Source organism: Rhipicephalus sanguineus, chromosome 1, assembly GCF_013339695.2.
Source record: "Rhipicephalus sanguineus isolate Rsan-2018 chromosome 1, BIME_Rsan_1.4, whole genome shotgun sequence".
Taxonomy (NCBI): domain Eukaryota; kingdom Metazoa; phylum Arthropoda; class Arachnida; order Ixodida; family Ixodidae; genus Rhipicephalus; species Rhipicephalus sanguineus.
In genome coordinates, this window is record NC_051176.1 from 310520578 (window position 1) to 310592666 (window position 72089).

At 48.5% G+C, this 72089-nt stretch overlaps 2 protein-coding genes and 1 long non-coding RNA gene across 3 annotated transcripts; 1 reads left to right on the forward strand and 2 right to left on the reverse strand.

Moving 5' to 3' along the window:
* Positions 1 to 406: 406 nt before the first annotated feature.
* Positions 407 to 2460, forward strand: LOC119379430 (uncharacterized). Its single transcript, XR_005181183.2, has 3 exons — positions 407 to 545; positions 625 to 772; positions 2365 to 2460. It is a non-coding gene; the product is annotated as an uncharacterized LOC119379430 (long non-coding RNA).
* Positions 2461 to 20285: 17825 nt separating this feature from the next.
* LOC125757542 (uncharacterized protein K02A2.6-like) lies at positions 20286 to 37109 on the reverse strand. Its single transcript, XM_049413115.1, has 2 exons — positions 36765 to 37109; positions 20286 to 20516 (listed from the first exon to the last, which is right to left on the reverse strand). The coding sequence occupies exons 1-2, from the start codon at positions 37107 to 37109 to the stop codon at positions 20286 to 20288; spliced, it is 576 nt and encodes a 191-aa protein (XP_049269072.1).
* A 566-nt stretch (positions 37110 to 37675) lies between these two features.
* On the reverse strand, positions 37676 to 38692 carry LOC125757543 (uncharacterized). The gene has a single exon (XM_049413116.1). It carries the CDS (start codon positions 38690 to 38692, stop codon positions 37676 to 37678), a length of 1017 nt encoding a protein of 338 aa, XP_049269073.1.
* Between the last annotated feature and the right edge of the window lie 33397 nt (positions 38693 to 72089).

Sequence of the window (72089 nt, forward strand, 5' to 3'; positions counted from 1 at the left end):
TGATATTTGTTGATCCCGGCCCACATCTTGAAGCCTACATTTTAAGTCTCAGAGGCTATGCTTACTTCCGTTTGCAACGCAAAATACGTCATGGCCACCATGGTTTGTACAAAAAAGCATTACTTTTGTAAAAACTTAGTACAGTTACTTTGAAATTAAAATTAGCGGCAATACAAAGCATGAATTTGTACGTAATCTTTCCCTAAGTTGTGACCATTGTTGTGACCACTGAGGTTGTGACACGCGTCGACATCGTCCCCATCACCGCCATCGCCATCACGTTTTCTTTCGCACGTGTACGCACATTGCGCATTGCGCACATGTTTGGACCAGTCGTGGTTTGATATTGAGGTTTGGTCCTGCCAGGGCCAACGCTGCCAGCAGCGACGTTTGACCGCCGCTTTTTATCTGACGTATGTGTACTTACGTTGACCGCTGTTGGGTGTTGTGTGGTGGATGTTCTCTGGCTGTGTCGCGTACAATAAGAACGGTAGAAGAGTTTCTGAACTCCGGTCGCCTCGGCAGTGCGCCATTGGCCAGCAAAGGTACGTTCTCTTATGGTTTCCTTTAGTGAATAAGGCCGTTGTGTAATGCGTGAATGAAGGTTTTTGTTTCTTTTCGCAGTCGCGTTTTCCTAAACCCATAGTTCATACCGTGTCGTCTGGCATGGACGTAGACCACTGTTGGGTGCTGTGTCGCGTACATACAACAAGAACCGTGGAAGAATTTCTGAACCCTGTCCGCCCCGCCAGTAGGCCATTGGCCAGCAAAGGTACGTTCTCTTATGGTTTCCTTTAGTGAATAAGGCCGTTGTGTATTGCGTGAATAAATGTTTTTGTTTATTTTCGCAGTCGCGTTTTCCTAAACGCACAGTTCTGTATCGCCGTGCATGTCTCGGTGATATCGACATCATTACTTCTGCTTCGTTTCCTTAACACTGTAGTTTCCTTGATGTAATGGTTTGTAGCTGCCAGAGTAGCCATGATAAGCTTAGTTTAGCGTGTCCTTTTGTAGTACTGTGCATTTGTTAGCGTTGTTTTTCGTGGTATGTCGCAACTGTAGTTCTGTTTTTATTTGTTTAGCTGTGTGCGCTTGCTTGTTGTCTCTTTCCCTAGCATGCCAAAGCTTAGTTGGAATAAGCGCCGTGCTCAAATCAGCCAATGGTGGAACTGTGCACAAACACGCTATGATTTGTGGACTAACACATCATTTGTCGAGAGAAGAGGGAGCAATGTTTAGGTGACTTTGAGAATTTATTGTACAATCCAGGGCTCGTGCTGCGCTATAATATTTGGCTTGTGTGTTCTCGGGAGCCTCGACTACCTATTTGCAGTGCTTTCTGATCATGCTCAAAAAGTGTTGCAGGGCCCCCGTAAGGTAGTGATACCGGCTAGGTGAACTGATTAGCTCCTCTATTGAGAATTAGAAAATGGGAAAAGTACAGTTTGCCTTCATAGAATGGGGAAATTCTCTTGCAGTTCATTGCAGTCAGCGATCCAGTTCCTTAATTCGCTCCTGAATACTGCTTGATCACATGCTTATTCAAAGGCTGTTACCCAAACAATCTACACGGACCTCATCGAGGTTGTGTGCAAGCTAGTATTTGGAAATCTGATATATATATATATATATATTGTCTCGCAGAGAAAACGAGCCCTAAAAGTAATCGTCTGTCCTATATATATATATATATATATATATATAATCCAGCGTTTGCAGCCGTATTTAGTGCTTAACACACCTTTCCTTTCATGTTAGCAGTTTTAATAAAAGCAGCGCTTCATTGTTTGCACCTGATTGGGAACTAATGCATCACACACAAGGCTTAGTCGTGTCCAGTATGAATGTTCTCAAGCTTGCAAGAAATGTTCTCAGTCACCATTTAATGATGATGACACCATACTTGACACCCTTGATGGAAGGCCGTTTGTAGCAGGTTTCAGCTTTGTACTTGACTCTTCAGTGCAGTTAATGCCCTGACTCATTTTATCCTGGAGAAAAGACATATTACATTGGATAATATTTAACTTTCACCTCCTCCAGTTAATTACTTAGCTGTCATGTTTTTCAAATAATTTAACCTACTTTTCTTGAAGCAGTGCGCCTTCATGTCAGATTTTTTGGGGGAAAGACCGACAGTCTCTGCGTATCTTAATACTTTTTCAATTTACGATAGTTTTGGGTGCCCCCTCAAAGTCATAGAATTGGGGCTCCATTGATGTGTTTTGCAAGAGAGCCACTTTATGCATAAAATGGAAAGAGCAATGCGACAAGTTTCTCTGGTTCAAGCAGTTTCATGAACGCTCGAGTCCTTTACTGTACCGGCTTTATTTTTTTTTTACCTTCCTTTCTACTTGAATCCAGGCACACAGCGATCGGACTGAGCATATCAAGTAGCCCCTCCTGTGACCCACAAGACCACACTAATTTGGCCAAGGAGCCTGTCTGGACTTATGTTGGAACTGCTGGCAGACTGTTTTTTCTGGACTTAGGTTGGGACTGCTGGTGGACAGTTTCTGTTTTTTATGGACTTATGCTGGGACTGCTGGCAGACAGTTTCGGTTTCAGTCTTCAGCTGGTCCACAGTTCACTTTTATCATACTGCCTCATTTCTTTTTAGTGTATCTGCGGTCTCTAGACATTTAGCCTGTGTTCTTACACGTTGAGAGTACTCTTATGGTTTACAGCATTGCTTTGCTTATAAACTTATGTGATACTGCCTTGTTGCTTTCGACTCATTTCATTCTCTTGTCATTTCGCCAGTATTGAAACACTCTTATGATTGTATGTGCAGTAATCTTTCGAGGCAATGCATTGTACTCATTGTGTGTAACAAAACATTGCAATAGCCTGAGAAGAGTATTGCACATTTGATGTGTTATGTGCTATATACCTAAAAGGAACAATGTGAGGTATGCAGCGTGCTCTCCATAGAAGGCAGTACAATACAACTGCTCTTTTATGCCGAGACACCTGCACCTACTTCCAAAATCATAAATACTAAAATTTACAAAATAGTGATTCGCAACAGTTACTTTCAGGTTACAACAGTACATATAGCTAGCACTCAAGTGAGCGAAAAGTATTGTGGCCTACAGTCTGCCGAGCGTTCGTTTTTGAGAGCCATAATTAGTGCACCTCACAAGCCGCTGGACGTCATGTGGATGCGAGCTTAAGGAATGAACATCTTTTAATATGTACTGATGGGCTAGTTGGTGAGCCATGATTTTCGAATAGGCAGCGTACAAAAGGGCAACAAATACGCACACATAAGACGCAAACACAAGCGCTCACAACGCTTGTGTTTGTGTCTTTTATGTGTGCGTATTTGTTGCCTCAGTTTTTGTGTGCTGCCTATTCGAAAAACATCTTTTAAATGTACGGAACATCCAGCCTTAATATCCATACAACGTACTGAGAGCGTGATCCGGGTGCATTTTAGATGATCTATAGTACATCCGTGAAATGTCATGTGGAGAAATGTAGATATCCAGAAGATGTACTGAATATCCCGAAACTAGCATTCTATGGATATCTAATGGACATTCATGGTTTACTGGGGAGGGACACTGGCCGCGCTGGCGTCGCCGAGGGAACCTAGACGCAGTTACGTTCTTTGCTTTTCGCTTCGTGTTAGCGCGCGCCGGCTCATCGGAGTAGTGGAGCTTCCTCATGCACCAACGGGATTTCTCCGCCGCCGACTGCTTCGATTGCGAGAGCACCGACTAACAAAACTGTTCCAATACGCGTTGCAGAAAGGACGCGATTTCGACGGGCGAATGTAGTGTCTTGGTGGAGCGAGACTAGCGCCTGCAAGACAGAGCACAGCGGGACGCACGCGTTTGCGGCCCAGGCTACGAACCTCTACCTCCCGTGTTGCTGAAGCGTAGTGTGTGGTAGTGTATGCATGAGCGCAGGTGTCGGACACCCATTGCTAGAAAGCGCACACCGTGCCGTTTCTCTCCTTAATTGACGACGCTTTGAAGAAGTGCATACCGGGTACCAATGTTGATTATGAGCTTGTTTATATCACCCTTACGCGGGATTCACGATTCGCTGTGTCCAAATATATGTTCACAACGTCAGCTACCAAAAACGGTTTAATCATGATCATGAACGTTAGTCGTCGCGATAGAGACATGCCGTCAACATGGGTGCATCCACGTCAAAACGGTGCTGTAGCTGCCAAACACGAATATACATTGTACAAACTCTCATATATCACTACACAATAAGCACTACTTCTGTGAAGACACGTTTCACTTTCGTGTTATACCGATTCCTATGACGGAGGGATCAGCCATGTGTTTTTTCCACAGGTCAGCGGAACGGAGTATACCGCTTCTTCCACGCATTCCACAAATCGTGAACGGTGTTTCGTCGTGCATCTAGGTGAAGGTTCAGCAGCAGTTACTGCCTTGCATATCCCACACAGTTTTTGGGGCACAGAAAAAGCCACTTGTACACCTGCGCGATTACCCACCCTTTTCAGGTCGTGGGAAATCACGTGGAAGTACGGTATGACGCACACATTCCTCGTCTCTTTCACTGGGGAATTAGCCTCGGAATACCTAGGCAAGCTCACCCAAGAGTAAACTGTTAGTTGAAGTCAACACTCTGTGCCGTGTCTTCCTTGCGTTTCGTTTCGTTTGGTCTGTTTTTACCTATGAACCATGCATCACCAACTAGCCTGCCAGCAAATGTTATTGAAGTCCACAGGCAAACTACAAGCTTAAAATGTTCCTAGTCTGTTTACGGGCTGTAGGCCTTCGCGGTCTCGACTTCAGCGTACGGGCTGAGCCGCGACCCGCGGTTGCATATCTGTCAGGTTTGCCATGGTTTGTCAGGTTTGCGAACCTGACAGATATGTAGCAGCCTTGTCCATAGCATGTAGTAATTGTTTAATACGTAATCGTAGCTGTATCGCTGGTTAAAATGTCACGCAAATCGCCCTTCACGTTTGAATGAGTAAATAACCCGGCAAATTTGTTTATGTGCGAGGACATACCGTAACGATTATGGTCCTGCTCGTAATTTTACTTCGCGCATTTTCATACCGCAGCAAACAGCGTCTTGCGGGGTTAGGTGGTCCTTTCTTGCATTAGTTAACAAATTAACATGTACACGTGTGACCCAGACACAGCAACGTCGATGGCATTTCGCGAATCACTCAGATTCGTGGCGTCAAGATACCTGATGTTATGGTGAGGTTATCAGAGGTAGAGTTGCACCTCAACATAATATTTATGTAACTTAGTAAAACTTGTTGGGCTACTTGGTACATGGTCACTGAAATACAAAAAAGACGCGTACCATCGAGGAAGAATTTTAAGACAGAACAGAAAAGGGTGCCGTTTTCTGTTCTGTCTTAAGATTTTTCCTCGATGGTACGCGTCTTTCTTGTATTTTAGTTTTTACGTATGCATTTCAGAGTCCTTGTTCGGGTCTTCCTCTATCGCGGCCGCCACCTGTAAACAGGCGGGAGGCGCCCCGGTGCTCGGAGGCAGCTTTGCAGCTGCTGCGCTAGTTGTCACGGTGGTGAGCTTTGGGACGTCGCTACAAGCGCCTCAGTATGTGGATGGTCCTACCCCTGTTTACAAACATGCAGTAGGTCTATGGGGGACATTACGTGCTGCCAGATCGCAATAAGATCCCGTGCTACGTGACGGCAGCTGGCAAAAAAGTGTTTGACAGTCACCGTCATGTCAACTAGCGCGCTGGTTAACACTCCCATGATTACAGGCGCCGAGGAAAGAGGACGGAAAAACGATCGTCGCCGTGGCTCAGTTGGTACAGCATACGACGCGTTATCCGAAGGCTGTAGGTTCGGTGCCCATCGCTAGCAATGTAGTTTATTCAGCCACTTTAACTGCTTTCCATTTTTGTCATAATTACTACACTACAGTTGAAGACCACAAATGATGCCCCACGGCTGTTGCTTTCGTTAAATTGTGTCCAACCTTGATCCATCCCCTCCTTTCATTATGCCGGCTTAAAATATTACTTTTGCTAAAACTAAACGGAAGAATGCTCGAAATGTTCTATTGTAAGTCAGCATTTAAAAAAATTGGCCGTGTATCTGCGTGCTCCGCTGCAAATGCTGTGTAAAGACGATAAAGGAGGCGCTGCATCTACGCTGCGTGAGATATGGATGCCATCTGGCAATGCATCGGGAAACATGAGCTTGTGCAGAGGGTTTCCTTCCTCCGTGGCAGAGGGCGTTCGTCGGCACGCAAAGCATGGTATTTTCAGCGCAGCCGCAGCCGCAGCTTAAGAAACTAAGGTCTTTAGAATTATGTATATCTGTATTTCCTATTGAAGCAACACACCACCTAATACTTACCTAGTGATGTTGCGCCTCAGATATGTGTAATATTTACTTTTTGATCGACAACGTTCACAAGTATGAACAGCCGTACCAGTTCAAGATGGGTGGGCGGTAAGCAAGTGGTTCAACTTTGGCCGGGTGGCTGAATCGAGTGACAGACAGACAAACAGAAAGACAGACTGATAGACAGACAGACCAAAATTTCTGCGTTTAAGTTCCCCAAGAAAGACTATCGTCTTTAAAAAATGGTGCCCTTCAAACATGGTCAGAGAGGGTTGCTGATGAGTTCTCTAGGTTCTTGTGGACATGTGAACCGAACACTGCATGCCGCAGGTTACTTCGTGACAAAACAGCCGCGTCTTCTCTCCTTGTCAATGTCGTCTCCGAGATGGCAAATAATGGGGCGCCAACTAATGGGAAACCAGCGAAAGGCATTATTTGTCATGCTTCCATACCCACTCAACGACATTTTTTCTTCTGTCCAGTCGTGTCCCGATACGCAGAAACTGATCCTACAACCTCGACTTGTCTATCAAGATTGGGACTTGGTTGAAACCGCAAGCCGAGATGCCATGCAGGTGATCACATGCCTTCCTCGGCTCACCCTCATCGCGACCCAGGCGCAGCTAAACACCGTGAATGAAATCGTACACCACCGTGGAATGGCTCGCCGCCTTAAAGTTCATGCGGCGATGGCTCTAACCCAATACTTACTAGAATCCAATGCTGCCAATTCTGTCGCACCCTTCCCAGAAATACTGTCACGGCTTAAGGCACAATCCAGCAACAAGCGACCGCTGACTCACCTGCGACAAAACAACCGTCAAATGGCACCTTCACAGCTGCCGCCGACTCACTAGAGGCCCACGTAGACGCAGCTATCTATGGCTGAATATTGGACGCCAGCGTCGTATCTTCCACGCTACGTTTACGAGTGAAAAACGTGCTCCTATATTTGAGAGGCACCGTTCGCATCAGTATTGGCGGAGCACGCAGCTATACGGGAAGGTGAAGCTGAAGTGAACTTCATTTGGTCCTGGATAACTCTGATCAGTATCATGACTCGTACTGCAAATCAGTTATACTGCAAGGTGGTGCAAGGATTGAGAAAGAGAATTCGACAAACACCCGTTTGGAGGCTTCCTGGTTAGCTCAATTGGTAGATCGACCACCCCGGAAAGGCGTTGGTTCCGGGTCCGATCCCCGGACCAGTACGAAATTTTAGGACTAAGAAGATTTCTGTCTGAGAAATTCGTATGGATTTCCTTGTGGCTTCGTGCCACGAATGGGTGGTTGTCAATTTCCCTTTCTTAATCACGGCTTATAACTAGAGGCCGGATTTTTAGGCATTAAAAAAGCTCGTTTTAGGCGCCAAAATAAGGCAGGCAAAACAACGTTTTAGGCCTCCAATGCCGTAAATATAGGCACAATAAATTTTCACATAAATGCAAATAATTTAAACGACGTGCGCGACTTCTATCTATGACAGGAAAACAAAAATGTTATTAAGATGGCTCAAGGGCGCCAACAGTTGAACATAGCCGGGCAATTGTGCTTTGTCCCGCACGATCAGCAGAAAACGGTCTCTCCCGTGTTCTGCGCGGTGAGTCAAGTGTCCACTGTCGAATCTACACACTCCTGGATGTCTTTTTGGCATGACGGAGAAGGTCAGAGCACGAGCAGATAGCGAGATCGCTAACATACCAAAAGGGAGGGATTCCTCCTATTGGCGAGGTCGAATCACGTAGAGCCAATTTCTCGCATGGCAGTGAACCACTGCGTAGCCAGACGGGGGGGGGGGGGGGGGGAGGAGTGGGTGGTTCAATCGCTCACCCCCCCGCCCCCCCGCATTTCTAAACAGTTCAGTTTTGCATGTGTATGTACACACGCACGTACGAACATACAAAAAATACACTCCAAAAACTGAAACTCCTACAGTGAGAGTTAAAGAGCTGTGTTACTTCCGCAGATCTCATTATACTCTCTCTATAGGGAGGTGCTTTGCTCTCTTTTGCCAGGAGGAGTGAAAAGGCCTTTCACTCCTCCTTGCGAGACAGAGTAAAGTGCCTGTTCCACTCCCGCATCCCACGAGAGAGTGAAAGGTTGTTTTACTCTCTTGCCATATAAGACCTTGTTTCAGAGCTTGTTTTAGTCATGCACCTCTCCAAATATAAGGAGCTGTAAAGAAAAGTTCGTGCAGTCTAATATCTATGGCAGTAGCTCAATCGATGAAGCGACGGCGATACATTCCTCGTCAACTTATCGCGACGAAAACCGCTGACATGCACAAAGAATCCGCAATTCATAAATGCACGCGATTGTGTTCACACGTGCGCACACTCTGATGGCTCATTCACACTGGGGAATCCGCCGGCCACAGCGACCGGAATGCTCCTGTCGCCGAAACACAGTGCCGTTCGCAATGCACGCGCACCGCGCCGCCGGATAGCCATATTGCGCCATCTGTCGAGTAAGCCATCAACCACGGGTGAGCGCGGGATGGATTCGCAGTTGCCAGGATGTTCTCATGATGTTGTCGCGGCTCGCAACTAGCTATAAACGACCATGCTCGTTTCAACGCTCTTTGCGACTAGGGCGTGCAAGGCAGCTACATCGCAATGCTTGAACTGGTGCTAGCTGCATCAGAAACAAAGCAACATAGACAGCAGTACTCGTACGTACCAGTCAGTCCAAGCTCGTTGCCAATTTTATTCCACAAATCGTCCTTCAGTAAACTGTCCTTGTGATTCGGGTGGCGTTTGTCGTAAAGGACGAGGTAGTGCCGCACCATTTCGATTAGCAATTCCGCTATGTGGATGTTTTTCGACTGCGACGGGACGAGCCTGTCGGACTTGGCCGCCATGTTTTCAAGTTCCGCGGCGAGCGGATCCGGCGGCGGTTGCCGCAAAAATCGGTCCGGGAGCGATCGGCGCGGAGAGGGCCGATTCGGCGAATCTCGCCGCCGCAGAACCGGATTCTGCGGCTCTCCGGTCGCCGGAATGCTCAGTGTGAACGAGCCTTGAGACTAGTTATACACTGACTAAGGTGGCGCGCCGCAGAGTACGCAATAAAATGCTGTGGACAGAAAGCCCGACAAAACAAAAAGAAAAAAAAGGGGAGGGGGAGTATTACGTTTCGCCTTTAAAACGCGACAGCGATATTCGTACACACGCATGCACACACAGACACACATCGCCTTCTCAATCGCTAGCTCACCTTCGCTTCTCGATGGAGACGTATACACATTGCCGCAAGGAAAGCCAAAGTGCAAATGCCCTCGAATTTTCGCTCACGCCCAAAGCTGCTTTTTCGCTCAGAACCAGTGACGCCGACGTCGGAGACACCGGAATTTCTGCGAAACGAGCTTTTTGACGCTGTCGCGTTAAAAAAAATATATAAACGCGACTTCCTTCAAGCGGCCGCTAAACGGGAGGGCTGTTACATGCGCCCCCGAGAGAGAAACACGATCACGGAACCTCACGACGCATGGGCGAGCAAGGAAAGACAAAAAAGATGGTTGATCCCTCCGTCAAGGAATCGGAATAACACGAAAGTAAAGCGTGCCCTTGCAGAAGTAACAATGTTTACTGTACATTGATATGTCTTTGCACAATGTATATTGATGTCTCGCTGCTGTAGCACCGTTTAATGTGTATCCAACCACTTTGATGATTGGAGGTGCATCTCCATCCCGACGACTAACGTCCATGTTAAATGATTAAACAAACCCTTGTGGTAGCTGTAGTAGTTAATGGTGAAAGCGGAATCAGAGAATGTGGTGTGATAGCCAGAAGAGCGTCGCGTATTGGACGCTGAACTTGGTCGCCGTCCCGCGGCATGTTAAAATGTGATTAAACACAACGGTCGGACTAGAGCGAAACGCAAAGCGCGTCGTGCCGCCCCGGTAGCCCGGCCGCGATTTTTCTCGGGGCGAGCGTGTGAGCGGGGAACGCGGTGTTACAGCCAGGTGAGGCAGGCGCGCGTCGCAAAACTATTCTTTGGTTTGGATTAGCTTGATGCTATGAGCGAGGCCGACGCTTTTACGACGCTTGGGCTAAGGTCCCCACCTCGCAGCGTGTTAAGGCAGTACCAAATTGAACTTCTATTGAAGACGCGCCGAATGGGACGGACGTGTAACGCGTTGCAGGTGCTAATCGCGGAGGCCACAGTAATGAGAATTACTTTACCGCTCCCAGAGGGCAACACCACCCCGCCGACCGGGAGAGTGGTAGATATAAAGGGCGCGTTTGTAAGGCCTCGAGAGTCTGTGACCGTGGCGCAGTGGATAGCGTGCCCGGCATCAGTTGTTGCGGACCGAGCAGTCGTCGGTTCGATGCCCGCTGACGGAACTTTTTAAGTGCGAATGCACTTTATAAGCGACCCTGAATCCGCCGTCCCATAGCAACGGCGCGAGGAGCGGAGAGAAGCGTCTGTAGCAACGGCGCAGCGACGTCACGCCCCACGTGACTGCGCGCGCTCCGCCCTCCGCTCCGTGGCTGCGCGCGCCCCGCGCATTGCCTGTGGTGATGAAGCCGGCGGCGAGACGCCGAACGAAAGCGTGCGAAGTACAGTGTAGTGCGAAGCGAGCCGAGCACCCCGAAGCCGATCTGGCGCGGGGACGCGCGATGCGTGAGCGAGCGCGGGCCCTCGAATTCGATCGGCCGGACGCGCGCTTCAAGCGAGACTTTCTGGACCGCAGCTTCGGATATAGCTGCGCGGTGTGCGATCGACTGTGGTTCGACAACAACCTGAGCCCCATCTCGGGCGTGCGCAACGCCGCCAACAAGTTGAACGCGTTGCGGGTTCTTTGGAACGAGTTCGGAAGACAGATCATCATCATCAGTAAAAGTGCTTTGCACTTAAAAACGGCCAGACCTCCGTGGGTCGGCTGGCGCGTGCTCTCTCGCTGCCGTCTCCTTCGCTCGGCTCTGCAGTTTAGTCGCGCGCGCCCCCTCATAACATCACCCCGTGCTTCGCACTTCCTCATACTCCCCTTCGGGGAAATGCGGGTTTTTTTTTCTTTGCCATCTGATCGTGTAAATTTTTAGACGTCATTTCTGTGACGGAAATACGTCACTGAAATATTGGTGGACCCCGGCATAAAACACTTTCGTGTTTAAAAAAACACGCACACACACACACACACACACACACACGCACGCACCAGGAGAGGAGAAGCGCGCGTGCTAAAGTCGAAGTCTCGCCATCGCCCCGGTCGCCCGTCGCTGCCTTCGCCATTTTCTTCCGATGCCCGGTCATCTAAGTTTCCTAATTGCTCAGCTGTGTCGGCAGTGCGTGCCCGTGTACCGTGTGTGCGCGACTGTGATCTCGACGCTGGACGTGAACGGCATTTAGCGACGGCAGTGCAGCATCCCGTACTGTGAACGTGTTGGTTTCATGATGGTCTGGAAACTCAAGCGAGCTTGCACCTTTGTGTATGCGTGTTCGGCCAGCACCTGGTTCGGCACATTCGGAAATGCGAACGGTAAGTGGTGCTTCTGTGTTCTCAGTTTCGCGTCTCAGTATAGCGTCGCTCAGGTGTGCAGTGCTGCACAGTGCGTTGCGTGGAAAGTACGATAAAAAGCAGAATAGAAAAGCATTACTTGCACATACGTGCGATGCCTGCTGCGCGTTTAAAAAGCTTTTGTGAAGGCACAGGCTCCGCACGGCCAGCATATCGAAGAGCGCGTACGCCTCAATAAAGACAATTTGTGCTATATAACTTCTTTGTTTGCCATAAGGCGTGAATGCGGCAGCGTGTTTTCAGAAAATATACACAAGCGAGAGACCGTGGTTATCACTCCGTCATGTGTGCATTAAGGCCAACTTTTGTTTTCATTTGATTCAGTTGTAGTTGTCAGCCTTGGTGGTACGATGGTTGCGGTGCTCGGCTGCCGTCCCGAAAGTCGCGGCTTGGATCTCGGCCGCGGCGGTAGCGTTTCGATGGAGGCGAAGTGCTAAACGCCTGTGTACTCTGCGATGGCAGTGCACGTTAAAGAAAAAGATGGGCGAAACTTCGGGAGCCCTCCTTTGCGGCCTTCACTTTTTTAGAAAAACGCCTATTTTCATAATTCATTTTCGGCAAAACACCCCCTCCATCAGAATTTCGCCCCCCCCCCACCCCCGTGGTTACGGGCCTTGCGTAGGCTATTCCAAAACTCCATAATATTAGTAAGTGGGAATACCTTTCGATAACAATTTTGCATTGCGCACTTTGTTCGTGTCTAAGACAAAAAAAGCAGCATACCATAGGGTAATTATGTCATTAGTTGGACTAGAGCGAATAGATTGCGCTGCAAAAATATGATTATGGCCATATTATGTCACAGTTGTCTGCTAAGTGACAGCGTGTATGATGAAGCACGTGCATTTTACGGTATTGTCACTTAATTAGTGACAGTTTTGTGACATAATTAGTGACGTCTTGAACTTTCCTGGATTTCATGTGAATATTATCATCCAGTTGTAGATGTGTGAGCTGTGCCGGACTTATTCAGTCACATCAGTGCAAGTCAGGTTAATGCAATTCTGATGGCAGAGGGACAATCATTAAAAAAATGTGACTCGCATAAGACTATTATGAAGTTTTGAAGCAAGGCTAAGCAGCCATTAAACATTATCACCGTTAAAAAAAAGCTAATGTTCAGCGAGAACAGAACACATTTCGCCATTTCTTATGGTTTACTTCTGTAAGTCATATCTAAGCTTCTTACCTTCATGCTTCTTGATGAATGTAAATGTTGAGGTTAGTGCAGCATCAGAAGCCGTAGACAATGGCACGCAGGTCACCAGATGATTCTATTGCAAATTCTCAGAGGATGTGCAGTTGTGCACCTACTCCATGCTGTATTATGCTTTGTTTTGAGCTCTTTCATTAGCATGATACATGGTAAACAACTTAATTTATCAGAAACTGAAATGCTGTGTTTGTGACGAAATGGAAGGTGTGGAGTGAGCTGGAAACTGCAAGTATTTGCGTTCTTGTCTCACACAGGCAGTGCAATTTTGGTTGGCTATAGTGTGAAGGTTATGAATATTTGTGCAGTTGGCAACACTACACTAATGAACTTGATGTGTATGTTTGTAAATGCTGCAAGACTTAAAATGAAGGAAGGAAAGAAAGAAATTGATGAGAAGACAGGCAGGTTAGCCAGTTCTTAAACAGGCTGGCCATGCTGTGCAAAGGAAGAGGCTCCGAGGAATAAAGGATAATACAAAAGAATCTTTACAGAAAAAGAACAAAACAGGAAAGAGTATGACGCCTCTTAAAGTCTGTCTCTAAGGTCACTTTTGCGTAAGAAGCACAGCAACGCTTTCAATGCTAACATCAAACAGGAGCAGCAATGACAAAAATCTTACAGCTGTGGAATCTGTTTTCCCAGAGTAAAAAAAGAAACGCTTTATCTACACTGCCAGTTTCGTATTATGTACTGAATTAGTTCTTGGTGTTGGCGTGGGTTACGATAATAAATTTAGAGTTAATAGATTGTTTCTTGCATGGACATCAAACTGAATTTATGCCAGTTATATGAATTAGGTATTGGTGTGCTTTACAGCTGTTTAGTGCAGCATGAAATAGTGAGTCACTGCAAAAAATCTGTAGAATTTTTTTTACTTTGCAGATGGTGCTCAAAATGGCACATGCAATGCTATGCAGCTGTGGACACCAGCAGCTTGATAAGAACTCTTGAAGATCATCTGGATGCTTCACAGAACCTGGGTTGGTATTAGCAATCTCATTAGGAGAGTGTGGTCAAGTAGAATCCATTTCTGAATTCTGCAATGCATACGAGCGTCTAATGAAGCAAGTCATTGATAAATCGGAAACCTTGACAGTACCTCTATTTTGAGTCCAATTTCATGGTAGCTCTTATCTCAGTCTTCCGATACAGTATGCAGAATCTTCACCTGCACTCTGTCACACCTATAACACTATATTGAATTTACAGTAGAGTGCCTTGATAATAGACACCTGTAGCATGAAATTGACTGTATTTTGAGGGATTCATAGTGTTCCTGGCGAAATAGTCAGTACTTATATAATGGCAGTGCTAAGAAGACAAGGACAAGATAATGCACAAAACAAGCGGTTACTCACAACTGAAAGCTTTATTGCTACAGCAGAAAATATACACCTAAACTTGAACCTCACCTATTTCCCGCACACTGGCTCGCCTTTCCGTTTTGCTTCAAATGCTCAGTATTGTGATGCATTACCTTAACAATGAAGTGGCATGTACATCGAAGTACATTGAAGCTCACCAGCGCTTTGTTATTTTGGTGTTTAACTTTATTTTTATGTTCGGTAGTCGCAAAATGTTTCACAAATTTGCGACATGAATGTTAGTCCTGATGTGACCATAGGCCGGCAAAAAAACGTGGAGCTCACTCAGACTCACTCACCAAACATATCTTGCCCTTAGGGCTCACTCGGACTCAGACTCACCAAACTTTTTCTCGTGGGGACTCACTCGGACAGACTCGCTATAATTTTTCTCAACCGGACTCACTCGAACTCAGACTCACCAAGATATAATTCACTCAGACTCACGGCTCAATTTGAGTCTGAGTGAGTCAACTCATGAGTACGTCAGCCTATAAATAGCTTTTCCTGCCATAGTGTCAATGCTCGTTAACACCATTATCTCGCGTAATAGGGGCTCTGCTTAGCACCTTTTGATCACATACCTTCTAACACGAGTTATCAGAGTTTGCAATTCAAGAGAACCTTTTTACTGAAAGAGATCACTTACACGAGATATTTTTATCAATAACTTCCCGTGAAAAAGTTTGCGGGGGGAGGTCAAGGCACCTTCTCCCCCTCTCCCTCCGCAATACACGCCTCTGAACAATAAATATAGAGCTGATCTGATGTATGAACGGTAGCGCGTTGAAGTAGGTGGGAGTATACATGAGTATAAACGTGAGCGATAGTAATGCTGAAGTTGACTATGTAGGACCATAGGTCGGCAAAAAATGTGGAGCTCACTCCAACTCACTCATGCAATATATTTTGCCCTAAGGTCTCACCCGGACTGAAACTCACCAAAATTTTCCTCAACCGGACTCGCTCAGAGTGACCATAATTTTTATCAACCGAACTTACTCGGACTCACAAAAGCTTTACTCACCAGGACTCACTCAGACTCGCGTCTCGATATGAGTCTGAGTGAGTTTGCCGACCTATGGTTGTGACTGCTTGAATGAGGCTTTGCCCTGAACTATGAAATTTAGGTGTAAGTTTTAATTCACAGTGGGAGATATTTTTGGCTATCGTGCTTATTCAAACCTTGTCTTAAGAAAGTCAGTTTGAAAGTTAATGCACTGCCTTCACGCTCTGATTTCTATCTTGAAATCACAAGGTTGAAGCAGCGTGTTGCGAGTTTCTTAAACTTTCCAAATTAAATGTGCTGAACAGAGGTGAACAGTGCACAGGATGGGCTGCATGCGCCTCATGATTTAGGTTATCACTGTTAGGAAAATTTTTACATTCATTTACACTTGATAGTTATATTAATTGCTTGTCTAGTTTGTGTTGGCTAGGGATTTAAGGTAATAGTAAGCAGAAGCAGCATTGAAAATTTTTAGTGCGCACGCATTTCATGTTTCGCAGAAGCAGAATGGTGCAGTGCTTACAGGCAGGTGCTATGTACACCGCTGGTTTAGTCAGAAGTGCAGTCAGAAAGACAACGTCTAGATGCTGCTTTGGCATAAGCAGAGTTTTATATTTCAATGTCAATTAAAAAATCTAACCTGTCCACTGTGGCATGCCTCATAAGTATATATCTATTTTGCCCCGTCTAGCCTTTGAATTTTAAATCATTTATTTGGGAGAACTTGCAGTAAGTTTTGAGGATAAATGAATTATTTTTCTAATAGGAGGTGCCTCCACGAAAGAACAAGCAACACTGCACACTAGCTACTGTACCTTGTTCTTTTGCTACATGTATAAAAACATGGGAGCAAAACATGGACAAGGAAGTGAGCCCCGTCTTTCTGTATCATAAAGCTGCGTCTTTCTAGATATTACAAGAATAAAAGTGTCCTGCACATTCAATGCATATCTCACAAAAAATACTTGGCAGCTTCTTAATTTTGTATTTTTATGTTTTTTAGAAAACTCTGCAGCGAGAGAAGTCAAGTTGGTGTTTTGTATGGATGCAGAAGGCTTAATGGACTTCTTTACTTGAAATCTTTTTCAGGAGGACTCAGCACTTTTGGCAAAGCAGCAACAGTTTTGGCCCACCTGTTTGTCTACAAGACGGTCTCTTTTACGAACGCTCCTGTGCCTTACAGTATACTATACTGGTGATCTTGTACATCTCTCAGTATTTAGGATTGCCCGCGCTTGGACTGCTGCACTGTGTTATGCACGGTGCTGAGTCCAAACTTTCCAGTAACAGTGTGCATTTGAAAATTTTGCATGGCTTGAAAAGATGCTGAATGCAAACTCATTTAATTTACTAAGCATGATTCTTGACTGTTTTACAGCCGTTATTTATTGCCTGTTCAATTTTTATTCAACCTCATGGCATGTCCAGTCCTTGGCTCTAATGTGCCAAGCCACCACCAGTATTTATAGGCAATTTTTAATTTAAAGCATGTTATTGCCTATCTCCGAGGTAACTTTCCTTTCATGGTATTCGGATTCATTTTCAATGTGGTACTTTTGCATGAGCCATAAGAATTAAGCTAGTGAAGGTGACGAGGAACTACTTTTCCGGTCGCATGTGATGGCACTAGCTGGCATGTAAATATTGTAACCATTGGTCTAATACTTATGCATAATAATACGGGTGAATAGGGTTGTGAAATAATGTCTTGTTCCCAAGCTTAACTTTATAAATTTACATTATTTCTTTAAAATATGTGAATAAAGGCGACTGTGATTACAAACCTTGGCAGGTGGATACATGGTCGACACCACACGTCTTTATACAAAAAAGGGAACTGCACAATCATGTGTAACATGTTTTCATGTCTGAGGGCAGACTGATGCAATATAAAGAAAAATGGTACACCAACATGCCTATTGCACAGTCACATTTCTAAAAAGTGTTGCAAGCCCTTATTGACTTATTGAGTTGCCTTCATGTGTAAGCAAACACCAAGTTCTCTGTGCATCAGGGGCATAGGCAAAAATTTGAAGTGGGGGCCGGTCAGGCAGATGCGGTCAAGTGTCATTTTGGGCTCTGTATGCCATAGCAAAAAAAAATTCAGAGGGGGGGGGGGGGCGGTGTGCCCACCCCTGGCTACGCCACTGCTGTGCATGCCATCTCTTTGGACTGTACTTGCATGCTGGCATTGCGAAGTGTATGTGTTTTGCTTTGTGATGAATTCTTAAACTATACTTTAATATTATTTTACTGCTGTGAATTAGTGCTCAGGTTGCATTGTGTATATTATTTCATCTGCTCAATAATGAGGATAGGTTATGTGGTAGATGAAAATGTATATTTTTACATTGACATTGGATGTTATTGTTTTGATTCCAATAAAGAACGACGACCTGCATTTATTGTATCATTTGAAGTTTAAGAATTTGTAATGCATTCAAACAAAAAGTCTTTGTCAGTGGTTCTCAGCCATGGATGTTTCGAGGACCGCTTGTGGACCGGTGGAAGTGATGAGGGACCCCTTGCAGTGAGAGATAAAGGGGGGGGGGGGCTTCTAAAGTAGCACAACATGCAGCTTGAAATAGGTACCTTGTGTTTCTCCGTGGCAAAGAATGGTCAAACTAAAGTGTCACGCCAATTCAATCTCAACAGCTTGTCAGTAAGTTGTGCGGTCTGCCGCCACATTTCAGCTGTTTCTTGCTACCCTTTCTCTTCAAATATGCAAGCCTGGAAAAGCACATGTCGTAGAAAATTGCCGTAAAAGCTTTACAGCCATCTCATGGAGAAGGGAAAGCATAAGTCAGCTCCGCCGCAACGCAAAACCGTTATGCGGTGAAACATACAAAAAAAAAGTCAGAAGGGGCCGCTGTCATTGGACATATTGTTTCTTCAAAAAAGGCGTATTTTGTTTTTTGTTCAAATATGCGTTTCGCGGACCCCCAGAAATGGCTTCGCTTACCCCTCCTTGAGAACCACTGTATGCTACAGATAATGCTTGTGTTCTACCAGATGGGTTGAACCGATCGTTCTTGCAAAACATCGTGCAAATAAGCGACAGGCAGTAAACGGAAAGAGATCAACTGTGATCGAACATTGATGGGTTGATCATTTACCAATGGTCGCATAATTTTTATAATAGATTTGGACATTAACTACAGGTACACGAGGTAGTAGGAGTGCACATGGCATCCACTTTTTTCAGTCTTTTTTTATCTGCTGCTCTCTCATGTTCGTGCTATGTGTAATCCTGAATCACGAAAAAGTTAAGTTGTGTCCTGCCTTGACAAAAATATCCTACCAATTAAAATCAAATTTTATGTTCTAAGAACAGCTGTTTCACTGAGGCATTTTTTAATTGGTACTGCGCAATATCTTCAAGAGTAGTGCCAACTACACGCGGACGCTCGCAATACAGAAGTGCAACAGTATTATCTTTTCTATTTTAAGGGAGACATGTCACCCACGAATTAGTGGACATCGTGGTTAACCTTGGTGGACGCCTTCGACATCCATTTTAACGGCGGCGTTATACGGAAGAGTAGAGGTTATTTAGTAAAAGGGTAGCTAGTATCCGAGTATAAAAGCAATTAAATACTGACTATGACTAATTCAGAAGCACTGTATGTCGTGCCTCAGCGCGCGTAAGTGCTCGTTACGCAAATATCCGTGTATCTGCTCAGAGGTGCCGCTGACCCTGCGTGCAGCTCGCAACAACACCTACCGCGCAATAAATGCACATGCTTGTATAGGCGCACGCTAAAATGCCCTTGGAACTGTGACATCGACGTATATAACAAAAATATGCGACAGATGATGGTCTTCGAACAGCTGAGAACGCAGTGCAGACACTTGCAGCTCGCGGCAAAAATAACCAAAACTGCTCAACAGCACACGCTCGTAGAATACACATACGTCAGTTTCGCTCGGGTAAAGTTCAGGTTCTTTTGACGGTGAGAAACCAGACTCCACACTCGGCGCCCGAGACGCACCACCCGAGGTGATATAAACGAAATGGGAGGTGAAATTAAGTTTGAAGGTAGAAAACAACGCTCCACACTCGGCGCCCGTGACGCACCACGGGCGCCGAGTGTGGAGAGGAGGAAAGGGGAGTAGATAGAGGAAAAGAGGACAGGGGAGCAGAGAGGGGGAGTGGAGAGGGGAAAAGTGAGATGGGACAGGGGAAGTCGAGAGGAGGTTTGTGGAGAAGGTTTGCGCATGCGCAGTAAGGGTGGTCACGCCGCACACCGTTTGAGCTCCGCCATTAGATGCTTCGCGTCTAATATCTGGGCTTTAACGTTCCAAAACCACGATATGATTATGAGAGACGCCGTAGTGGAGGGCTCCGCAAATTTCGACCACCTGGGGTTCTTTACCGTGCACCTAAATCTAAGTACACGAGCCTCAAACATTTTCGCCTAAGGCAGATTGCTTGCAGCTGATGTTGTGAAGTACGGGGTCGAACCTCTGGTGCACAGCTGAGAGTACAAGTCGTGATATCCCAGCCGCTCTCACCACTGTTGCGAAGTTAGCGATGTAGTGTGTCGTCGAGAGGGCACGGTTGACGAGCCGACGTAGCCGAAAAAGGGCCTTCGCTTAGAAGCGGAACAAGGTGGCAAACGTTTAGCAAAACGATAACAACTTTTATAGCAGGTTGAGTTTTCGTCGTACAAAGCCTGCCAGCACGACAATGTCGGATGGGGCGACTCGTCTAACAAGGGCCCGGCATGGCCTTAAATAACTTCCATTGTTTTGTGTCCTCTCCATAATGCTTGGGACGTGGTCCACATCGTCCACCCACTTTTAGGACGTCCTCCACCGATCGTCGTGAAGCATGCACAACACTACACGGCACTGTCGAAGCCAGTCTGATTCCCACGGCCAAGAAGGCAGAGGAATTCCTCCTGCGCGGTCGGGCCACTGACAGTTCGTTGGAGGCCCGCACAGCCCGGTGGAAGACGGACCAGTTCCCGGGACCGTAGCAAAATGGCGTTGGTGGGGGAGACGAGAGTTCGTCGAAACTCTGGCGACTCGCCGATCCTCCCGCGGGAAGAAGAGTTGCTCGAGGGCAGGAACTGTGGCACAACGCTGAATAGGCTGCTCATTTACACAGACTTCACGCAGGCTGTTCGAACGCTGCGAAAATTACTAGGTCCCTGGTTGAAACTTCAGAGGTGCACAGCCTTATCGACTCATGCGCCTGCCCTGTCCGGATTCTGTGGACCCATCGGTCTACACCTGCGTAACTAGATGCAGATGCTGCCTGCCATGCAGCGGAAGTACGACACCCACTGACTCTACTTCTTTTGTCTCCTAAAGAGAGTTGGCTGCTGCACAAAGAATCACCCCGGTACTCACTTATCCCTTCGCATGGATCGGACATTTCCGATAGCCGGAGCAGCTTTAGTCCCTCCTAGTTTGTTAAAAGCGCGATTACCCATTTCGCTAAGATGGTTTCGATAAGATGGTACGGGCCTCACAGACTCCCGCGCGCGCGCGCGCTCGGTCACGACGCGTGACGTCTCGGCGGCAGCGAGCAGGCCTGAAGTTATTTTTTAGGTGGCGTTAGGCCGAACTCATAGAGTTTCGTACAATATTTACTAAAGCGAACTCTGACGTTGCGATCGTTCAGCCACCATGAGAATGACAGGTCGTACATGGATTTGCCTAGTCTTCGTGCTTGCGGCTTCAAACGCAGTTGTGGGTTTATTTATAGCTTTGTTTTGGCTTTTGTTTCGGATAAAAGAATGGCTGCCTGGTTGTGAACCTCGTTAGTTGATTTGAATTGGTCAGCCTAAGAGGGTCAAGGTGGTGAAGTGGGACTGCTGAGCTTTTGCTGAACTTCGTCTTGCGACAAAGCGGCTGCAGCGCACACGAAGCCGAAGAAATGAAGGTTAGGCTAATCCGTGCATTACTCACCATTTCCAAGGTTGTTGAAGCGCCATGCGTCGCAGCTTCCATGGACTAGCGGCAGGTTTCTCTCGAGTGTACTATTATGAGCCTCTATGACGGGACTCACCGAGAGGTGTATGGCACCACGTGGGCACTGCGTTGACTGCTACCATCCGGGTTACTTGGATGCAGTAAAACCTCGGTGATACGAATCTTGTGGGGTTACCAAAAATATTCGTATCATCCGAAATTCGTATCACCAGAACTCATGGAAAATTAGTATGCGACAAAAGAAAGTTGGCATACGTTTTGATTTAGTGTTTCTTATGGCCGCAGCGACGTCATCAACAGCTCTGAATGATTGTCAGTAAACTTATTAGACATCAGCGATTATACTTGTACTTGTAAATATACTGTGCGAGCGCGCGTGTGTCATTAATGAACCAGATGTGTTGTGACGAGTGACCGCTAGCAGACCCTTCCTAATAGTACTGCGCTTTTTTGCATGACACCAGAGTGCTGCGGCGAAAGTAACTTAAGAAGCGCTTTGCACGCGATAGATGAAGGCCAGAAAATTTTAAAATCGCTGTCCTTTGTTGCTGTTATTTTCTTATCATGGTGGTGTTGGGGGCGCTTTTCGGGAGATTTAGGGCCGTGCCCGCACAATCGGCAGGCTTGCTCAAACTTCGGGAGTCCCCCGTGTAAATCGGAGAGTTGGCAGGTGTGCGCGTACGTTGCGAGGCCGAGCTCCTTCGCCAAGACCGTCCGCTTCGTCCATCTTTCATGGGACTTCATGATGGACCCACAGCCCAAGTTTCAGTATTGTTTCATAGAACGTCTGAATGCGAGGACATGGCATGCATCAACGTGGCAGGCACGTGTTAACGCAGGACAAAGACGCTGCTGCCTCGAGCATAGCAGCACGCGTGAACGCGTTGAAAAAAAATCACAGCATATCCGCGAGGTGAATGATGGTGAGGTGGGCAAGCTCCGGAGGTTATGGGTGATACCATTAAGCCTCCGAGAAGTTCGCCCGATAAAATCATCATGCAAACACGTGAGGTACGGTGAAGATCTCGTCCCTGATGCCAGAAACCGCGGTGAGGTTATTATCGAACCAAAGTAGATCACATACGTCGCAACTGTGGCCAAACGAATGAGCGAGGAATTCCCGCTCGAACCGCGCGTCGGCTCCTTGAATGTGAGACCGCTGGCGCCGCTTGGTCACCGCTTCCCGCGCACGAGCACCATCCAGGTCTGCCAGGCGCCGCGCTCGTTTCGCCGCCGCTTCTCGGGCTCGCCTTTCGGGGTCTGCTGCTCGGAGTGCACGTTGCGCCGCGGCGTCATTGGCGCGCACCGTCCCGGGATCCGCCAGGCGCCGCGCTCGCTTCGCCGCGGCGCTCGCTTCGCCCACCAACGATCCGACACGTACGGCGACGATCCAGGAGACTGAGAGAGGCACTCGTTCCCCGCGCACCCAGGCACAGCCCGCTCAGCAGCCAATCGGAGAGTAGCGGCACTTCCACCGCCATCTAGTGGCGATCCAAACAAGCGCACTATTGCACACACTTCTATTGGACTAACGCCATCTAGGAAATGAGACGAGAAATGGTGATGACGACACAGATTGTGTACAGCGCCATCTAGAATATCATCACTCAACTGCAGTTTGTATGTACTTCTATGAGACAGCGCCATCTATTATACTGTTCGGAAGATACTGCCGATTACGCCAGACGCGGGACAAGGTTAGACTAAGAGGAGCTATGCCCCTAAAAAAAAAAGAAACGCGACGTCAACGGCATCTGTAATCTAAACGCGAAGGTGCATAAGGGCCTCCAAGGTTCGGGCGCACAATCTCTGAGGCAAGACGCACCGTTGATGGTCGCGCAGCGCCATCAACGGTGCAATTTCCTAAGGGGGTTGATGAGATCAACCCCCTTAGGAAATCATGTCATCATGTCATGCAGCGCAGCTTTGCAGCTCAAGCTGAAAGCCTTTTGAGTGCCGGGTACCCACCTATCCTACTGGCATCTATAGCTGAAAGCTATTAAAACAGATTAAAAAAAGACTACAACTCCGAGGCTCAGCCGGAATCTAACGACCGAAAAAGACCCGTAGTTTTACCCTACGTGCATGACATTTCCCACCGACTAAAAAAGATAGGGGAGAAGGTCAGTGTGAAAGTGGTGTTTTCGGCACCGGATAAGTTACAGCGGCTCTACAAAGCAGTCAGTCCCCTCATATCACGCGCGACTGTTTGCTCAACCAAGCACAAAACTCGGTTTGTGCCGTGTGAAGTGGGGGTTCTTTACACGATACCACTCTCATGTGGTAATAGGTATATCGGCCAAACGGGGCGCTGCCTTAATGAAAGGCTAAAAGAGCACCATTATAATGTTCACAAAGCAATGCAGGGCCACATTGGAATCCACTGCCGCGATTGTGGATGCTCCCCTATGTTTGATCAATGTGAAGTAGTAAGAAAGCACCCGTCACAAATCACTCGAGAGATTTTTGAAGCGCATTGTATAGCAAGAGTTGGCATCAGATGTATCAGCGCCCTTTCGTTGGCTTTATCTGAACATGAAGTGGCCTTCCTTAATCCGGGAAACCGTCTATGAATCCGTGGCGTGTGACGGTGCTATGGTGTGTCTAATCTTGGCGTTGCGTTAGGGTGTTTTTTGTATGCTTGCGCAAGTCTACATATTTTATGCATTTTCACAATAAAGCTCAGTTGGCAGTTAGCGCTCTGTCCTTTTGTGTCGGTCTGCTCGGCCGTTTCTTCTTCCCCGTTATGCGCTACACCAGTTCAAGTACGACGAACCAACTCGCCCAATCTTCAACACTTGTGGTCTTGGCTACCACTGTTGCGACAGGAGGACCGGGACGCCGAAGTCACCACGTAGGGTTGGGAGACTAGAGCGCAGGGCCCGACATTTAGGACGTTTGTGCTTTCAAAAACGACAAATGTATTTACAGATATGCACAGTGAGTAAGACGATTACAGAGACATCTTCAAATGACGACTGACGACGAGCCTTCTTCCTGCTTTTCTAGACTGGCCTCCTGCCCCATTGGTAGTGGCCGATTACAAGAGGGCAAGGAGGTCCGTAGTTTGGATACGGTACAGTACAATCGGCGCCGGGGCAGCACGTGGGACATTCCACCGGTCACGCGCAGGCCTCGTGGTCCTTGCTCCCCCTTTTTCCTCCGAAGCGCACTGCTTCCCAGAGATCCCAAGGCAGAAAAAACCAGCCAGGCAACGGCCACGTTACCTCGGCAGGTGGAAAATACATGGGAGAACGCGTTCGGCGTGGTTCCCACGCGGGCTCAGCCGCTGAGGATGACAGACCTGCACACGTCGTTATCACTACTCCTTTGCGGGGAAGGATTGCCGGTCACAACACCACTCAGGTCGACCACGTGATCTAGCGCGTGCGACGCATGGTCCTTTGCATCTCTTGCGATTTGTTTAGAAAAGAGCGTCCAGGGGATTTCCCCGGTGAGCAAATGTATGAAGGAGAGCGCAACCGAGGAAAAGCGAGTACTTGAGAATTTAAACTGGAAGAAGGCTGAAGGAAAACTTCCAAAGCGCCTTCACCCGGGTTTAGATGGGGTTCCCATCAGTCTCATTAACGAACTAGAACATAACACTAAAGAAGCACTGTTCAAAGCCCTACAAGAATGCTTACAAAACGGGCACATACCGGACTGTTGGCCACAAAGTAGGATGAACCTAATTTACAGAGGCGAGGGAGAAGAAAACATCCTGCTCATATAGACCGCCAACCGTTACATCGGTACGATAACGGTTGGCGATGCAGGCTACAAAATTGATGATGGAAACATGCGCAGAGCAAAGCGATATTTTGGGAGAACTCCAGAATGGATTTAGAATCGCCAGGTGGTTAATCATATTTGTCCTTAAGGTGTTCATACAACTCTCTAAAATAGAAAACAGGCCCTTGTACGGGGCTGTTCTAGACATCACTAAGGCGTATGACAGCGTTATTTAGGAAATCTTATGTATTGCAAGAAGGGGGCATAGGCGATGACTGTAGACAACTTTTGAGGGAGATATACCGAGAAGATAGTGTGCATTGAATGGGAAGCAATAAGTAGCAAAGAGAATTTTGACATTTGCAAGGAGTTGAGATAGGGATGTCCGTTGTCCCCGCTGTATTCATGCACTAAATGACGAGTGTTGTAGCATGACAGCGAGCACATGGTAGAAGGTCTTGATTCTCGAGGCGCACACTGGCTGCCTCAACACAAGAAGTACACGACAGAATAGCGCCCACAACGATACTCTGGCCAGTATATAAACACACACTATCGGTGCATGCGCAGCCAGCTTGTGAGCACTTACATAGGCCACGCGACTGACGTAACAACACTTCCTTGACGCACAGCTTTAGAAACTACAACACGTCAGGTTGGCGCCATTGCCTTGTGCTCCGTCATAAGGTAACCGGCTGCCCACGATTGTGGGGAAGTGGCAGTGTCGTTGATGACGACGGCTCCGAGCTTTGGTTGGTCGTCGGTGTAGCATCAGGTCACGTCGGGCCGTTGGTGCGATGTCCGATGGTCGCAGGTGGTCCGCGTGCACAAACCGCGCTGTGTTTCGCACATACACTAAATACGTTGAAGACTTTACATGTGTCACGTTTCCAGGCCACCATTTCACAACTCCTCCACGGACAGAACGCACCAGTACACGATCATAGGCGTGCGCAGGGTTCCCTTTCAGGGGGGGGGGGGCGGCGAACGTTCGTCGCAGGGCCCCCTCCCAATTTATGTCGATGTATGGCGCTGATATTGCGCCCCCCTCCCTATTATGTCAATGTGTGGGGCTGATTTTGCGCCCCCCGTCTTCGGTGAATAGGGGGGACGGCCACCCCCCCCCTTGCCCCCACCCCCCCCGTGTGCACGCCTATGTGCACGATCACCAACAGCAAACAGCAAACACTCGCGGTGAACCTCGACGCATGTCAGCAGACTTTTTTATTTCTGGGGTGCTATGCAGGATGGCCCGAGCTTCTCGGGGACACGAGTTTGCTCCGAGCTTGCATTACGGTGGTCATGACAGGAAGACAGTGCGGAGCACGCGATAGCAGCGTTGATAAAAACGGCTACAAGAACGAGAATGGCGTCACAAGCGCATATGCGGCATTTGCGGCTGTTTTCAAAGGAACACCGCGTGCGAATGCGTCAGCGCCGCCACTGAGTCAGCATTTTGACAGTGCAGCGACGTCAGCGTGATTGTCGCGCTATCTTTTTGCCAACTGATCATCGCGCCTCCCACGGGCGTGTTCATGGGCGTTTGTCCTCTTTCGGAAAATTCTTTTGTTCCACCTGCAGCATGGAAATTTCCACTTTCGGAGGCAACAAGGGCGCACACGCAGCACTCTGGTGCAGCTCGTTTCGCTTCTCTGGAATATTACAGATAAATAAACAGACAGGTTACTGCTATACTTACATTACACCTCTGAAAAATTTTCCGTAGTAGCGAATCGGTAGAAACAATGCCTCCACAAACAAGTAAATAGCAAACAAGTAAACAGTTCTCGCCGAAAATCTCACGAGCGTCGCGTGCTTCATAGCTGTGAGTGGTACGTCGTGAGAGCGGTGAAAGTGAATGCGAGACGTCGTAGCCACGTGATGATATAACCTTTAGTTCTTCGTGCGTGTGTGCATAGTCTGTGCGATTAGGCTCGTAGATGAATCGTGCCGCTCGCTGGCGTTGCGTCGTGAGCACTGTTCCTCGGGAAGAGGAAACGTGGTGGGCGGACCCGCTCTTCGCCGCGGGCGTCTGTCAATCAAACTGATTGACGCGCGAACTCGGGCACAAGCTCGTTAATTCTGAAAAGGCCTTAGTTCAACTCGTAACTGTCATAGTGCCGGCGTGCTTGTCAGGTGTTTCGTGCGGCGGACACTACTCAGCAGCTTCTTTGCATATAAAATAATTTGGTCAGCTTGCACTACTTGTGCAAAGGCTGGAGCCATCGGAGGAGCTTGTGATCACCTAGCTTCTTCCGGCTTTTTACGTGGCTTGTCTACTCAGTATGCTTGGTCTGCTTCGGAGTAAGGACCGTGTCAGTTCGGATTCAATATCGGTGCTATTGATTAGGAAGGTCTCAACTAACATGATATTGAATGTCATATCTTAATTGTTAATGTTTTAATTACCACGACATTAATTACCCAGGTTTAGTTCGCAACGTCCTGAACAGAGTGGAGGTAATTATCATAATACTAATTAGCACGATCCTAATTAACACCTCAGTGAGTAAGGTCTTCATTATCTTGGTTTTAAGTACACGCTCCTAATTAGCGTCGTGTTAGTTAGCACTAATTGACTATGTTTTATTACAGCGGCATTAATGACACAGGTTTTTTTCGCAAGGTCCTGAATAGGACTGAGGTAATTAGCATAATTCTTATGAGCACGATCCTAATTAACACACTCCTAATTAGCGTCGTGTTATTTAACATTAATTTTTAGTGTCTTAATTACCACTGCATTAATTCATCATCATCATTAGCCTGTCTACGCCCACTGCAGGGCAAAGGCCTCTGCCATGTTCGGCCAATCAACCCGGTCCTGTGCTTTCTGTTGCGACGTTATACCTACAAACTTGTTAATCTCATCTACCCACCTAATTTTCTGTCTCCCCCTCACGCGTTTGCCATCTCTTGTAATCCAGTCAGTTACCCTTAATGACCAACGGTTATCCTGCCGACGTGCTACGTGGCCGGCCCACATCCATTTCTTCTTCTTAATTTCAACTATGATATCCTTAACCCCCGTTTGTTCCCTGACCCACTCTGCTCTTTTCCTGTCTCTTAAGGTTACACCTAGCATTTTCCTTTCCATCGCTCGCTGCGTCGTCCTCAATTTAAGTTGAACCCTCTTTGTAAGTCTCCAGGTTTCTGCTCCGTAGGTAAGTACCGGTAAGATGCAGCTGTTATATACCTTCCTCTTGAGGGATAGTGGTAGACTACCATTCATGATTTGATAGTGCTTGCCGAATGAGCCCCATCCCATCCTTATTCTTCTAGTTATTTCACTCTCATGGTTCGGCTCCGCGGTTACTACCTGTCCTAAGTAGACGTACTCCTTTACAACTTCCAGGCGTCTCTCATAATCATATCGTGGTTTTGGGACGTTAAACCCCAGATATTATTATTATTATCCTTTACAACTTCCAGTGTCTCGCCACCTATCGCAAAGCGCTGTTCTCTGCCGAGATTGTCCCACATTACTTTAGTTTTATGCATATTAATTTTCAGACCTACTCTTCTACTTTCCGGATCCAGTTCAGCAATCATGAGCTGTAATTCGTCTCCCGCGTTGCTCACCAATGCAATGTCATCAGCAAATGACAGGTTACTGAGATACTCTCCATTAACTCTTATCGCTAACTCTTCCCAGTCTAGGGCCCTGAAAACCTCCTGTAAACACGCGGTGAATAGCATTGGAGAGATCGTGTCTCCCTGTCTTACGCCCTTTATTGGGATTCTGTCGCTTTCTTTATGGAGGACTACAGTGGCTGTGGATCCGCTGTAGATTTCTTACATTATGTTTATATAGGCTTCGTCGATGCCCTGATTCCGCAGTGCCCGCATGACTGCTGATATCTCCACCGAATCGAATGCCTTCTCGTAATCTATGAAGGCAATGTATAGGGGTTGGTTGTATTCCGCGCATTTCTCTATCACCTGATTGATAGTATGAATATGGTCAATTGTTGAGAAGCCTGTACGAAATCCTGCCTGATCCTTTGGTTGATTCAACCCTAATGTCGTATTAATTGTGTTAGCAATTAATTTTGTAAATAGCTTGTAGACAACGGACAGTGAGCTGATGGGCCTGTAATTTTTCAGTTCCTTGACGTCCCCTTTCTTATGGATCAAGATGATGTTGGCATTCTTCCAAGATTCTGCCATTAATTACTCATTCTGGCATTAATTACTCAGGTTTAATTCGCAAGGTCCTGAATAGTACAGATGTAATTAGCATACTGCTAATTAGCACGACCCTAATTAACGCGATCTCGGTGAGTAAGGTCTTGATTAACGTGGCTTTAATTACATGCCTCTGATTAGCGTCGTGTTAGTTAGCATGATCTTAATTACCTTGTTCCTAGCTTTACACGACTCCATTAGCATGGTCTTAGTAAGACGTGGCTTAGTTAGGTCGGCCTTCGCATGAATTGGCCTAATCAGCTTCGTCATAGCAAGCCCTGACTTAGCTAGGTATACCGCCCAGCCAATTAGCTAATCAGCCGGGCGCACGTGCTCTGGGAGCGAGCAGACGATGAAGAAGAGAACGACGAGGGCGCGCGCCGGCCGAGCAATTCGCTAGAATGTACAGGCCGACCATGGTGATTATACACGGGGCCTCGGCGATTAGCTCTAGGCGCCGTGTTATAAGGCATTCGGTCGGAACTAATCTCAGAGGACACGGTGCTGTTTATCCTAAAGGATACTGAGTGCATACATTAAACGCTTGAAAATGAATTCAAACGGCCCGCGCACACACAAAAAATATAGTTAGTAGAGCTTTCTTCCACTTTTCTTGCATGGGTGCACTTCTGCACTCAGTGGAACGACAAACAAATGAAAGAAGTTTGACGACACCACCCAACCTTCTCGACTGCCCTTGACGTGACGCCGCGTTCCATCGTAACCAATGGAACGGAGCGCGCGCTGAGGGATGGATTTCACCTTCTCGTAGTATTAGCTAGTTCAAAAGAGGGTGTCGCCAGAGCTCGGGAAGATCCCGAGTTTCGCCCAACTCGGGCCATCCTGCATAGCACCCCTGCTGTCTTAGCGCTCATTGCATTTCTTACGTCTGAGTGCAGCAGCGACAATCGGGTCCGCAGCCTCCTTTGTATAAATAATTCAGCAGGTGTTCTTCCCGTGAAAGTCTGAGGCGCAGTTCGACAACAGAGCACGAAGTTATCTATTCTGTGTTGCAGCGTTCTACTGGTGCCCTTTTCTGAGTCCTCTAGCACCTGTTAGGCCAGTGCCTTTTTTGATGTCTGAACTGCGCGCTCCGCCGCACCATTAGACTGCGGGTGGTACGGCGGCGTTAGTGTGTGCCTCACACCACTAGCTTAAAGGAAATCTTTGAATTCAGCTGCCCGAAACTGCAGTTCGTTGTCCGTCACTACCTCCAGCGGGAAGGCCATGCGCCGCGAACCAAGGACGCACTACTTCAACGGTCTTCGCCGCGGTTTGGAACACACGTCGATAACGAGAAGAAACGTTGTTTCTTTTTCTTCGGCGAAATCAAACGCACCCGCTTCCACGGATTCCGACATACTTGCCACGAGGACAAGGGTACGGGTTGTGCTGCAGGGAGAACCATCTGCCATATTTCAAATTTGCGCAGTCTGTATTCGAGGGCCTTGTCCATTCCAGGCCACCATACTATTGACCTAGCTGACGCATTCATTCGGGTTATTCCCAAGTGCTGCTCGTGCAGCAATTGCAAAATATCATTTTGCAATGACTCCGGTACTACTACTCTGTTTGTTCATATAACGCACCCGTTGTCTAGACTGAGGTCGAGCCGGCGCACCCAGAATAGCTTTAGCTCCTCAGACACGACTATGGGCCATCCATGCCAGATCATGTCGCGCACAGCCTTCAGCACTTATCCCGTCCCGTTCCTCGACTGACACCATTTGACGTTAAAGGCAAGTCATTTAGGGCTGAAAAGTAAGATTTCTTCGCACTTGCTACCTGTGTCAGGTAACGGTAAGCGGGACAATGCGTGTGCATGCTGGATAGCTGATGCTGGTTTGTGTTTGATTCTATAGGTGTAGTCGGCCAAAAATGTCAGCCAACGATGCACTCTTGCAGTGACTACTGCGCTGTCATGCCGTTTACGATGAAACAAAATTGTCACAGGCTGGCGATCGGTTATTATGTCAAAGGATCGTTTGGAGAGGTACTTGTGACAGCAATCACAGTACTAAGTGCTTCTTTTTCAATTTGTCCATAGTAACGTTCGGCCGCTGGTGATGACCGTGCAGAAAAGAAATCGCCTTTTCCAAACCGTTCAGCACGTGCAATAGCACCGCCCCTAACCCGTAATCAGAGGCATCACATGTCATACAATTTTTTACATTATACAGTTGCAACACACTCTTATCATTCAACAGTTTATTGCATCTTCCGAATGCCTGAGTACATTCGCGTGACCAGTGCCATGTAGTTTCCTTTCGCAGCAAGTTGTGCAGCTGTTCCCAGATCGAGGCTAAATATGGCAAAAAATTTCCCATCAAACCTAAAAAAAGGCTTTCAGCTGAGTCACGTTAGTGGGCCTTGGAGCTTTTCTAATGGCTTCCACTTTTTACGCAGTTTGGTGCAAGCTATGCTTGTCAATCTCGTGTCCCAAGAATGTGTCGCGTTGTTGAAAGAAACTGCATTTTTAGCTTTCACTTTTACGCCATGTTTACTTAGGCGTTGAAACACCTGCTCCACTCTTTCATTTACAACGCTCGTAGTTCTCACCACCATTGACTACATCTATGTAGCAGGCAGTTTCCGGCAGATTACGCAGTATCTGGTCCATGACCGCCTGGAAAATAGCCGGTGCGCACGCTACCGATAAAGCAAGCGGCGGAATCTAAACAGACCGAAGTGGGTGTTAATGGTAAGTAGTTCTCGCGCTTGTTTGTTTAGTTCAAGTTGCAAATACGCTTTCGACAGATCTATGATAGAAAACATTGTTCCACCCTGCAGGTTTCCGAATGTCTTCATGAAGTGGCAAGGATCGACCTTGATTGCTGGGGTTACCGTGACGCCACATAATCTGAGTTCTTGCGTCTCCTTTTTTGAAACAGTTACAAGCGGCGTTGCCAATCAGGAGCGTAGCCAGGGGGGGGGGTGCGAGGTTCAACCCCCCACCCCCAACCCCTGAAAATTTTCAGTTTTGCTTGCGTATATATACACGCATACATTCAAACACACGCACGAACGTACATAAAGTATGATTGAACCCACCTCAGCCCCCCGAAAAAAATAGCCCACGTGCTACGCCTCACCCTGTATATGACACCAGCTTTTTCTAGCTTGACAAATTCTTGTGCAACTCACTCGCGCAAAGCGTATAGCACTGGTCGCGCTTTCATGAATACAGGGCGCACGTCATCCTTCAATTCAATGCTGCATTTGAACCCCTTAATTGTGCCAAAACCCTCGTCAAACAAATCGGGAAATTTCTCAACAAGCAATGCTTCCTTAGCCACAAAATTTACTGATAATACTTCAAGCCAATTCATTTTGATTTTAGAAAGCCAAACAGCGTGGGCATTCCAGCACCCTGCGATTCTTTCACTATGACCTGTGGCAGTTCGCAGCACTGGTCTTGGTATTGCACCTTGACATCCATAATGCCGACGGTTGGGACCGTCGTGCCATTGTACGGGGCTAGGTTTACATTTACTTGTCTGCAAGAGGCATTTGGGAAGTGTTTAAGACCCACTTCTTCTAAGAATATTGACATCGCTGCGCCCGCGTCAAGTTCCACAGGTATCACTATCATTTATGCGAACCTCAATTAAAGTATCCTCATTGTGGTTCGTGTGACACAGAGACAGTAGCTCGTTAGCATTGTCGTTCTCGCATTCTTCGCTCTCTACTGTTACACGCTTAGATTTGCACCTTATAGCAATATGACCCTTTTTTGTACACTTATATTAGGTACTCTTCAGAAATGGGCAACTCACGGGTGCATGCTGTCCTCCGCAACAAAGACACATTCTTTTTGTTTCCGCTACCCACTTTGTGAAGCTGGACTGAGTCGGCGCTTCCCTCGAAGGTGCTTTACTCGGTTGTGCGACTCTCTTTTGCCAGTGGATGTCTTCAGTTTCTACAGGTGCTCCTTTGCAATTAGTTTACAGTATTTCTTTCGTGTCTTGTGTTGCCGCTTTCATGGCTATGGCTACGCTGCATGCGCGTTCGCACGTTACTTCACCGGCTGGCATTGCCAATGGCCTGCACCGTACTCCCTCGGTACGCAGTCCAGCCACGAGCCAGTCCCGCAACGCGTCGGTCAAAAATGTGCCGAATTCGCATATTGCAGCCAGTTTCTTCAACTCGACTATGAAATCTGCGACAATCCCATGCGGCTCTTGCTTTCGCTGGTGAAAGCGATACCGTTTGGTGACCAGGGAGCGCAATGTTCGTTCAGAACGTCAACGACTTCTGCGAATGACGCCTTAGCTGGTGTTTTAGACAGCAGCAAGCTCCGGAGCGTCACGTAAGCCTTCTCACCTATAGCCGTGAGGAAGATTGGTTTGCTACGGTTTGCTTTACGGCACGGATTACACGGACAATCAGTGTATGAGATAAGGCACGACTACCACCAAGCGCTCGAGGAAGGATATGATATTATATTTCAGTTGTTGCCGAGTCATTGCGGAATTGTCGGCAATGACCACGCGGATGAAGCTGCACGATCGGCTCATGACCAAGACCTGCGGCTACCCATACCACTCTTGAGAACGGACGCCGCGCAGCGACTGCAATCACTTGCACGCCGTATCACGCTGTTACAGTGGAATGTGCAGGGTTTTCCTAACGCTCGCCTGTATTCGATTGACCCAAATTTGCAACTTCGTTTGCGATGGGGCCTCTCACGCCGCGATACAACTTTGCTGTGTCTCATGTGGTTGGGCGTGGCATTTACGAATGCGTATTCGTGTCTAATTCGAATGGCAAGGAGTGCGGCATGCAACACTTGCGCGTGCGAGGAGCCGCTTGAACACATTCTATGCCACTGCCCATCATACCAGGCTCAACGACGTAGTATAGAAGCCAAGCTCCGTCACCTGGATTCAAGACCACTGACAGAAAAGAAGATCCTGGGACCTTGGCCTAGCGTATCGCATATGCGCAAGACCACGAAAGCCCTGTTGTGCTTCTTGAGGACCACCGGACTTCACGAGCGACTGTGAACTAACAGCGCGAGTTCGTGTTGTGTAGTTTCAAGCTAACTGTTCATCCATCTCTTTCTTACTCTCCTTTTTTCTCTACCCTTACCTTTCTATTATTCCCCCTTCCCCCACCCCAAGTGTAGGTTAGCCAACCGAGACAAAACTTGGTTAACCTCCCTGCCTTTCCTCTTCGTTTCTCTCTCTCCCTATTGGAAGCTTCTTTGCTTCGGCGATGTCATTGGCCGCGACAAATACTTCGATGCCTCGAAGTTGCCGTCATCTTCTTGGAACATGGGTAACTTCCAAACAGCGGTCGCCATACACAGTTTGACCTGGTTGGTGTGGGATTCCTGAAGCAACAAAACGTAGCCGGCAGAAGGGGCAGAACGAAAGAACTTTATTGCTCGGTGTTACTGGCTTTATAACTAAACAGGAAAGGTGACATGGCTAGTCATGATAAGCAAGAGTACGACACGTGCAAACAGTACTGCTCTTGTTATGCATCAGTACGCGTGCTTGATAACACTGCATTCCTCCCCCCTAAGCAAGAGTAAGCGAGACGATCCGGTGGTTTCCGCTGGCGAATCGAACGTCGTAGTGGTTGTTGGTCTTCGGCTTGAGAGTTGACTTCTCGTACTTCCGTATCTTGATGAGCGTCTGCCTGCTTGGGAGTACACTGAGCTTCGTCGTTTACTTGGCTCCGCTTGCTAGGTGATGACCCTGAGTCCAGCCGTGGCCGGAGTTGATTTATGTGGCGCCGCTGCGGTCCCTCCGGTGTTTCTAGTGTAACCATGCGTGCTCCTCATGGACACTACTGTCGCCGGCATCCATCTCTGACTAGACTAGTACTGGCGCGACCATACACGCCTTCCTGATTGAAACCGCGTTTGGGCTTTTGCTTGTGCTTGCACAGGTTCGCCGGAACCATCATTTTCGGCCACCTTTTTGTCTGTGAGCGAAGGCGTCAGCCTGCTTCGGGGACGAAAGCCCAACAGCAGTTTTTCTGGCAATTTTCCTCCTTCCAAAGGGTGTCGTTTTGTAACGTAATAAGAACTTCATCAGTCGTTCTTGCAACGTACCTGTCGGATTCTGTCGAAGCCCTTCCTTTATGGTCCGCACGGCCCGTTCCGCCTACCCATTTGACTGCGGATAGTATCCGCAGTTCTCGCGTGTTTCATGTGGCTTTCCTGCAAGAAACTTGACATGGTGGCACTTGAAAACTGTGATCCGTTATCCGATACTAAGCACTATAGGAGGCCAAAACGTGCGAAAATACCTTGCAGTACGTGAATGGTGGCCTCCGCCGTGGCGGTCTTCAAAGGTATGGCCTCAATCGATTTAGTCTCGGCGTTCACCAACACAAAAACCTGGTAGCCATTGATGGGGCCCGCAAAATCCATGTGCAACCTGTACCAGGGTTTGTTGCTCGCCGGCCAAGGAGACGGAACTTCTGCGGCAGGCTTGGGCCTACATTTTATACACTGAGAGCAACTTTGAATCAACAGTTCGACGTCCCTGTCTAATCCGGGATACCAAAAAAACGAACGCTCTGCGCTTCATCGCGCTGATACCGGGGTGACTATCATGCAGTTCCCTTAGCATGCACCGTCGCGCCGCATCTGGCAACACTACTCGATGGCCCCAGTAAATCAGATCATGAGTGGCCGCGAGCTCGTCACGGCGAGAAAAGTACGGCATAAGGTGTTGCTGTGCTGCAGATAAGCGCCATGGCCATCCGCGCGTCATCCATACCCTGATCTGATGAAGCGTGTTGCCCGTGCGGCTCAGGTATGCTAATAGCTGAGCGGAAAGGACCATGGAATTTCGTCCCCGTGTGGAGAGCACGTATTCCATGGGTTCTTGCCCTCCTCGATCCTCCAAGCAGGGCAATGGTAGACGACTGAGAGCGTCTGCGTTAGCATTTAGCTGTCCTTGGCGGTACTCGAGGTCATATTGGCAAGCCGAGAGGAGCAACGCCCACCGTTGAATTCTCGCTGCTGGCATATGCGGAATCGGCCTCTCCGGATGAAACAGTCCCATCAGTGGCTTGTGATCTTTCACCAGAGTAAAATGCTTCGCCAACAAATAATCTCGAAACTTGATAACGCCGAATACCAAGGCCAACGCTTCTTTCTCTAATTGCGAATAATTTCGCTCAGCAGCTGTCAGGGTTCTCGAGCGGAAAGATATGAGATAACGTTGGTTCCCAATTCGGTGTGACAGCACCGCGCCAACCCCATCCGGTGACGCATCGCATTCAAGCCGCAAAGGCTTTTCGGGGTCGTAGTGTACGAGAAGTTCCGCTTCCACCATTGCGCGCTTCGCTGCCTTGAAGACTTCCTCGTGTTCGGCTCTCCATTGCCATCGCGCTGCTTTAGCCAGCAGCCGATAGAGGGGATACAACGTGGTGACATGGTTAGGCAAAAACTTGGCGTAATATGTGATCAGTCCCAAAAATGATTTCAGCTGGCTCACCGTCTCTGGTCTTGGTGCAGCGGTGATGGCTTCCATATTGTCGGGGGGATGGAGGCCCGTTGCGTCTATCTTGTGGCCCAAGAACGACACTTGCTTCTCGTGGAACCTGCATTTGTCAAGGGTCAACTTAAGTCCATTGTCCCGTAGCCGCTCAAAGACTCGCCGCAGAGTGGAGTCGTCGTACTGCTTTTCGGCTACGATGATGTCATCCAAGTACACCTTGACGCAAGGCAGGCCTTGCACAATGGACTCGAGGCGACGCTGGAACAAAGCTGGAGCAGATGCGATGCCGAAAGTGAGGCGGTTGTATGCAAACAGCACCTTGTGTGTGTTCAACACAGCCATTTTTCGTGCCTCGTCGTCCAGTGGAAGTTAATTATACGCGTGCCGCTGAACACCCCCCCCCCCCCATACAGATGCGAATATGTCCTCAATTTTCGGCAACGGGTATTGTTCCAAATGTGTTGCCGGATTCACGGTCTATTTGAAGTCCCCGCACAGCCTAATATCCCCGTTACGTTTGACTACGGGCACGACGGGCTTAGCCCACTCCGAAACTCTCACTGGTGAAAGCACTCCTTCCTGTACTTGGCGGTCGATTTCTGCCGACACCTTATCCCGAAGCGCAAATGGCACTGGTCAAGCCTTGCAAAATCGTGGTACAGCAGCCTCTTTTTTTGTGTAGCTTCACAGGCGGCCCCTTGCAGCAACCCAAACTCTCCTCGAAAATTTCCGGAAATTCAGCCACCAGTTTCACCGTGGCTGCGTCGCATCGAACGACATTTACGTTGTCCGGCACAAATTCTTCCAGTAACGCCGTGCCAGCATTCCGGAAGGCTTGGGTGGTGTTCCGGCCGCACAGCAGAGGCCCATCGCAATCCGCTACAACTAGCGAGCTCTCCACTTCCGTGTTACCGCATTTGACTTTCATAGTCACTCGGCCAAGGACCGGCAGCGGCCCCAGGAAGCACGTGAGGCGCAGTGAAGTCGCCTCCAGCGTCGGCCTTCTTTGGAATTACGCTGATAGTGGATCCCGTATCTACCAGCATGCGTAGTTTCCGACCCTTCCAGATGAGATCCCTTTCGAATGGCCGAACGAATTCGTTGCTACTGTAGCTGTGAGCCACCAAAGCGTAGAGTATTTCTTCTTCACCGCCGTCTAGCTCCTTCACAGCGCAAGTTCCCGAGGGGTTACCGCGACCGCTGGAGCACTTTCTCGCCAAGTGTCCCTTCCTGCCGCACTTGTGGCACGTCGCTTTCCTGTGCCTGCACATTTCCGAAGCATGGTTCGAGCCCCATCTCCAGCATTGAGTAGACTCGGTCATGGATGCATAGCCTTGTCCGGATTTCTGCGGATTCATCCTGTGCCTCTGTACAAAATTGTCGACAACATTGTCGTTGAAGCTCCTCTCTTGCATAGCCCGCACATTTGTTTCCGCCGTTTCTGCAGCTAGAGCAAAAGCCTCTGCCTCAGCCAAATTCAACTTCCTTTGCGACAACATGTGTCGTCGAGCTTGTTCGTCACGGATTCCGCAGACAATCTGATCCCGCAACATGCGGTCCAAAAACTTCTCCAAATTGCAATCCTTTGCGAGACGTCTCTGGTCAGTGATATAGTCCCGTACCTTTTCGCCTTCTGCTTGATTCCGCATGAAAAAAGCGTAGCTCGCTGCAATCTCGTTAGCTTGGGGATCGAAGTGGTTGTCCAGCAGCTGTACGACGGCGTCATAGCTAAGGCTGTTCACCGATTCTGACTGGCACTGCCCCTGAAGCACGCGAACAACGCTGTCACTTAGTGCCGATACCAGAAGCGCACGCCATTTTCCTGGATCTGTGATGACATGGTCCTCAAAAAAGGCCTCCAAACGGACATGGTAAGTGCTCCAGCTACTGGTCGTGTCGTCGTACTCGGGTGGCCTGGCGTTCATCGTGCAACTATCCCATACTCGTCGCCACTGAAGTAACGGAACGTAGCCGACAGAAGGGGCAGAACGAAAGAACGTTTATTGCTCGGTGTTACTGGCTTTATAACTAAACAGGAAAGGTCACATGGCTAGTCATGATAAGCAAGAGAACGACACGTGCAAACAGTACTGCTCTTGTTATACGCGTGCTTGATAACACTGCAATTCCTAGAAGCATGCGGCGTGTCCCATCCTCGTCGTGAGTTGTTGTAGCATGATACCGGGCACATGGTAGAAGGTCTTTATTTTCAAGGCTCACACTGGCTGCCTCAACACCAGAAGTACAGAACAGAATAACGCCTACAATCATACACTGGCCACTATATTCCAACGCGCGCTTCTTTATTATTTTTATCTAACAAGTCTGTTGCACGCGTAGCCGCTGCCTTGCGCAAGCCGCGTCGTAATGTCTGGGGACCTTCCAGATTATGTTAGAATCTTCTTATACCCTTGTTACACAGGCAAGTTAACCGCAGTTACGACCAACTACGGTTAACCGCGTTGAACCACGGTTAGCGCCAACTAGAGCACTGCACGGGCTCGGGCCTACCCGAAAACCCGAGCCCGGCCCGGCCCGTGGGCCGGGCCGGGTAAAGTAGTTTTCACGGCGGGCCCGGGCCTGGCCCGGGTCTGAAGCTCCGGGCTTAGGGCCGGGCCCGGGTTTGAGGTGGCGGGCTCGGTTCGGGCCGGGCTTGGACTTTGCTCAGTTCTTAAAGGGACACTAAATTGAAACAATGAATCGGTTTAGACTGATAAAGTATACTCTGAGAACTCGAATGTCGTTAATTTCATCATCATAAGTTTATTCAGGAGAAAATCAAGGTCAAAGTTCTATTTTTTTAATGTTGCCCCGACGTCATTGATTTCAAACTTAATTTTTGTCGTAATTTGGGGACATTAGCTCAATGATATTTCCTGAAACTTGGCTTGTTAAGTCTGTGACTTCCCCAGATGTCAATGTACTGCATTTTTTACCGATTAGGAACTACGTAGGCCCCAGTAGACGCCGTCAGAATCTCTGACGTCACGGTGTTTGCAGTGCGAAATGCCACGTGGCTTCGCTACTCGCATTTTCCTTTTGTGCGTTTTCACGCTTACGAAGAGTCTTGTCGCGGCGAGCGTGGTTATTTTGGAATTGTAAAAGAGTAATTTACTTATAATAGAAAAAGCGTTTTTCTCATTAGTGTCCTTTCAAGTTTCTTCCACATACGTAGTGCCTACATACATGTTCCAAATTATGTACCGAAAAAGCGTTTCATATATGTGGTGCAGGGTATTTGGGGAAGTTTATGAAGTACAGGTACTGAACTTCGTTTACTTCTTGCACATGGGGCTACTTGAATTAGCTGAAACGGGCGAGCTAAAATTATATAGATCAGGCGCTTATAACATCTGGCTAGTCTGTGCTTCATTTGCATTCGTTGGGATTTTATATCCCAAATGTTATTCTTTAATCGCAGTAATAAATGTAATATAATAAATTGATGCCTTTAACTTATCATCACAAGAGCGATCACAGAGTTCCAAAGCGGGGAAACATTCTTGAAAATTCCAGCCCTCCACTAAAGCGAAAGTACAGCGCGTAATCTCGTTACATCGAATCCCTATAAAGACACATTCTTTTTTCATCGCTCCGCCACAGCTCCCAGTGGTCATGTGACGCGATATGGACATGCACAGACTGCTCTGTGTGCCCACACTGGTAATGTCTTAGCTTTCGTCTTGCTCCGCTATATCAGGGGTCTCAAAGTCACCTCAGCGAACGGGCCGCATTGATGAAGATTTACTCCCACGACAGCCAGCACAACGTGCCGGAGGTGGGCGCGCGGGGGCATAGGTTGTTGAAAACGTCAGCTAAGGTTGTCATTTGAGGAAGGGCTTTTCCCACAGCTCATGTATGGGTCATTTCTGAAGGGGATTTGGCGGCAGGGTTCCTACAACATATCGAAAGCTATCTTCAAAATGACTAAAACCAAAGAGTTGTTTCACGGTTATGTATCAACGCATGGTGACCGCAGGGGGTGCCTCACGAAAAAAAATGTTTTAGACCTGTCATGCCTGTGTAGCTCAAGGAGGTACGTATAAAGAAACATAAAAACAAATAGACGAAGACAGTCATGTGGGGGCCGCGGGCCGCTAGCGAGAGGTGCGCGTGTTTGAGACCTCTGCAATATATAGTGCGAGAGCTGCATGATGCTGCCGCAACAGCTTTGGAATATGCAGGAAAAGCATAGGTGACGTGACGAAGTATCTGGTTTGAAAAAAAAAAAAACAATTACGAATTCCGTGCCGGATGATGTCCCCTTAGCTCGAACCATATGAATTCAATGAGTAATCGTCGAGAAGCTTATTCACACCCTATCAAACTGGAACGAAATCACTTCGTCCACCTCCTGCCAGTCCTACCTGCGTGTTCCAATGGCCACCTTCTATCGGTACAGCATCGTTAGGAAGGCATACACCATTGTAATATAGAAAAAAAAAGAGCACGGTGCAAACCATGCATAACATGAACTGCTGAAAACTGCAAGTAGAAGCCCTCAAAGAGGAGTTTAATAGATGCTATTGAAGAATGGCACGACGTTCGGGAACGAGAAAAATGAAGGGATGAGCTGGACAGCTGTGTTCATTCTGCAGAGGTCCACAATGACAGTATAAACTAGCTGCAGTGGTGGAAGCTAAGAACAACGACTGCCGACACGTTCAGAATTCGTAAGGCAGATGTGCGCCCCTGCGGCTAGCGAAAGCAGTGCAACAAATTTTAGCGCGCCAGGATATGTGGTGCAACAGCGCATGACATGCTAAAAGGCGGAATGCTTCACAAGAACATGTGAAGAAATAAACTACAAACTATGCCATAAAACCTTATAGACTGTATATACTCGCAGTGATGCGATATATCATAACGATGCTATGAAAAATTGTTTTTTCTTCCTTTCGGCTACTTATACGTATATGAAGTACACGTGGCGCACACGGATCGTTATAATTTTTATCTAGGTTAGTGTACTTAAAACAAAGGTAATAAATTTGGCTTTTTTTCCTCGACTTCTCTTGCTCTGGCAAGGTGCTACTATGTGGAAGACAGGTGCTGCACATCCAGAAGGGTGCACGATTGGCTTTGTCGTTAGAGCATGCTTTAAATTTCAATAGAGAGCACAATAACAACAAAGAGAATACTGCGTACTGTTCCCTGTCTCCTCTGTTTTTATAGCGCTCCCTATCGAAACTGAAAGAATGCTGCAAATCCCTTTCCTTGCTACAATATCTGCTACAAAACGCTCTTGGTGATCCCCATTGTGTGTGCAGAAAAAAATAGGTACATTATACCTCTGCCGAACGAACGTTCATCGTACCCAGTAAGTCCGCTCAACTGTTTCCACCGTGAGCCCCTTTTTACAAGAAATTACCGTAGGTTAAAGTATAATTGTTAGCGATGCATGCACCAACAAAGCGTAGATATTTCATACTTAAAACGCCTCGCTGTCGATTCTATGTTCGAGTTACACCACCTAGATTATTGGCTCGGGCCCCTGTCGGGCCCGATCTGCGGTCGGGCCGGGCCGGGCCGGGTAGCTGAAATCTTTTCTCGGGTTCGGGCCGGGCCCGGGTCTGGCTTTGAGTCCCCGGGCCGGGTTCGGGCGGGTAAACTTTAACGAGCTCCGGGCACGGGCCGGGCGCGGGCCGAGAATCACGGCCCGTGCAGTGCTCTAGCGCCAACCACGGTTCGCCGATGTTACACGGCGCACAAGCATCCTAGGTTAAAGCGGACTCGCTTTGGCGTGTATGGCTCGGCGTGTGGCGGCAGTCCGGCGTTCAACTCGGCTGTTATTGCCGCGTCCACTTTCGCATTCCTTGAGGTGCTCTGTAGACGACGCATATTGTTTTCCCAAAGCCTAATCAGGCTTTCCGTGGTTCATGCAAGCCACTTCGCTCGTTTTTCACGAACGCTCGCGGCGTGCACACATCCTCCATGAAGGCCGCCATTTTCTCGGTTAACTACCAAACCGAGGTCGCCAAGCTCGGTTTGGTACAACCGCGGTTAGCGGCATAACCGCGGTTTCGCATACTGCGTAACATAAGCGAACCGCGGTTACACTAACCTAGGTTTAGGCTGTCTGTGTAACAAGGGTATTAGAGGCTTGAGCGCGCAAACGCGAACAGCTGAGATTATGTTGGAACTAACGCGGCCACCAGCCATAAGGATCGAATGTTCGATGCCGCATGTATGAAACGCCGGCGTGCCTTGCGGCGGATCTGTTTATCGACGGCCGACGCTCTGTTCGCCGTTGGCAGTGTACAGTGTGTATTAATGTAGTTTGACTTTCGGTTTCCCGGCCACAAGTCCGGCCGAATAAAGAGTCTCATCTTGGACACGCCGACTGCTGCCTTCGTCGACGTCATGAACCCGTGACAATGTATACACACGCTATCTCTTGGTGCATGCGCAGCCAGCAGTAGTTTGTGAGCGCGCAAATAGCCCACGCGACTGCCGTCACAACAGTGAGGATGGAAAAAGCGCTAGAAGGTTTTAATCTGTCAGACAGACCGACGTGGTGATGGAGCGGCAGCTTCCAGATTTATTTTATGCTGACGATATTGTTACGGGGAGACGACAGAAGAAGGCTGTATTTACAGTATTGACACAATCACAGAGATAGGGGTGACAACCAAGATGGCGAAAGCAGCAACGAACACGTCCTCCTCCTCTTCGTCTTCTAGGTAAGTGGCACATAACACTACCCGCCGGCGGTGAAAGCACCGACTCGGTGCGCCCAGGCAAAGACGGTTACGAAGGTGGTCACTATACACACGCGTCGGTGGGTTCCGGTATGTGACAGGGCTTCAGACGGACAACGTGAACAATGTCGGTGCGGGGCTGAGTCGACGAGGACGAAGACAATGGCTCGATTTCATACGTCACGTCGTTAAACAAAATTTGAACTTCAATTTCAATTTTTCCTTTAAAAACTAACCGGTTCTTGGCCAATCCCCCAGTGTGGGTATGAGCCACAGCTTCCAGGCTCTACTCTACTCTACTCTACGTCGGTCACTTGGCGGCATACACGGTATAATCCGGTGTACGGGAAGAGGAGCTTTTCAGAAAGCCCAACACGTCGTGCTGGAGACCAAAGGAGGACAAGAGATCCAGGAAGAAAGTGGGCGTTTCTGTGACGGCGATCGTGCCGAAATTGTTGGCCCGCTTGCGATTCGGTTAACCGAACGCGCGCAACTTGACGTGCATGGTCAGCGCGGGCAATAGCTTCTTGAGCGTACTCAGTAGGTGGGTACATCGAAGGCGGCATCATCGTGTCCGAAGGCAACACTGGATTTCGGCCGAATATGGGAGTACGTAAAGGAGTACGTCTACTTAGGACAGGTAGTAACCACGGAGCCGAACCATGAGAGTGAAATAACTAGAAGAATAAGGATGGGATGGGGTTCATTTGGCAAGCATTATCAAATCATGAATAGTAGTCTACCACTATCTCTCAAGAGGAAGGTATATAACAGCTGCATCTTACCGGTACTTACCTACGGAGCAGAAACCTGGAGACTTACAAAGAGGGTTCAACTTAAATTGAGGACGACGCAGCGAGCGATGGAAAGGAAAATGATAGGTGTAACCTTAAGAGACAGGAAGAGAGCAGAGTGGGACAGGGAACAAACGGGGGTTAAGGATATCATAGTTGAAATTAAGAAGAAGAAATGGATGTGGGCCGGCCACGTAGCACGTCGGCAGGATAACCGGTGGTCATTAAGGGTAACTGACTGGATTCCAAGAGAGGGCAAACGCCTGAGGGGAAGGCAGAAAATTAGGTGGGTAGATGAGATTAAGAAGTTTGCAGGTATAACGTGGCAACAGAAAGCACAGGACCGGGTTGATTGGCGGAACATGGGAGAGGCCTTTGCCCTGCAGTGGGCGTAGACAGGCTGATGATGATGATGATGATGATGATGGGAAAGAAAGGCGAATAACCAGCCGTCTCGTGCCGGGACGTGTTATACGCAAACGTGACAAAAGGCAACGTTGTGTCCCAGTCTTGGTGGTCGGCCGACACGTACATTGCTAGCATGTCGGTAACGGTCTGGTTCATCCGCTCCGTCAAGCCATTCTTCTGTGGATGGTAGGCCGTGGTTAGCTTATGTTTGGTAGAGCAAGACGTCAGGATGTCATTGATGACCCTGGAAAGAAACTGTCTGGCACGGTCGGTCAAGAGCTGGCGCGGTGCCCCGTGTTGAAGGATGACGTTATGGAGCAAGAAGTCTGCTACGTCGGTCGCGCAGCTGGTTGGAAGTGCGCGAGTAATTGCAAACCGTGTAGCATAGTCCGTGGCAACGGCGATCCATCGATTTCCCGAGACAGACGTAGGAAACGGACCAACAAGTCGAGGCCGACACGACGAAACGGCTCATATGGGATGTCAAGTGATTGAAGACGGCCAGCCGGCGGGAGTGTTGACTTCTTCCAGCGCTGACAAAGATCGCACGAGGTCACGTAACGGCGTACCGACCTGTACATTCCTGGCCAGTAGAAACGACGGCGCGCACGATCGTAGGTTCGGGATAATCCGAGGTGCCCCGCTGTCGGCACATCATGAAGTTGGGCCAGAACAGTCGAACGAAGGTGTGCCGGAATCACAAGCAAGAGGTCAGGACCGTCAGGTATGAAACTGCGACGAAGCAAGGTGCCATCGCGTAGCACGAAGAGACGAAGGGAGGAGTCAGGAGTCGGTGAGTTGAGGCGGTCAATGATCTTGCGGAGAGTTGGGTCACGGCGTTGCTCAGCAGAGATTTTGAAGAGGTCAGTGATTGCGAGCACAGATGGAATGGTATCGTTTGCCGAAGGTTCTGGTGGTTCTACAGGATATCGAGACAGGCAGTCGGCGTCCTGATGCAAGCGGCCAGACTTGAAGAGGACAGTGTAGGTGTACTCTTGAAGTCGTAATGCCCAACGACCGAGGCGACCAGTGGGATCCTTGAGAGAAGACAGCCAGCAGAGGGCGTAGTGATCACTGACAACGGTGAAGGGCCTGCCTTACAGGTAAGGACGAAATTTGCCGACGGCCCAAACAAGAGCGAGGCACTCTCTTTCTGTTATTGAATAATTTCGTTCAGCTGCGGACAGAAGGCGGCTGGCGTATGCAATAACGCAATTCTGACCATGTTGAATTTGTCCGAGAACAGCGCCGATGCCATGACCACTCGCATCGGTACGTACTTCGGTAGGTGCAGAGTCGTCGAAATGAGCCAACACAGGGGGCGATGTGAGTAGGTCGACGAGATGAGAAAAAGCCGACGCTTCGGCAGGACCCCAAGAGAAGGGGACGTCCTTTTTAAGAAGGCATGTGAGGGGCTGCGCAATCGCTGCAAAATCTTTAACAGAGCGGCCATTTAACAAAGTGTCCCGTTTGCGGACCGCCGGGAGGATATACAGCGGCTGGCGGATATGTGATATTTGGTAAAGAAGAAAAACGTACATACTGTGGGGAGGGGAAGCAAAGGAAACGACGGAGCATGTTTTAATTTAATGTGGTGATATCCGCCCGGGTGTATGTTTGGACACTAGCCTACATGGAGCCTTGGGTTTTATGGACAGCAATGGAAATGTAAACACATCCGCGATAAAAATAAGTAAGATACGGTTAGAAGATTGGAGGCGCAAAAGTAGGGATAACGGACAAAAATAGTGGGACAAATAAGGTCAGTATGCCGGAAGGCGCAGAGAGTTTGGCAGTGAATTTTATCTATTCGAAGATCATGTTAATTGAAGTACACAAGGCATAGGCATGCTTAAAAAAAAGGTTTTTTTCTCCCGAGCTCGGTGGCGCACAGGCTACTGCCCCGCTATAAATGGGACTCTCATAGCATTCATCCATGCAGCATAGGTTCGCTTGCTTACGTCAGCACTTCTGGGTGTGCGGTGTACAGTGAACCAGAAGAGGGGTAGCGGGCTCACTGGCGACGAACGCCGATGTCCCCTTGGGCACTAAGGAATAATAAAGAGCACCCGAGCGCCGACGGGCGAGTGCCACTGCCAGACACCTAAGCCAAAGATTAGGGTGGCCTCAAGATTTTTTTATATTTTATTTTCGCTTTTGAAAACCAAGGTTCCGGAGTAATCCAGCGGGGATCGGCAAAAGAAGACGTACGTCGCGTTATGGAGACACCTGAGCCAGGAAATGTTTCGCTGCGCTCGTTCGCTCGGTTCCAGCGAGTGCCAGCAGACGCTCAACGCACGAACTGGCGCCTAAGGGCTGCGCTCTAAAAGGTAACACAACTGTCTTGCGTGCCCACACGTATTGTAGCGCCCCCTGTCAATCAGGTACACGTACTACGTGTCTTAGCCATATCGTTTTTTTATGCACGTTAATGAAAGGCTGGCTTACGCATGTGCTTCAATTGCTACTGATATATCATGGCCTCAACAATAGGCCATTGTATGTCGATACCATGGCCTACGAGCAAACGGCCTATCGGGCCGTTTGCTCGTTCCGGTGCCTGTGTAAAACTGCGTATTCATCGAAATTTGCTGTCGTTTTTACTCTCGGCAATGCACAAAAGAAAGAAAGAATCGATGGTGATCATCCGGTTAAGATCTATTATTGTCCGTTAATGTATGATTAGCACAACGGCGTCTCTACCCTTCGTAGAAGTGACCGCAGCTGAAAGGACGCCATATAAATACGGCAGTCTATAAATTTGTTGGTGTGCTTCATGAAAGAAACATCTCTTCTATTACGCTCACATTCTTTATCTGCAGGGTGGCGCATATCGGACCTAGCTTATTGGAAGCCGTGAAAACAATATTAACATCGTGTATGCTTCTCGCTGTGCAATAAGCAATCGTGTATGCATATTTGCTGCCAATTCCTTCTGCAGCTATGTTCGGACCGAACAAAATGACGTGCTCGCATTAGCAATATAATCGAGCGTCTTGCATCGATCGTCTATACATGGTGGTGGCCACAAGAGGCATACTTTATGGATAACAAATGTTGCAGTATCCACTGCAATAAAAACTTACAGCATATCCACGTGGTGAATGATGATGAGTGGGGCGAAGCTCCGGAGGGCATCATCGGTAAACCGTGTATTAAAAACGCGAGAGACTGACGCAGACACATAGGGCCCATTCGAAGCTCATCGTCTTCTTTTCTCTACGAGCCCCCAACCTTTATAAACCACTTCTTTTTCTACATTCTCCCGGCCCGCCGAAACTGATGATATTTCTAGTGGGTACAGTTTTTGCACAAGCCTCGTAATCTTTCCGCCTTGAGTTTGAACTCGGCATGCTCGTACCAGTCCGTCGCGTCCAGGATATACCTCTGTTATTCTTCCGAGTGGCCATTGATATACCTCTGTTCCGAGTGACCATTGGGATATACCTCTGTTATTCTTCCGAGGCATTGGGTTCCTCGACGATCACTATGTCGTCGACCTTTAAGCCCTTATCTCTCGCTGTTGGGTAGTGATGAAGTGAACGAAGCTCAAGTAAATATTCTTTCTTCCAACGAAGCCACAGGTGCTTGAGGAGCTTGTCCCTATGTTGTAGTTTTTTAATTAGGTTTTCCTGGCTTGTCTGCAATATTCGGCTCTGGTATTCCTCGCCGCTTTCCACCGGTTGAGCCAATAGAGATTTTCCGACTAAAAAATTGGCTGGACAAATCGGAGCAGGTTCTATTGCGTCCGTATACATATAAGTCAGCGGCCTCGAATTAATTACGGCCTCCACTTCCGTCAGTAGTGTTCTGAGCTCTTCGCTATCGAGCGTTTGTTTTCCGAGTGTCTTGCGAAGCGCTGTCTTCACTGACCGTATCAATCTCTCCCACCATCCTCCCCACCGTGGTGCACTAGGTACCATGAACTTCCATTCGATGCGATAGGAAGCAAGAAAAGTGGAAAAGGGGGATCCATTCATGACGGTCCAAATGTCTTGCAAGTCTCGCGATGCTCTCTTGAATGCCAGAGCGTTGTCAGAGTAAATAGTAAGAGGAATTCCTCTGCGTGATAGAAATCTGCGAAACGCAAGGAGGAAAACCGCTGATGACAGGCCACTTGTCAGTTGAAGGTGTACCGCTCTGGTACTCGCACAAGTGAAAAGCAATACGAAAGTCTTCGCAGTGCCAGTCTTCGACTCCCTTTGCTTGACGTACAGTGGGCCTGCAAAATCTACGCCCACCACTTCAAACGGCCGAGACATTCTGATTCTGTCTACGGGTATAGGCGCATATTTGACATCAGTACGTTTTGCACTGTATCTCTTGCACAAAAAACAGGCGTTGATGACTTTTTTAGCCTCTTGCCTCGCTTGTATAACCCAAAACCGTTGTCGCACTTGCATCACTGTGCTTGACACATTACCATGTAACGTACGGCAGTGCGCCTCTGTCACAATTAATCTCGTGAACTCATGTTTATATGGCAGAATGACGGGATGCTTCTCTTGGTAAGTACCGTCCAACTCTTGAAGTCTTCCGCCAAGGCGACGTTCTCCTTTGGGACAAAGAAGGGATGTAGATCTCTCAGCGCAGAATTCTTGTTAGTGGCTTTTCCGCGCGTCAACTGGCAAATGTCTTCTTTGAACGCCTCTTTCTGCACTCGAAAGGATCCATAGTTCTTCAGCGTTCTTCATTTCTGCTGCGGATATTTTGCCTTGACTGGTTTTTTGCACATGTCGGCACTTTTCAACAAAGCGAATTACCAGCGCAGTTACGCGTAGTAACTTCTGTAAGTCACTGAATCTTGTGAGATCGATGAATGTGTCATCTTTCCTTTTCGCCTGAATGAGTACCTTAAACACCACAGGCTCAAGTTCCAGGTCCACATTTTCCTGTGAGACCATGATGGGTTCTGTAGGCCATTCCGAACTCGTTCGCGGGAGCCATTCTGGACCGCTCCACCAGACGCAGCTTTCCAAAAGAGACTTTGCAGACATGCCACGTGTAATCAGGTTTGCGGGATTCTCTTGTCCTGGACAGTAACGCCATTCTTCTGGGACCGTTACACTTGAAATTTCTTTCACCCTATTTTTGGCGAACTGGTTCAGTTTGTCCCCGCTTCCTCGGATCCAGCTTAGCACAATAGTGGAGTCGGTCCACATAGTGCAGGGAAACTGCCGGTGATCCCACGCAGATCGGATGTACTTCAATAGTCTTGCTCCGATAACTGCGCCCATCAACTCCAACTTCGGCAACGTGAGTGCTTTCATCGGCGCAACTATACATTTCGCTGCTGCGAGCGTAGTAGTAGACTCGCCTTGGAGGTTGGTTGCCTTCAGATAAGCACATGCGCCGTATGCTTTCAAGGTAGCATCCACAAAAATGTGAAGTTCCGCCGTATCCGTGACTCCTTGGAGACTGCTTCTTACGCAGCGCGGAATTCTAATCGAGCCAAGCTGCAGGACGTCCGTGCACCATTTATTCCATGGTGTGCCGATTTCCTTGGGCAACTCTTCGTCCCACGCAACGTTTCGAACCCACAATTGCTGAAAAAGAAGCTTGGCTGTTACTGTGAAGGGTGAGAGTACTCCAAGCGGGTCATAGATCCTGGATGCCGTCTTTAGTAGATGCCTCTTGGTATTTGCCTTTGTTGACGTTAAGTATTCCATTACTGACTTAAGAGTGAACTCAAAACTGTCGCAGTTTGTATTCCACTGCATGCCCAATAGAGCCGTATTGCCCAATACAACCGTAATAATGCCTCCATCTATCGGCTTTTCTTTCGCCAGAAACACTTCTTGCAGTGAGTCGTCATTGGTTCTCCCTTTTCGAAGATTCATCCCAGCGTCATTCATGATTGACTTCGTTCTTCCGTAAACTTCAAGGGCTTCGTTGAACGTATCTGCTCCAATGAGCAAGTCATCAACATAAAACGACTTCTTCAGATTCGCCGCAAGCTTCTCGTCTTCAGGACCAGCGTTGTCTAGGTGGTTATGGATAGTAGCCATCAGCAAAAATGGGCTTGACGTTGACCCAAAAGGCACGCGCGTCATGCGCCATTCGACAACGTTAGCGTTCTTCTCGTTGGGTGTCTTATCGAACCAAAGAAATCGAAAGGCGTCTCTGTCTGGCTCTTGAATCTCAATCTGCAGGAACGCTTTTTCGATGTCCGAGTTCAGGGCGAATAAAAACCATCGAAAACGAAGTAGCACACGCAGAAGCTCTGGATTTAGATTAGCTCCCTTTTCCAGACAGTCGTTGAGTGATAGTAGTCCTGGGCCATGCGATGATGCATCGAACACAACCCGGAGTTTGGTGGTCAGTGACTCTTCTTTGATGACCTCCCGGTGTGGCATGTAGTAAACGGGATGGCGATCGCGAACATCCTTGGGTACAACTTCTGCGTGACCATGCAACATATACTGTCGAATGACTGTATCGTAGCGGTCAAACAAGCCTTCTTGCCGCGATAGTCTCTTCACCAGCTTCTGTAGACGGTTGACGGCAATGTCGCGATTGTCTCCGATGAGGTGCTTGCATTCCTCTTTCCACGGCAAAGCGACAGCATATCGGCCATTGGACTTTCGTGTGGTCTTTCTGAAGTGATCCAAGGACTTGACTGCAGATGATTCATAAACTTCTTCAATGCCCATTGTTTCCAGTTCCCAGAAAGATCGTAAAACTTGAGAAGTCCTTTGATCTTCTACTTCGCTGGTGTCCACTCGCATAACATAAACCACCAAGTTAGTGCTGTGATCGAGAAAGCTTCTCTGACGAACCGGTCCTTGCAGTGTCCAACCGAAGCAAGTGTTGACGGCTGTGAGCCCTTGAACTTCCGTGCTGCGAATGACTTCACCAGTCAGAATGTTCCACAGATAGTCAGATCCGATAAGAACACTAAGTTCTGGCTCTTCATCGACTTGCAGGATGATACGGTCGTCAGCCAGGAACTTGTTTTCCAAACGCAGGTGTTGTACGAAATGGCTGTCAGCTGATGGCGCAGCGATGTCGTGGCATATCACCGGAACAACAATAGCTTGTATACGGTAAAGCCCGGTGCCTTGTTGACTGCGTAAAGGTACTTCAACTATTTTCCTACGTTCAGCTCGAGAAGGAGATGCGCTGCCGAACGTATTGAACGATATCCTTGTCTCCCCTACGACCTTGAGACTCATCTTCATGGCTACTTCTTTGATGAAGGACCTCTGGCTTCCACCATCTAGAATGCCTCTGACACAGCGGTGCTTGTTATTTTGGATGATCAAAGCACGAAAGGTCTGCAGATATACTTCAGTATCCTTGTTGTTTACTCGCTCCCCACTGCACGATAACTCTGTGAAATTTGACACTGCTGTTTCGGGGGAAACGAATACTGCTGTGCAGCTTCCTGATGAATCTGCATCGACCCGTGGTTTGCGGTACGATGGATCGCACATGCTTGTTGCATATCTTCCATGGCAAGATGAGCACGTTAGCTAAACTTGACAGGATCGTGCCTGGTGACCCCTGGACGTGCAGCGAAAACATCGGTTGTCCTTGGAAAGTTTCTCCTTCTTAGAAGCAAGAAACAGGTCGCTGTCACAAGCACGCGTGCCATGCTTCTTGGAGCGGCAGAAAAAGCAGTCCGCTTTCTTTACAAATGAATTAAGCCGTGGCACCTCTTGTTGTCGTTTCAGGTCGCTCACAACGTTTTTCGCTTGGCGTCATGCATTGCTCACGACTTTCCAACTCGACACGAGTGAATGCCAGTAGTTCTTTCAACTTGGCATCTGAAGAAGCCGCTGCTGAAGCTGATTCAGACACAACTTGGGTGCCGCCGGATGAGTCACTCCTTAATGCTTTAGTTCGTTGCTCTCTAGTAAACGCAAGAACGATGTCGTACGGTAGAGCCTTTTGCAGTATGTCGATAAGCATGGCGGAGAAGCTTAGCGTAGGCACGTTGAGAGAATTCAGGCAACGAATGTGCAGCTGTGTAGTATCGTACAGCCGTCTCAGACCTCGGACGTCAGTGCCTTGCTTAACGTGACTAGGGTTCCTTAGAGCGGCTAGGTGATGCTGCTCGATTCGATTTCTGTCCCCAAAGCGCTCCTTGAGGATATCGATAGCGTCGTTGTAACAAGACTCAGATGTTGGCAGTCCTGCTATGGCCGCTGCTGCTTCGCCGTCGAGATATCGCCACAGGTAGAAAAACTTCGTTGTGGACGAGAGGGCGTTATTTAGGTGAACTGTCTGCTCAAACTGTTCCCAGAATCCAGTCCACTCATTTATGTCTTCCTTGAACGTTGGCATATCGAGCTTGGGAAGACTAGGTCGACAGAAACTGCGCGGTAGAACAGCGTTATCCGTGACGTTAGGCTGCACAGGTGGTACTTGCGAAGGAGTAGCGCGAGCTCTCTCAGCTCTTTCCAGTGCCTCGATCCGAATTCGGCAAGCATGCTGATTGCCTCGTCGTTGTACTCGGCAGCAGTCGCATATTCGACTCCTAACTCATCATCCGGTATGTGTTCCTCGATCTCGTCATCGATCTTCGATAGCCTGTCGTTACTTGAAGAAAGACGATCACGCATACCTTTGAGCTTGGGAATGTCAACATCGGGCGTACTCAGAAGAGATCTGGCTTCCTGAATGACCTTGGTGTTCTGTGCTCGTCGGGAGGCTCGCTTGGCTTTCAGTCGATCCATTCGTTGAAGTTAGGTGCGTTCTCGCAGCTGGCTTGCACTGGAGTCAATCTCCGCGTCGGCGTTTATCGTTCCTCACCAGTATAGTGGCAGAGTAGAAAGCCCCTCGATACATGAGAAGAGAGTACGACGTGTCCGCACGGGGTTTTCGGCACCAAAAAATATTAAAAACGCGAGAGACTGACGCAGACACATAGGGCCCATTCGAACCTCATCGTCTTCTTCTTTTCTCTACGAGCCCCCATCCTTTATTAAACCACTTCTTTTTCTACACCGTGAATACGAGTAATTCGCCCCACTAAACTAAACACGTGAGAAATGTTAAATGACATCATTCATATTTTCATAACATCACATCTTTTCATCATATTTTATCATACTAAAAGTATAGTTTTATAACATCTCGCAGCGGCTGCTCAACAGTCACCTGTGAAGCGCCGGCGGTGGCCATTTCTCCTGATGTAGGGCTTGGCTGAGAAGTTCCAGAGGGATGGCCTCGGGACTAAGGCCTCGCAGTCGGCGACTGTAGCGGTGGACAGGAATATCCACTGCAGTAACGGGTTGCGGGATCGGACTGGCAGAACCGCTTCGTGAAGGGGTGGTGAGCATCAGGCATAGAAGTCCGAAGAACCGAAGACCCGAGCGTTGTAATCCTCAGAGAAATCGTGGTTGCTGCTCGAGCTTCCCACTTCGTCGTCCTCAGTTATCTAGCCGACCTTGAACACGTCCGAAGAACCGAAGACTCGAGCGTCATCTTCCTCAGAGAAATCGTGGTTGCCGCTCGAGCTTCCCACTTCGTCGTCCTCGGTTATCTAGCCGGCCTTGAGCCGTGTTTTCATCATATACAAGTACCGCCATCTAGCGGACACTCCACGAACTAAACGAGAGGTGGCTACTACATACATCGGGGACGCACGACCCATGGCTTAAGGAGCTTCGCCCCTAAAAAGAAGAGCTGTGACTCGCGGCGATGTAACCTATGGGCGGTCTCCTTGCCATCCGTTCCCTGTGAAGCTTCCAGAGGTGGCGAAAAAACAGAGAAATCGTTCATTTTGTGCCCGCCTATACATGACCGATTCAAGATTTTTGTTGCGGCAGGAGGTTCGCGAGGCGACCAAATTCAGTAGTAAGCTGTGACCCTGTTATGACTTACTGGTGTTCCAAGGTCTTCTTAAACTCTGTTGTGCGAAGAACTAGACGGCAACTGCACGGGCAACATCATGAGTAGAGACCGGATTTAGGCAAATGCCTATTTTGTTCCTTGCACTCCTATAGTGCCCCTTTGATATGTGAGCATGAATTAAAGGTTAAGAAGGGGTTTTATAGTGTTTTTATAGTGCCTATAAATGCCTATTTTTGGGGTTCGTGCCTAAATCACTATAAGTGCCTATAAATGCCTATTTTCAAAAACGGCGCCTATACGAGCCCTATTTAACCTCAAATTTCGCTTTCGAGTGCAGTTTGAAACCGTTATTCATGTTACCGGTCAATACTGACCTTTTAAAACTCTATGGGGTTCAACCTAGCCCTCTAGTTCAACCAACTACCGGAAAAACCGCTAGCAGCAGTGAACCGGAATGGAAGCCGTCTCAGCGTCTGAAGGGGAATGGGGAGAGGGAAATAAAGATGGGATCAGAAAGAAGAGGAGAGTGGCGTCCATTGCCCAGGACGCGGCGGGTGGCTTGTACAGCCGGTTGTCCAGTCCAGTGTTCCCAAGGAAGTCAAGAAGAGCCTTGGAGACCTGGGTGTGTCGGTGGGCAGGGAACAGGAGGTCCCTCTGTGCAGCCGCGGGAAGGTGAAGAACGAATGCGAAACCGTGGAGTGCCGTCGAGGGAAAGGGTGGTTTAGATCAAAAAATTCGGCAGATCCCACGTACCGTGGGAATCGATGTTATGCGAAGCATGCGCGGGATGGTGACTGTGGCGTAATTTTTCCCACTGAGCGAAACGTTACGGAATGACGCTAGATAAATGTGGAAGTGGCATACGCACGCTCATATGTTGAACAGTTGCATATGTATAATGTATTATATAACCAGTTTACAGTTGCGTAACGATGCCTACATTGACATGGGTGTTACCAACACCAGACGCGGTAAGCTGATATGTAGTGCTTATATTTTCTTCAATACTGAATAGTGCGAATCCGAACAAGACAAAGAAGGAACACCGATGCGCAGGACAGGCATTACTCAAACTAAGTTTCATTCAGGAATGTTTCCCTAGATATATACAAAGCCGAGTGGCACGCGCAGGTGCACTGCACATACGTTGCAGTCAGCGTTGCAGCTGTTACTTTTGTTATGCTTATACTTGACCGTTATGATGGAGAACGCACAAACGCACGGAGAACGAACGCAAGCACGCACGAACCCGCGTGCATGTGTGGAAGGGGTTTTTGACAGTTCTTGAACAAGGTCATCATCATCGTGATCAGTGAGCCCTAGCAGCTGGACCGGACTTGTTATTCGGATCCGTTCGTGATCGCGGCTACGAGGGCTCTAAGTGCAGTGAAGTGCGAGGCATAGTACAGCTGGTGGAAATCCTGGATGCCTCTTATGATGAAATGATCTTTGATGCCGCCTGTCCTGGACGTGGCAACGATGTATTTGGTGTCCTGTCCACATTCAAGCCGTCTTTGATGCAGTATAAGGACCAGACGTTGTTGGGTCATGGTAGGCCTGGTGCTCTCGACAGATTTATAGTAGGAAGCGTTGGACGGGGTTCTTGCGTAATCAGCGTGGTCCACGTTGCTGACCACGTCGACGAGTGGATGGTAGTTGAGCGTCATCCAGGGCTGTTCTGTCTTCAGCTTCCTAACTTTCCTTGCGTCCGTCGCGGTGGTGTAGTGGTTACGGTGCTCGGCTGCCGACCCGAAGGTCGCGGGTTCGATCCCGGCCGCGGCGGTCGAATTTTGATGGAGGCAGAATGCTAGTTGCTCCTGTACTGTGCGACCTCGGTTCACATGAAAGAATACCAGATGGTCAAAATTTACGGAGCCCTTCATTACGGCGTCTCTCATTATCATATCGTGGTTTTGGACATGAAACCCCAACGATTATTAACTTTCCTTGCGTGTCAGTGGGTGTGTGTTCGCGGTTACTGTGTTGGTTGAGACTGTATCACCTGTGACACATACCCGCAAAACATGAACTCTGGTATGCGGGTATGTGCCACACGTGACTGAGAGAAAGGGTTTCATGACGTACGCGACAGGTATTTTGCGTTATTCATGCCATGACCAGTGAATCGTGTTCGTCATGCACTGATCCCCTGTCATGCCAATTTTGGTATATTTCAAGTTATGGAGACGACCTGGAGAGCGCCCATACGTAGGCGGCTAGATAGATAGATAGATAGATAGATAGATACGTAGATAGAAACGGCCAAAGTGCCTGAGGTTCGCTAAGAAATGCTTCGCATTTAATAAATTAAAAAACGTGGTGCGCACGTGGCTCTTGTTTTCTTTGTAATTTACTTCTGAAAAAGCAGCTCACGAGGTGGCATAAGCAATTGTAGTTAGACACCGGGAGTTGTTGCGTGCGCATTGAAGAGCGTTTTGCTACAAGAATGTTTCAAATTGGTTCATTATGAGCCGAGAAACTGGGATGCGAGAAGGCGATCTTGAAACCCTTGCCACTAGCCCCGTGTAGCCTTCGCAAGCCAAGTCCCTTCCCTGCCCTCTTCAGTATCGGAGCCGTAGGATCACATGACACAGACGCATCAACATGTCATGCGCATGCAAGGTGACGTGCGCATGACGTACCAGGGCCAGCTCGTGAACGCCATCGCTGTTGTGTCGTTTCGGCGTTCCTTTCTGTGGGATGGACCCCTCGGTGCGCGCACGTTTGGAGAGGCTGGCTCGGATCATGTATCGTTACCGCGATACACCGCGTCGCACAGCTAGAACTGTTGTAAGGGACGATGCACCAAAAAGGCGCCAAGCGTTGTCGGGGCTGGCATCGGCACGACGCGGGAATGGCGAGAACACGAACTCATGCGTCGCACGAACGCAGGCAGATTAGTCTGGCATCTCGCTGCGATTAGAAGTCAAAAAGAAAAAGAAAAAAATTGGCGAAGGTTGCAATAAGCCGCGCAAAGCTCGAAACAGCGAAACTGGACAATTCTGAAGACTCATCTGGTCGCTTCGGTTGTTTCTAGGCCTTACCCAGAGGATGCAGGTTATTTATACGTTGATACTCAGCGTAGAGAGGTTCGAGTTACACCAGACAGTCACAGACACGACACGGATGTCCAAACTCCCGAGACAGAACCTCGCGCTGAAACGAAGCGTTCGCACCTCATAGATCTACGGGCACGTCGTCGTTGACGTAGGCCTTCCATCGCTTCGGGGTTTTCTCGAAGCCGCCGTTGCCTTTCCCGTTCCATAGTATTCTCTGGTTGCACGTACTCGGGCTCTTCGGCTCGCCGCGAACGCTTCTCAGCCATTTGTTGGACTAAATGTTGCCTTCTTCATCTTTAGTTGACCAGTGGTGAGTAGTGAGACTTACCCGATTTCTGTGGCACATACCCGTTTACGATTGTGATTGTTTTCTGATAGACCGTGGCACACATCCGTTTTCTGGTAGGCCGCACACATCAGGGCTAGCCTTAACAGCTTCGCTGTTAAAAGGCGTGCAAATTCCGTTTCTGTGTTTTATTTTTTCTCTCAGCTTTCGGTTATTCATTCAAGCAACAGATTAAACAACAAGGGTACCAATGTGGGCTTGTTCGTTCATCATAAACTGGCATTTAGCATAGCGCGGGAGGACACACGGACAAAGAAGAAGAACGAGACGAACACAAGCGCTAACTTTCAACAACGAAAATTAAACGCGAAGCATTTCTTAGCGAACCTCAGGCACTTTGGACGTTTCTATCTACGTATCTATCTATCTATCTATCTAGCCGCCTACGTCTGGGCGCTCTCCTGGTCGTCTCCATATCTTCTAATATACCAAAATTGGCATAGCGGGAGATCAGTGTATGGTGAACATGATTCACTAGTTATGACATGAATAACGCAAAATACCTGTCGCGTACGTCATGAAACCCTTTCTCTCAGTCACGTGTGGCACATACCCGCATACCAGAGCTCATGTTATGCGAGTACGTGCCACAGGTGCCAAAGTCTCAACCAACCAACACAGTTAACGCGAACACACACATAGACACGCAAGGAAAGTGATAATATTAATAGTTGTTGGGGCTTTAATTTTGACCATCTGGTATTTTTTAAAGTTCCCCGAGATCGCACAGTACACGGGCATCTAGCATATTGCATTCTTTGAAACGCGATCGCCGCGGCCGGGATCGAACCCGCGACCTTCGGGTCAGCAGCCGAGCACCGTAACCGCTACACCACCATGGCGGACACAAGGAAAGTGAGGAAACTGAAGACAGAACACCCTTGGAAGGCGCTCAACTACCATGCACTCATTCACGTGGTCCACAACGTGGACCTCGTCGATTACGCAAAAACCGGGGTCTATGCTTCCTACAATAAATCTGCCGAGAGAACCAGGCCTCTCTTCATTACCGGTGACTTCAACATTGATTTATCAAGACCCAACAACGCCTGGTCTTTATACTGCGTGAAAGACGGCTTAAATGTGGACAGGGCATCAAAAGACCTCGCTGCCGCGTGCAGGACAGGAGGCGTCATAGATCATTTCATCGTAAGAGGCATCCAGTATACCTCGCGCTTTACTACACTTAGACCCGTCGTAGCCGCGATCACGAACGGATCCGATTAACAAGTCCGGTCTAGCTGCTGGTGCTCACTGATCACGCTGATGATCACCTTGTTCAAGAACTGTCAAGAACCCTTTCTACACATGGACACGGGTTCGTGAAACGTGCGTGCGTTCCCGTCATAACAGATAAGTATAAGCATAACAACTGCAACGCAACTGTAACAACTGAAACTGTGATTGTAACGTACGTGCAGTGCGCCTGCGTGTGCCACTCGGCTCTGTGTATATCCAGAGGAACTTTCCTGAATGAAGCTTAGTTGCGAATAACGCCTATCCTGTGCATTTGTGTTTCTTCTTTGTGCTGTTCGGATTCGCGCTATCCATTATTGAAGAATATAAGCCCTACATATCAGCTCACCGCGTCTGGTGATGGTAACACCCATGTTGCTGTTGGCATCGTTACGCAACTGTAAACAACTGGTTATGTAATACATATGGGACTCTTAAGTATATGAGTGTGTTTATACCACTTCCACATTTCTCTAACGTCATTCCGTAACGTTTCGCTCAACATGAAAAACTGTGCCACAGTCACCATCCCGCGCATGCTTCGCATAACATCGATTCCCACGGTACGTGGGATCTGCCGAATTTTATTTTCAGGATCGGTCATATATACACACATGAAATCACGCGACAGTAGTGAGATATTTTCGTTTGCAACTGATAGCGCATAGACAAAGGCGTTCAATCTTATCCGTCATACAGCAGCTTAAACATGGCAACCAACCTTAACTGCCGGGCATGCGCAAATATTCAATTTCTTTGGTGGATAATGACATTGACACCTTGCTGATACAGTGGTCGCCGGCGGAAAGGAAGCGATCTGTCTCTATTATCAGTCTTACAGGCTCTGATTTACTTCTTGAAAGAATTGCAGTATTCTCTAGTACCGGGTGGCATGCACACGTTTTGCAGTGAAGTGCTAAAAAACCGTCACCTGACACACCTTTTACTTTATTTCGGTGTTCCCTCAATCGGTCATTAATGCATCTTCCGGTCTGGCCTATGTAACAATTGCCGCACGAGAGGGGAATGCGATAAACAACGCCCACAGCGCATGGGACAAACTGATCCTTGTGTTTCTTATCACACACCGACCGGGTAGTCATTACCGGATTAGTAGCTCTACATAGGGTGCTCAACTTGTTCGGAGCTGAAAAGACCACGTTTATGTTTTCCCGGCCTCCTATTTTCTTCAAACTGTGAGATAACTGATGTATGTACGGTATTACAGCAGTTCTCTTGGGTTCACGCCCGTTACCTTCACCATTTGTCGGGAGGCATCTGTTCGAGCGTTCCTGCTTTAGCACCTTTTCCGCTACTGACACTAGCACATGCTTAGGATAGCCGGCGTCTTCCAGACGTGTCACCTGTTGATGAAAACTTGCCTTCATTAGGTGAGGGCAGGACTTTTTGAGGGCATTTTTGAAGCACAGGTTAGTTATGCCCCTCTTTACCAGCTTGGAATGAGCCGAATAATACTGGAGAAGAGGTTTGTTGGCTTAGTAACCTGTTTTTAGCGAAATTAGACAGAGCCATGTGTGAACGCCTCACGACAGTAACAGTCTTTAGAAAAGCCTTTAGGTTTGTTGACGATTTTTTGGTTGTTCTTGACTGCCCTAGCATAAGTTTTAGAAAGGAGTGTGATGATGCCTTCATAACTGTTCGCGAGTGTTTAAAACCTTTTGACGTGACCTTCGAAATGCCGGTCGATGAATCACTACGTTTTCTCGATGTTCACCTCATGTTCACCGACAATCTGACCTGCTGGTCCTACAGCCCAAGAGCCAACAAACCTCTTCTCCAGTATCATTCGGCTCATTCCAAGCTGGTAAAGAGGGGCATAACTAACCTGTGCTTCAAAAATGCCCTCAAAAAGTCGTGCCCTCACCTAATGAAGGCAAGTTTTCATCAACAGGTGACACGTCTGGAAGACGCCGGCTATCCTAAGCATGTGCTAGTGTCAGTAGCGGAAAAGGTGCTAAAGCAGGAACGCTCAAACAGATGCCTCCCGACAAATGGTGAAGGTAACGGGCGTGAACCCACGAGAACTGCTGTAATACCGTACATACATCAGTTATCTCACAATTTGAAGAAAATAGGAGGCCGGGAAAACATAAACGTGGTCTTTTCAGCTCCGAACAAGTTGAGCACCCTATGTAGAGCTACTAATCCGGTAATGACTACCCGGTCGGTGTGTGATAAGAAACACAAGGATCAGTTTGTCCCATGCGCTGTGGGTGTTGTTTATCGCATTCCCCTCTCGTGCGGCAATTGTTACATAGGCCAGACCGGAAGATGCATTAATGACCGATTGAGGGAACACCGAAATAAAGTAAAAGGTGTGTCAGGTGACGGTTTTTTAGCACTTCACTGCAAAACGTGTGCATGCCACCCGGTACTAGAGAATACTGCAATTCTTTCAAGAAGTAAATCAGAGCCTGTAAGACTGATAATAGAGACAGATCGCATCCTTTCCGCCGGCGACCACTGTATCAGCAAGGTGTCAATGTCATTATCCACCAAAGAAATTGAATATTTGCGCATGCCCGGTAGTTAAGGTTGGTTGCCATGTTTAAGCTGCTGTATGACGGATAAGATTGAACGCCTTTGTCCATGCGCTATCAGTTGCAAACGAAAATATCTCACTACTGTCGCGTGATTTCATGTGTGTATATATGACCGATCCTGAAAATAAAATTTTCGTTGTTGAAAGTTAGCGCTTGTGTTCGTCTCGTTCTTCTTCTTTGTCCGTGTGTCATCCCGCGCTATGCTAAATGCCAGTTTAAGATTAGACATATTACAAATGTCATCTCGAATACTTCTCGCAGCGTCATATGCTATTGTTGTCGACGTGAGAGACTCAGAGCATCAATGTCTACGTAGGTGAGTGACGCAAGAGCACAGGACCACTCATTGTTGAACGTCAGCCCTTCCTGCACGACGCAGGACCACTCATTGTTGTATGTCAGCCCTACGATCTTGGGGCGCGCGCCTACGAGAAGAAGGGCAACGGCGTTCAGTTTCAAATTTCACATCTTTCCGCGGCGCGTAGCGTTGTAAACCATGGCAGACGTGATCGTGAGCGCCCAGTGCATAAATTACACTTGTCAGCTCGAGATGCTCAAACATGGTGAGGGGCCCTTTGGGGTGTTCACCAGTAAGGGAGAAATTGACCCTACGCGATTAGCCCCGGCCATTACGAGGCATCCCTCCCTTCTGGTCTTTTAGCGGTGTTGGTTACGGTATCTGCTCCTGTGCTGCCCTTCTCAGCCACGCCGAAAAGAAAAAGACCCAGGAGTGCGTTGATTCGGTGGTGGGCACTTGACTCACCATGCTAGGCAATAAAGGGAGAGACCGTGTTCTGCGAGCCGTGCGAGTAAAGGGACAATTGCATGGTTATGCTGAACCTTTCGCGCCTTTGTGCCAGCATAAACAACATTATTTCTGGCTTTCTTGTCGTGCATACAGGTCGGGCACATCTTTGATTGAAATTATATGAATTTATGTGAAAATTTATTGTGCTATATTTACGATTTTGGAGGCCTAAAACGGTGTTTTGCCTGCCTATTTTTGGCGCCTAAAACGCACTTTTTAGTGCCTAAAAATCCGGCCTCTAATGATGAGTCAAACATTCTTTGTATGTGCCTATAGCCATGTCGAGTAGCATACAGTGTAAAAAAACGCAGCATTTTCTTTAGAATACCTGTTCCTCCTGCAACGTGCGTCGACATTGTGTGCAGTGGGCCCACTGGGCGTGTGTCAGCGGCCCGACTGCAGCCAGCCAGGCCGTGTCAAGTGCATCGACTGTGGCCTAGCATCCTATTGCAGTAGTCGGTGTCTAAAGGCGGACGCGGCCCGGCACAGCATGTCCTGCTATCGTAAGTATCCAACAGGGCTGGGCAAAGATACTTTGAAATTGCACAGCGATACGGTAAAGATACTAGGGCAACAGGTACTTGAGATACAGAATCAGATACAAGATACTACGACAGTTTTTGTATCTGATAAGATACTTTCCAATTGTATCTTAAAATACTTCGATACATTCGCAAACTCGTGATTATAGTTCTATGGAATGTAGCAGGAAACGCCAATGCACAAAAATGACTGCTTGAGGATTTCTAAACTGCGGCGAATTTTTTAAGAGTTGAATCAAATGTATGTTAGCTCTGAGGTGAGACAGTTGGTTGATGGCCATTGGGGCAGAACGGCGCAAAAAAGGTCACAGTGAACAGACTGGACACAGCGCTGTTCTGTTTTGAGCATCGCCTTGATGCTTAACACAGAACATGGAATTGAAAATATACATGCAGTACAAAAGCACAATAATAAAGCAAGAAAAAAAATCACAGCATATCCAGGAGGTGAATGATGGTGAGGTGGGCGAAGCACCGGAGGTTATGGGTGATACCGTTAATCCTCCGAGAAGTTCGCCCGATAAAATCATCATGCAAACACGTGAGGTACGGTGAAGATCTCGTTTCTGATGCCAGAAATCGCGGTGAGGTTATTATCGAACCAAAGTCGATCACACACGTCGCAACTGTGGCCAAACGAATGAACGAGAAATTCCCGCTCGAACCGCGCGTCGACTCCTTGAATGTGAGACCGCTGGCGCCGCTTGGTCGCCGCTTCCCGCGCACGAGCACCATCAAGGTCTGCCAGGCGCCGCGCTCGCTTCGCCGCCGCTTCTCAGGCTCGCCTTTCGGGGTCTGCTGCTCGGAGTGCACGTTGCGCCGTGGCGTCATTGGCGCGCACCGTCTCGGGATCCGCCAGGCGCCGCGCTCGCTTCGCCGCGGCGCTCGCTTCGCCCACCAACGATCCGACACGTACGGCGACGATCCAGGAGACTGAGAGAGGCACTCGTTCCCCGCGCACCCAGGCACAGCCCGCGCAACAGCCAATCGGAGAGTAGCGACACTTCCACCGCCATCTAGTGGCGATTCACACAAGCGCACTATTGCACACACTTCTATTGGACCAACGCCATCAAGGAAATGAGACGAAAAATGGTGATGACGACACAGATTGTGTACAGCGCCATCTAGAATATTATCACTCAACTGCAGTTTGTATGTACTTCTATGAGACAGCGCCATATATTATACTGTTCGGGAGATACTGCCGGTTACGCCTTACGCGGGACGCGTGACCAAGGAGGTTAAAATAATTTGTTGGAGTGGAGGAGGCGCCCCTCAGCTGAAGCCGCGCGCCGCCATCTTGCCATAGGCAGAAGGCGCCCCTTCCGCAACGCATGCTGCAGCGGCCGCATAGATGTTCCAGATGTTTTCTGGCGTGATGGCGTCCGGACGTTGTGGGGTACATCGTGCATCGCGTGCGGCTATATAAATCGAGCGAAAAGGTACTCTGGGATGAAGTTGCAGTAAAACAGAACATTTCGATCTTGATGAAAACTTCTCTGTATGCCGGAACACATGCTGACAGCTCGCAATCTGTCTTAGTTCACGTCTGATGGTTATTCTTTTTTCCTAACCGGTTTCTTAAGGAGCCAAGTGTTCGAAGCACGTCGGGGCAGGCTGTTTGACGGGAAGTCTGGAAGCCGAAAGACGGCGATCACACATGTTAGAGGCACGTCTCGCCGAATTGATTCGACCGGACTAGGCTGCGACCCGACCCGGGAGTTGTCCGACTGTGCTTGACGCATTTGTAAAACACTTGCGGCACCCAGTGATACAAATTCTTGTGCTTGTTGATGCCACTGGTGCAGAGCGCGAAATTGAAAAGGACGCACCGTTTGGTATTCGTTAAAATTATATAAGTAGGCGACTCCCTAGATTTCGTTATCGGTTGCCCTGTTGTGTTATAAAAGGGTAGCTCGCAATTACGAGGTTAAGTAACGTCATTTGGGCAATACACAAGAACCTGTTTTTTTCTTACATTCGTGCCGTTTCTTTCGTCATTTGTATTTGCTTTATGCAGTGCAGCGAGTAAAACTAGTAGGTCTCAACTGCGCAATGCTCGTTCCAGCTGCAAATAAAGCGACCTTAACCGAGGCCCCGGGGTACTCCGGCCGTTATATGTGTTCAAACTGAAAACAAAATTGTAGATGTGACAGTTGCATCACTTACACGGCAGCATTACGAAGAAATGCTTCATGTTTCCCAAGGGGAGATAAAACAGCTCAAGATGAAAATTCTGCAGCAGAAAAATTGCTGACTGACCAAAAAGATCGAGGCTCGATCCTCAACCGATAATAAAGGAGATCAAGGGTCAAAAGCTCATGTCTGAGTAGGGCAGGAGGATGTGCGCTGCAGCATTCCCCCGTACATACAGCAACCCCTCCACAGGGCACGAAAAGACCAGAAAGGCACGTATGCATCCGAGTTGCGGGCGTTTGCGTTAACGCTGCACTTCTATTCTCTATCAGCTTATGAGTATGTACGCCCGAAGTTTAATCTCTCAGCAGAGCGCACTATACCAGAACGGTATACAGAATTCCATCAAAGGAAATGCTGGCTTCACAGATGAGTCACTGTCTCGAAAAAGCTAGCCCAATGCCGCACGAAAACTCTGTACTGTACTTCGATTGTTGATGGCAAATGAGGAAACATGTTGAGATTGTGGCCGACTAAGTTGTTAGATATGTGGACTTTGGGACTGGAATGCGTGATGACAGACTGCATGCATGTGTATATGCTGGTTGGCTTAAACTTGAGACGATGCCACTTGGGCGTTTTTAAATGTTTCATTGACAGGATAAGAGAGAGCCGAGCCAACGAAATAGTATCGAAAAGCTATATATCTTGAAAATGGGGTACCAGCGAAAACACTGAAAACACGTACACAAGAAGAAGGCGTTACACACGGACGAACGCTGTTTTCAGTGTTTTCGCTGGTACCCCATTTTCAAGTTCATAATGCACCAACTGGCCCAACAGCTAGCGCTAATGCTATATATCTATTGAAATAGTGTCGACTGCAAGCTGAGTGCCCATATTTGAAACACGTCCATGTAAAGCCAAAGCTATTGGTTTTGGAGGTTTTGAGCTTGTCTTGGGAAAAGAAATGGCTTTCAAGCATTGATGAGCACATCCTTTCCGATGAGCATATCCTTGAGTGGTGCTATGGACACCAACATTTATATTCCGCTCAAATAATCTAGCCGAACTCCACATATGAATAAGACTTCGTCACATGACGAATTAAACAGGGAAATGAGTGCCGAGAAGTGAGGTGTGCTCTTACGAGGATGATTACTTTTAAAAACCAGTAATACAGGCCCTTTTTCGGTGTGCATGCTTAAGGAAAACGCCAAAAGAAACAGCATAAAACTGACTGCAATCTTATCTGCCATATGGCTTCTTATTCTTGACAACTTCTCCCTTAATCCTCGCCATAACCGTTAAAAACCACGGCGGAGAGGCGTGGCGGGCGCGCTTTGGCTCCCGTTTCTTGCCCATGGCAAGATGCCCGCCGCGCGCGCGGCGCGGCTTCACTGCGGCCCATTGGTAAGTATAGGCGGCCTCCACTCCAGCAAGTTTTATTTAAGGTGGTGGTCCCACTCCAGTGTAGTTTCATTCTGAGCCGCCAGAAGACGCCACCAAGTCACGTTTGGAAAAAAGAGAGGAAAATGCGCGCTCCGCCGTCGCGACAGCGAAGAGCCTGTCCCTGCTCCAACTAATCCATTCTTTTCAGGGGCGCCGCTGCACCTTTGAAAAATTTCAAATGCGCTTGACGCCCCCCCCCCTTCGCTCCCGCCCGCTCCCCCCCCCCCCCCCAAAAAAAAAGCACGGCCCAGGGAGCGTTCGTACACCCATGCCACTGTCTAGAAAAGAGGTGCCTCTTTCTCCTGGTAGTATAACTATTTACGCGCTGAGCCACGCTGCCGCAAGGGCTGCTCTTTTTTTTCTCCCCTTCAACGACGCCTCTTTCTATCTCTCCTTCTGTGATGACCCTCGCTCACTTGTCCCTGTCCCCAGCGGTGCGGTTCTTTTCACGTGTGTGTTTTATATATATATATATATATATATATATATATATATATATATATATATATATATATATATATATATATATATATATATATATATATATATATATATATATAATTTTAGTTACGTTTCGCTGCAGGTCTAAGCTTCATCAGATAAAGCTCGGGCCCCGAGCGGAACGTAAATAAAGTTGCTTCGCACGCGTGTCTGACTTTTCTGAGAATATTTCACCGAACCTAGAAACCCTGCGTCGTTTTTGCGTGTGTGTTTTATATATATTGTGAAGAAGAAGACGCGCCGCCGGTCAGCAGTATCGCGAACGCTCGCCGCGCGCTGCTGGTCGCTGGCATCTTTCTGGACGGTGCTCTGCCCCGACTCGCTGTGTTTGTTCAAAGCGTCACCACAGGAACGCATCGCCAATAAACCTCGTCTCAATTGGTGGAGGTGCGGGGCTCTCTGGACTGTCGCTACGCACGGCCAGCGCACAGCACATCACACCTCTCGCAGCCTGTACTGCCCGCGTATTCATACAAGGCACTATGTACGTCGTGGAGTTTATAGTTCTTTCTGCTTGCTCGCACGACGTCATCCTCGGGTGGGATTTTCTATCACGTCACAATGCCGTCATCGACTGTGCACGCGCTGAAGTTGCATTTTCGCCGCTGTGTGCAGAGCCATTCCACGACGCTCTTGTTCAGCTGCCTAAACTCGTCGTGCGCGAGGACACCGACATTCCGCCTGCCTCACTTGCCGTTGTCCCTGTCTTTTGCGGTGGCCTCAACGATGCTACGGTCTTGTTCACGCCTTCCGACACCTTCTTGAGCCGCAGAGCCGTCCCACTGCCTTTTGCTGCTCTTGACATCGCTGCCGGCCACAGCAATATTTTTGTTTACAATCCCCTCTCCGCACCGGTTACGTTGCTTGTCGGCGAATGTCTCGGTCGAGTGGAAGAGCTTGACTCTTCGTTCTTTCTGAACATGCCAGAGGAATCGTGTCATACTGACTCGAGCGACCTTCTTGCCCTTTCAACACCGGAGGGCTCGTCGAGTGAATTATTCACGAGTTCAATCGCCGATACCCTGACTGCCGAAGAACGCGCCGCGCTTCTTCGACTTCTCCAACACTTCTCGACTTCGTTCGATGTTTCTCAGCCGCAGTTGGGCCGCACGTCGGAAGTCCACCACTACATTGACACCGGTTCGCACCAGCCGTTGCGTCAAAGACCGTACCGCGTCTCTGCTGCAGAGCGTCGCGTCATCAACGACCAGGTCGAAGATATGCTACGCCGTGGCGTTATTCAACCATCCCACAGTCCTTGGGCATCTCCTGTCGTGCTAGTTCGCAAGAAGGACGGGTCTATTCGCTTTTGCGTCGACTACCGTCGCTTAAATAAGGTGACGCGAAAGGACGTCTATCCTTTGCCGCGCATCGACGACGCCCTTGACAGCCTTCAAGGAGCAGAATTCTTCTCGTCCTTAGACTTACGTTCTGGCTATTGGCAGGTTCCGATGGCTGAAGCTGATCGCGAGAAAACTGCCTTTATTACACCTGACGGGTTGTACGAATTTAACGTGATGCCCTTTGGCCTTTGTAACGCACCTGCCACGTTTGAACGACTCATGGACAACACATTGCGTGGCCTCAAGTGGTCTATGTGTTTATGCTACCTCGACGATATTGTCGTTTTCTCTCCCGATTTTCCTACCCATCTACATCGGCTCAGACAGGTTTTGACGTGTCTAACCAACGCTGGACTGCAACTCAACCTCAAGAAGTGCCGCTTCGCCGCGAGAGAGCTGACCATCTTAGGCCACATAGTATCTAAGCACGGTGTTCTACCCGACCCTGCGAAACTTCGTGCCGTCGCCGAGTTCCCGAAGCCTGTTACCATTAAAGAGCTTCGAAGTTTTGTCGGACTGTGCTCCTACTTCCGGCGCTTCGTCCGAAATTTCGCGTCCATCATGTCGCCGTTGACCCAGCTCCTACGCGGTGACACAGACCTCTCCTCCTGGTCTCCTGAGTGCGACGTCGCGTTTGCTACGCTCCGTCGTCTGCTCACCTCTCCTCCCATCCTTCGCCATTTCGACCCAACAGCTGCAACTGAAGTGCATACAGACGCTAGTGGGGTCGGCCTTGGCGCTGTCCTCGCCCAACGTAAGCCCGGCTACTCCGAATACGTCGTCGCCTATGCGAGTCGCACGCTGACAAAAGCAGAGACCAATTACAGCGTCACTGAAAAGGAGTGCTTAGCTCTAGTATGGGCGCTTACCAAGTTCCGCCCGTATCTGTACGGTCGCCCGTTCGACCTGGTAACGGATCACCATGCCCTTTGTTGGCTCGCCACGTTGAAAGATCCGTCTGGCCGACTAGCCCGTTGGGCACTCCGAATTCAGGAGTACGATATTCGCGTCATCTATCGCAGCGGACGCAAGCACTCTGACGCGGACGCCTTGTCCCGCTCGCCTCTACCTCCAGACTCGGCCTGCGCAACGAACTGCACAAATTCAGTGACATCTCTCGACATTGACTCCGTTGCTACTGAACAACGCCGTGACCCATGGATCGCTTCTCTTTTCGGCTATCTTTCTGGAGCATCGACCACTCCCGCTTCCCGATCTCTCCGACGCCAAGCTGCCCATTTCGCCATTCGTGATCGGCTGCTACACCGACGGAACTACGCTCCCGCAGGCCGTAAATGGCTCTTGGTCATTCCCCGCAGCTTAAGATCACAAATATGTGCTGCCTTCCACGACGATCCACAATGTGGCCATGCCGGAGTTTTCAAAACCTATGAACGTATTCGCCATCGCTACTACTGGCGCGGCATGTACAACTTTGTACGAAAATTTGTTCAGTGCTGCCCTGACTGTCAGCGTCGCAAATCACCGCCTTCACGCGCGTCTGGAGCCTTGCAGCCACTTCCGTGCCCTGCCAACCCCTTCGACCGCGTCGGCATAGATCTCTACGGCCCACTTCCGATGACACCGGATGGCAATCGGTGGATCATAGTCGCTGTGGACCATTTGACACGCTACGCCGAAACTGCTGCGCTGCCAAGTGCCACAGCGCGGGACATAGCGTCTTTCGTCCTACGCCGATTCATCCTTCGACATGGCGCACCTCGGGAACTCCTTAGTGACAGAGGTCGAGCCTTCCTCTCGGAAGTCGTCGAAGCTCTGCTTTCCGAATGCCACGTTGTTCATCGACGGACCACGGCATACCATCCGCAGACTAACGGGCTCACCGAACGATTCAACCGCACCCTCGGTGACATGCTCGCGATGTACGTGACATCTGATCAATTGTAACTGGGACCGCGTTCTTCCATTCATAACGTTCGCATACAACACCGCGACACAGTCTACCACGGGATTCTCACCTTTCTTCCTCCTGTACGGCCGCGAACCTTCGCACACCATCGACACTCTCCTACCATATCGTCCGGACGCTTCCGAATGCCCACCTGTGTCCGAAGCTGCCCGACAAGCGGAAGAGTGCCGCCAACTCGCGCGCACCTTTACATCACAAGAACAACAGCGCCAGAAGGAAAACAACGCCGACTCACTTCGAAGTCCCAGCTATTCCTCTGGATCTCTTGTATGGCTGGCTGTTCCCTACCAAACTCCTGGGCTTTCCTCAAAACTCGTCCCAAAGTACGAAGGGCCTTACCGTGTTTTGGAGCAAACATCCCCGGTGAATTTTATCATTGAGCCAGTTTCCCCATCTGACGACATGCGCCGGCGTGGACGTGACCTGGTCCACGTGGCACGTCTCAAGCCATACCACAGCCCTCTGCCTCCAGACTCCTAGGTCGCCAGGATGGCTCTTTTTCGGCGGGGGCGAATTGTGAAGAAGAAGACGCGCCGCCGGTTAGCAGTATCGCGAACGCTCGCCGCGCGCTGCTGGTCGCTGGCATCTTTCTGGACGGTGCTCTGCCCCGACTCGCTGTGTTTGTTCAAAGCGTCACCACAGGAACGCATCGCCAATAAACCTCGTCTCAATATATATATATATATATATATATATATATATATATATATATATATATATATATATATATATATATATATATATATATATATTTACGCAGTAGAATTGACAGCAATCTTTCTGCGCCAAAAGTATCCAGAAGACATCGTTGTCACTGCAATTGTGCAGTGACAACGTGAGATTGGGTGGTCTGACAGGAAGAAAAAGAAAGAATAAAGACGAGACTGCCTCCAGGATAACATTGAACTCTGTCCCGTTGTCAAAACCCTGCCGTTTGTGATACCCTGTAGAAGGTCGTGATGCTATTTCTGCGGCCCTTGTTGGGAAGACGGCTCAGTTTTACCCTTACCTGCAACACGGTGTGTAAGCAAACTGGTATGTACTCCTTCCTTCCCCCATGGAAGAAACGCGCCCAGTGGTTGTGTGTAACACCTCCCCCCCCCCCCCCTCTTCCCCTCATTATACCCGAAACAACTTCTCGTTCGTCTGTAGAAGACAAATTCTATTTGACTAGCTGTGCTCTTCCTTCACCGTGTAACATAAGCTTCCGAATGTAACCTAAGCTTCCGAATGTTCGAAAGACGGGTAGTTTGGCAATTGCGTACTACAACGCGGCCGCTCTGACCCACGGTGTCAAACCCGTCCCAACTGCCTAAGCAGCACAGTTTTCCCTGCTATACGTACCGTCATTTATTTCATTTGAATTGAAACTTCAGCAGAGTAGTATCAATTCATCTTTTGGTTGATGCAGCATTTATTTATCATGTTACCGTGTGCAAAGCATCAGACGAACCGCCAAACCATTTCTATGACAGAGCTGAAGCAATTACGTCTTGAGCAACATATATGCGTGGCATGAATGGTCCTGGTGCGTTAATCTCTTGTCGGGGGAACGACTTCTCTATTCGCGTACGCTATTTCAATAGGATTTTGATTTTTAATAAAGTTCATTACAATAACATGATGAGTGATCGTTTCACCCAAATTGTCAGTAATTGACAGCAAGCTGGCGCTGATTGAAGCGTAGACGGCCTAACA

Bases quoted from the DNA above. Each gene is read 5' to 3' on its own strand.
- LOC125757542 (XM_049413115.1), bottom strand. From the start codon at position 37,109: ATGGCTGTGTTGAACACACACAAGGTGCTGTTTGCATACAACCGCCTC. The intron at 20,517-36,764 runs GTGAGCCAGCTG...GTTGTGCCACAG, and splicing joins CTGCACCAAGACCAGAGACG to TTCCTGCCCTCGAGCAACTC.
- LOC125757543 (XM_049413116.1), bottom strand. From the start codon at position 38,692: ATGAACGCCAGGCCACCCGAGTACGACGACACGACCAGTAGCTGGAGC.